Source organism: Lycium barbarum, chromosome 9 (genome assembly GCF_019175385.1).
Source record: "Lycium barbarum isolate Lr01 chromosome 9, ASM1917538v2, whole genome shotgun sequence".
Lineage (NCBI taxonomy): Eukaryota > Viridiplantae > Streptophyta > Magnoliopsida > Solanales > Solanaceae > Lycium > Lycium barbarum.
In genome coordinates, this window is record NC_083345.1 from 100,030,329 (window position 1) to 100,102,417 (window position 72,089).

The window sequence follows — 72,089 nt, forward strand, 5'->3', positions numbered from 1 at the left end:
GGAACACATAACCTGCCTCGACATCGGAGAACTCCGTCTTCCGAAATATCAAATGATGACTCCTCCTTCTGAGGGAGTGTATCTCTGTACTGCATTAGCATGGGATCCTCATATTGTCGCTCTTTTACTTCCGCTACTAGCGATGAAACTGCTGAATTCTGAATAGTGGTCCCCCGGCTACCTGAGTCCATCACTCGGACTCCTAGGCTATCTAGCTGTTGGAGCTCACAGGTCATCTCTCTCTTCTCTTGTCGCACTTCACATAGACTTCCCATGGATCTGCGGCTAAGAGCATCAGCCACAACGTTGGCCTTTCCGGGGTGATACAAGATATCAACATCGTAATCTTTTAGCAACTCCAACCATCGTCGTTGCCGCAGATTCAATTCTTTCTGCTTGAAAATATACTGGAGACTCTTATGATCTGTATAAATATCCACATGGACACCATATAAATAATGTCTCCATATCCTTAATGCATGACCACCGCAGCCAATTCTAAATCATGGGTTGGATAGTTCTGTTCATGTTTCCGTAATTGTCTAGAAGCATACGCAATCACCTTACCATTTTGCATCAATACACAGCCTAGCCCAACACCTGAAGCATCACAATAAATGACATACCCCTCCAATCCCTCTGGAAGTGTCAAGACTGGGGCAGAAGTCAATCGGTCTTTCAACTCTTGGAAACTACGCTCGCAAGCATATGTCCATTGAAACTTAGTTGACTTCTGAGTCAACTTGGTGAGTGGCGCAGAAATAGAAGAAAAACCCTCAACAAATCTTCTGTAATAGCCTGCTAAGCCCAAAAAGCTACGAACCTCCGTAGGAGTCGTGGGCCTTGGCCAAGTCTTCACGGCCTCGATCTTTTGGCTATCCACTCGAATACCATCAGCTGCAACAATATGGCCCAGAAATGATACCGAGTTCAACCAAAACTCACACTTGGAGAATTTTGCAAATAATTCTCGGTTTCGAAGAAATCCAAGGACAACACGCAAATGATCCGCATGTTCTGCCTCGGATCTAGAATACACCAAGATGTCATCAATAAATACTATCACAAATAAATCCAGGAAGGGCCTGAACACATTATTCATCAAATCCATGAATATCGCCGGCGCGTTAGTTAGCCCGAACGACATTACTCGAAACTCAAAATGACCATATCTTGTTCTGAAGGCTGTCTTAGGAATATCTTTCTCCCTAACTCTCACTTGATGATACCCGGACCTCAAATCAATCTTCGAAAACCATTTAGCACCTTGCAATTGATCAAACAAGTCATCAATCCTCGGGAGAGGATATTTATTCTTAATCGTCACCTTATTCAATTGTCGATAATCAATGCATATTCTCAAAGAACCATCCTTCTTCCGGACGAACAATACGGGTGCTCCCCACGGGGATGAACTAGGCCTAATGAAGCCTTTTTCAAGCAAGTCTTTCAATTGCTCCTTCAACTCTTTCAACTATGCGGGTGCCATCCTATAGGGAGGAATAGATATGGGTTTAGTGTCTGGCAACACATCAATCGCAAAATTGATCTCTCGCTCGGGAGGAAGGCCTGGAAGCTCTTCTGGGAACACATCCGGAAATTCGTTCACCACTGGAACTGACTGTAGAGTCGGCGACTCAGCTTCTACATCTTGAACTCGTACTAGGTGATAATTCTACCCTTTTGCGATCATTTTCCTTGCCTTTAGATAGGAAATAAACCTACCTTTTGGTGATGCCGCATTCCCTTTCCATTCTAAGACTGGTTCTCCCGGAAACTGGAAACGAACCATCTTCATTCGGCAATCAACATTGGCGTAACAAGAAGCCAACCAATCCATGGCCATAATAACGTCAAAATCTACCATTTCTAGCTCATGCAAATAAATCATGGTACGACGATCACAAATCACAATCACACAATTCCTATATACTCGGCTAGCTATTACCGCGTCACCCACGGGTGTAGACACCTCAAAAGGTTTGATAGACTCCGGCTCAATTATAAATCGACCCGCAATATATGAAGTAACATATGATAATGTGGATCCCGGATCAATCAAAGCATATACATCATGAGAGAATACCGATAATATACCTGTGACCACATCAGGAGAAGACTCAAGATCTTGGCGTCCAGCCAAAGCATAAATACAGTGTTGAGGACCGCTAGTACTGGGAGCTCTGCCTCTACCTCTACCATGGCCGACTGGCGCATGTGAACCTGGCCCCGTAGGGCGTACAGATGCCGAAGATCCGGCTACCGACCCTGATGGCTGGGTCCTACCTCTACCATGCACTAAGGGGCAATCACGCATAATATGGCCCGGTCGACCACATGAATAGCAAACATCTGAACCCAAACGGCATTGACCCCAATGCGACTTCCCACACTGGGAACATCGTGGTATAGGTGGCCTTGACTGGCCTGAATCACCTCTAAACTGGGACCCCGAATAATTCTGACTCGGCCCGGGATGAGTAGATCTATCAAGGCTCTGGCCTGAAAACCCTGGAGGTGCACTGGTCATAGAATAGCCCGAATGTCTAGGGAACTGTTGCCTGTGTCCGCCTCTGGACTCACTCATTAGGCCCGAAGATCTGGCCCTCTTGCTATGTCCCCTATCCTGTTCACGTTCACTTCTCCGCTGCTGTAGGCTTTCCTTTAAGTTCTGAGCATGTGCCTGAATGCGTGCAATATCCATACCGTCCTGAAGGGACGCAGTCAAGAATTTGTCCATCAGATGGGGCCCTAGGCCCTTTACAAATCGGTGTACCCTGTCGCCCATATCTGCTACCATGGCCGAAGCATACCTGGCCAAAGAGTTAAAACAGAGGCTATACTCTAGGGCACTCATACTGCCTTGCCTCAAATTTAAGAATTTATCGGCCCTAGCTCGCCGAACTTTTGGGGGCATATAATGACGGAGAAAAGCATCAACAAACTCTTGCCATACCGGGGGAGGTGCATTGGCTCCCCGCGAAGCCATCCATATTGTATACCACTGGATCGAGACATCTCTCAATCTATAGGACGCTAGCTCTACCTACTCGGTGTCTGAAGCGTGTATCAACCGGAGCGTCCTTAGCATACCATCAATAAAGTCCTGGGGATCCTCCTCCGGTTTTGACCCAAAGAATTCCGGAGGGTTCAAAGTAATGAAATCACGGGCTCTTGCACTAACATCCCTATCACCATACCCTGAACTGTGCCTCTGAGCCTGGGCCGCAACCAATTGAGTCAATAAAGTAATGGCCTCTTTTACATATTGGCCCGAAGCATTTGGTGGAGGAGCTGGAGCTGGGGCTGAGGCTCCCACGTGCTCCTCGGTAATAGGCACTGTCTGGGAGGACTAAGATTGAGCCACACTCTGGGACTCATCTTCCTCTACTACCGGTGGCGGTGCTCTTTCAGCCCGCTTTTCTGCCACCATCTTGCCATTTTGGGCTGCTGTAGCCTTTTTCTTTTTAGGCATCTCTGAAATACACAACACACGATTTAGGAACAAGAATTTCTTACATCATAGCTCTATCGCACGATTCTTATGAAGAAAGAAGGTCATATATTCCTAAAATGTCCGCAGCTTCTTGTTTATAAGTGTGGCGCGCAACACACCCATAACCAAGACTCTACTAGACACGGCTCGTAGACACACCCTAGGACTGAACTGCTCTGATACCACTTTGTCACGACCCGACTCGGGGCCGCGACGACCACCTGGTGCTAACCCACCCGAGCACCCTCTTAGCTTACTCTTATACTTACATCTAGGTGAGCCACATAATTATACATGCATTTCCATTCATTCGTCAACTAGTCTCATTTGGACAACAACCCATTTATATCATCGTAGGCATTTATGCCACATCAATGTACATGGGCCCACGTGGCCGACAAAATGATATACAAAACATAGGCCAACAAGGCCAAACACATCTACCCACACACACACATATCTACGAGCCTCTAAGAGTATAACATATCACATTAGCGGGACAGGACCCCGCTATGCCCATAATTATTTACACAAAAGAATGAGTACCCAAAAGATATGGCTCCGAAGGAAATGGAGCTCTCTATGTAATCTCCAAATAGGCAGCTATGGATCAAGTCTGTCTCCCTGTGCACCTGCGGGCATGACGCAGCGTCCACAAATAAAAGGACGTTAGTACGAAGAATGTACTGAGTATGTAAAGCGTGATTAACATCAATATAGAAGCATCATAGACAATATATGAAGTGGCACAGGAGGGAAGACGGTAATATCATCGTCATGGCACTTACCTGCCTTTCATAGGAACTTTCCATTTCTCATGCGTATTTCATAATAGTGCTCGTACCCTACTTGGGCTCATATTCGCATACATGTCCTTATTCGTATTCGTATACATAGTCTTTTCACATTCATATTCATATTATATACATAGCCATACACTTATATACATACATAGCGTGCCCGACCATAAGGTTCGGTGTTTCATACGTACTTAGCCAACCAAGGCTCAATGTTATTTCTACCTGGCCCTACCAAGGCTCCAGGGTTATCCGTACCATCTGCAGAGGTGTGTGCGCGTTACGTAATCGTATACATACTTTATACATAATCATATACATATATCCTACCCGGCGTTATAAGCTCGGGGTATCATTATAGCCCTTCATAGGCACATATAAGTATAATAGCCCGTAGGCACCTTTGGCATCATTATTATTATTATCGTCATCACTATCTTCGTCATTATTGCTACATCCATATCTTAGGCTTACTCGTCATATGAGGGGCGTAGTACAATCGTAGTACATGTTAAGGATCGTGAGCTTATGAGCTCGGAGTGTCAATCACTTGAATAAAACATACTCATATAGAGGAATTAGAAGTTTGGCCAAGAATCATGCCTTATGAAAGAAGGGTTAGCCTTACATACCTTTTCGTCGGACTATTCTACACTTGCACATTTCCTTCCAATGCTAGCGCCTATACCTTCATTAATATCATAACAATGGCCATTAGTCATTCACATCATCCACATTATCTAGATTTCTCAATTTGCTTCTAATTCTCCTATATTCATGGTCATAACATCCAACTTCGTCCATTCGTCTAAAGTGTCTAGTTCATGATCTTAGTACTATTTATAATGCATTCCTATCACAACACAACAACATTCATGATTCAATTCAAACCATTCATGACCTAGATGACCACATTTTCTACAATCCAAGTATTTTAATTCTCCAATACCTTAAACATCATGTAAAAATCATGAATCTTACCTTAGAAGTTATAGGAACAAGCTTTGGTTGATAATACTCCTCTTTGAGTAAAACCTTAGTTTTTCTCCATTTGCATTTCTTGACTTGAATGGTATTTAATGGCTTGCTTACACTTGATTCACTTGTTTATGTTGTTGGGGACTTATAATCCTTGAAAACTTATGAAATAAATGTAGAGAGATGATTTAGAGAGAAGTGGTGTAATGTTGTAATGAAATAAAACAAGTGTTGGTCCCTTTATTTAATGACTTGTGAAATCTATACTGAGATGAACAGTGGTCGTCCATCGTGGTTTACGGCCCGTATTCCACTATACGGCTCGTCCTCCATGGGCGTATTTAACCATTTCCAGAACCAGAAGCTGGGCTGCCTTCATGGTGGTTTACGACCATGGTTTACGGGCCGTAAATCACTTTACGGTCCGTCCACCAGGTCGTATTTAACTATTTCCTCGGCTGGCAGAAAGTTGAAGCCTTGCATGGCAGTTTACGACTGCCAGTTTACGGACCGTATTTCACTTTACGGTCCGTATTTTGCAATTTACGACCACTGGGCAGTTGCAATTCTGCAACTTCCCATATTTCTTATACTTCTCATTTGAATCACCCACGTCCATGCACATGCGTTGCTCACCCTGTATCTCATCTTTAACTTAGCCAACTTCCTCGTCTCACATCGGATACTTTCGAAATCTCGCCTAAGGTCGTCAAACGTCGTTTCTTGCTCATGGACATTATGCACTCATATTCATCATTAGTTCATTCTCTTGCGTACCAACGAAAAATTTTCCGAGGTGTAACAGGGTCGTGCCAAGAAAACCTGGGATAAGGAAAGGTTGCCTTGTAGTCAGGTGGGACTACGAGCGCTGCACGGGCTATTTGCGTGCCGCTGCCGCTTAGGAGGAGTCGGCCCGTGACAGTATATACGTGCTCTTAGCGACACATCAAGCGTTAAGGAATAAAATAGAATATATCATATTAAGCTCAAATATTACAAAAATCAAATCACATGTCTAATTTATTGTTTAAATCAACCCAACCTAGTTTTCCTTCTTAACTTTAGTGTTTTTTTTTCTTTTTAAAAACGTTGCAATTAAATGACATCCCATTTAGTCTATATTCGAAATTCATAAACATCACTCTCTACACTTTTTGACTTGAAATAACGTGAATGTCAAATTCATTTGCAAACTTCTGAAGGCTTCTCATTTCCTTATACCAATATCTAAATTAGATCTAAGAGCTAACTTATTAAATAAGATAACAATAGTACAAACAACTATTAAAGCTTCAGAGATTAAACAATAAAAAAGATATGCTCAAGTCAAGATAAAATGCACAACGATAAAGACGAAAATCAATTAAGAATGGATTAGAAATGGACCTTCTATGTCAATATTGCAGTGCACAATGAAAGCAGAACTCAAAAACTGGAATCCTCAAACGAGCTATTGACTAGAACCTCGAACCGATAAACCCAAACGATACCTCACTCTGGCAGTGATTTTTGGTGGCACTTTGGTGGTGTTTCACGGCCAAGTTCTTTCCATTCTGTTTCCTTACTTCTTTTATTTTTCTTCTCCGTTTCTTTTTCTCCATCTGTGTTCTTCTTTGAGTTTTTACTCTATGTTTTTTCCCTTTTTTGTTCTCTGTGTTTTTTTGTATATGTGTTTGTGGATGTATATCTTTTGTTTGGTGTTTCTGTGCGTATTTTATATAGGTGAGGTTTGTGGGTCTTGTGCAAGTGTGTGCTAGTGAAAATAGGGACGTGAAGGAGTAGGAGAATTGGAGGATAAGTTTTGTTGAGAATTTTAAGGGAGTAGGATTTAAGAGATTGGTTTTGGTTGAGGATTTGAAGGGGAAAGAGGACGTGAGGGATGGGGAAATAGGATTAGTGTAGGTCTTTTAGATTTTGGCGAGAGACGTGATTTCATGGGATTTGGATTAGTTATTTTAGGAAAAGTTTTCGTTCCCTATTTCTATTTATGTGGTTCTTTCTGTTTTTTTTTTTTAATATGGTTAGAAAACTATTAGCTAATTATTCTAGACTAATAAAAATATTTAACATTTAAATAGCTAGTCCAATCAGTAGCTTATTTATTAAAACGTAATTTAGAGGAAAACATATTTTTTTATAAATTTTCTTTTCTTTTTGAAAATAAAAAAAAATGAAAACAAAACTTATCCTAAAAATGTGACTCTATTGTTTGTAGCTTTCAATTTAAAAGTAAGACTTATTAAAAATGTAAAAAATCTAAAAATATTTATCTAGACCTAAAAGAAATATTTAAACGCTGAAAATGGTGTAAAAACTTATGTTCGGTAAAAAATTAGGTGGTCACATCTACTATAGAGTTGGAAAACCTCTATTTGTTGAAGCGTTTGATGTTACCAAAATACTGGAATTTGTTATGTGTAACAGTTTAATATTGATGCCGATTCTCTTATATAGGTCATGTCTAATCCTTATTTTTCAGCACAATAATGGCAGATGCAAAATGCAAGTTTCGTTTGATGTATTTCCTTTCTTTAGTAGGAGTAAGAGATAGATTTATTAGTAGTTATTTAGATTTATTAGTAGTTATTTACTACTTTAGCTCCCTCTACATTGAGGAGGTCTCTCCATCCTTGCATGTGTTTATTCAATATTAAATATAATATTCGTCGGTAATAACTATTTTTTTACATTTGGTGAAATAACTTCTAAAAGAGATTGCCTGTGATAATTGTTACTTTACTTAACAATTTTGATTTAAAAATTGACTGATGCTCTTGCGGGCATATTTACTAGTCAGATACATGATAAGGACTCTTACATCTTCCACTACTAATAGAACTTTTATTACTGTTCCTTTTATCTTCCACCATTAAAAACATTTGTTCACATGCTATGAGTCTACTTTAAAATGAAAGCTTGTGAGGGGCTGATGCCAGTGCAAATCGTTGGTATATAGTCCATTTATTATGGACAATGCCTGGACTTTTTCATCTTCCGGGAAGTGCAGAAATTAATTCAATACTTATCCATTTTACATTTATTAATAGTAATAACATTTATTTATGTCAGCCTTTTTAATTACCTCCTTCATATCAAATTATAACGTTTGTTATGAATGAGTAGCAATTACGAGGAGGCGAAGAGCCACTGATCTACAATATTTAAGACAGTTGTGCTTTCACCTGTGCTTGGACAGCATTTTACCAATCCAAGAATGGTTGGTTTCTCCCTATTTCTCCGTTGTTGCCATATGCCTGTATGCTAATTGTGCGAGATCATTGGAGTGGGGTTCAAATTTAAAAGTAGAGTTTTGTTTGAGGAAAACAAGGTCTTTGTAAATTTTGTATATTAGTTTCCTCTTGGGTTCAATCTTATGTATAGTTTATTTTTTCCTTTTCATCATATCTATTAGGGAAAATTGAGAGACCTCCCCTCACGTTTAGCTTCGTTTCAGTGACCTCCCCTCACATTTGCAATACTAGTGAATTTATTCGCGCTTCTCGCAATCATAACAGACTTAAATAATCGTATAAAATTAAGTAATAGGAGTATGTTATTATGCAAATCCAACTATGTTAAATTTTAAGTTTGAATCTTTTTTATTATTAACACTTATTTTATATATATCTTTAACATTTTTTTTCTTACTTGACGATTCTGTCTTTTACGAACTTGTTCATTTTTATGAAAAAATCTTCAAAACCTGCATTTTCTTTCTTATTTCTCTAGTTTCAAAGTGAAAAAAATAGGTACTAACTAAAGAGACGCAAAGCCATATGTAGGTGAGTAAAGAGGATTAAAATTTTGCTGATCTGATATATATAGTTCAATATTGGAGACTAATTTAATTGGCTCTATGCTTTATTTAGTTTTCATTACAAAACATATACGTATTAAAAATTATTTTTGAATGAATCGTATACGTACTACAAATAGGATTAGTGATTTCTTTTAAATTTTTGTTATAATGCATATACGTAAAATGTGGTATATACGAGCTAAATATGTTTAGATCCAGAAATTACAACACCTTTTAGTTCCGCCACCACTTAATTATGTATTTCTCGAAACCAAACATATAGACTTTAGATATTAATGTACCGAAGAAGAATCCTTCAATGGCTCTCAGTTATCATACATCAATTATATACAAAATAAGTACTGAAAATTAGTGAAGACGTCAAATATCAAAAGGAAAACTTTTGAAGTTATTATAAATAGTAAATATTTATAATTTATACATCCAGTGGCTAACGCTTGTATCATCAACTATCATGCATGACAGAGAGAAATATGGTACTTTTTCATATGATATATACCTTAACTCATAGATCTCATCACATCAAAACGTTTTTCAAATCCACACAAAATCAGATTAAAAATTAGCAAAGGTTAAAAAGATAGCCAAATAAAAAAATTGTATTAGAAAGACGCCTACCTTATTTGGGTTAAAGCACTCTAGCTAGTGGTCCAGAAAACTCCTCGTGGAGTACTTATTGAAGAAAAAATCTAGTAATTCTTTTACCAATACCACAAGTTTTGTTTCAAAAACACTAAATTGATTTATGTACGTATTCAAACGAAAATTACGGACGCCACGACATAAAATGAAATGGGGAGTTTTAGACTTTCTTTTCCTTTTTAACTAAATATAATTTTATCTATGCTCATAAGTTTGAAATTTGAAAAGGTAAATTCATTGGAGTTTAAAGCTTCACTAAAATTAACATTTTTATAGTAAGTAGGTAGTGTTTTTGTGCCACACATGATCTTATTAGAATCGAACACAATAAATACGATTGAGATATAAAAATAAAAAAAATACCATTGATTTTGAGGCGAGAACATTGGTGCAGTACAGTCTTGTGTTATCAATAATATCACAATACTTGGAATTGGAAATGCATTTGCGAATCTCTGGTGAGAATTCAAATGGAACTTCATACGCTACATTTTTGTGAAATACAGTTTGACCATTGACAGAATCATTTCACTGAGCACAAAGGAAATATACATGAACCTAGTTTCTAAAAAATGTCTCCAGTATAAAAACTATATTTTGCAAGTTTTACTGGAAAGTGATGTGGGTTCTTTTTATTGTAATCAATTAGGAAAATGAAGAGTTGAAATGGCATTAATTGACCACTAAAAAATACTTCATACGTTACCTGAGAATACCACCACCACTTTCATAGTCTGGCGCCAAATCACTAAATTAATGAAAATGATTTTTGGGCTTTCTAAACTAAAAGAGAGATGGATAAATTAAAGAATGTAATTAAGAAATTACTTTTAGGTTGGAAAAATTAAGAAAAATGTAAAAAATTTGAGAAAATAGATAAATAGAAAGGGGGTCATAGAAAGGTGTCACATCACCTTATATATGCCTAGCTTTATATTATATATAGATTACGGCTACCTTCCCTGTTTTAACTTTTTTGTAACAACTATTTTATTCTATTTATTACTAATTAAAAAAAATACCTGGACTAATTTGACCTCCTAAGATCATGCTCTTTTCCGCTAGCTTACTCTACCAAAATTTGCATTGGTGCTTCATCTTCTCCGGCGAAATCCATTGTCCAGCAACACATCATGCGATACTGTGATGGGTTGTTGAATATCTCAACTTCTTTCCTTTTCCCTCTCTCTTCTCCCCTACAATAATCAAACAAAATTCAAGAAACCCCCATTTACCCTTTTTCTGCCGTTTTTGGCTCTACATTTACATACAAACAAGAACAACCACATGCAATATTCCTGAGTTGGGTCTGTAGAGACCATTATTCAGCTACTACTAAGGTGGTGGAGCTAAATCATACTAATAATAATGGGTTGTTGTTAGAGACGGATCTAGAATTTGAAGGTGGCGGGTGCCACAATTTTTTTCAATGTTCATCTTGTTAGGAATGTGTATTTGGGTTGGATCCATCTCTTTTTTAGTTTATTTGGGTCAACTTAATAGGCTTTTTTTTTTATTTACAAATATGAAAATTACACCTCAAAAATTAAGAAACGAACATAATTAGCATCTCAAACAAGAAATCACACTCATTAAAACTCATTAACAACAGAAGTAAAATCAACATTTTCACCAAAGGACTTGCATCTCTTGTGTATATTAAAAAAATGAATTTGCACAAGTAAAATAACATCTTCAATAAGAGAATTACACCAATTAAAATAAGAAAAATAATCGAAAAACTCTTCAATACGTAAATACACCCCATAAGTAAATGTAGAATTACATAAACTACAAGATCTCAAAAATAAATCATAAATTTCATGTTTCTTCTAAGTAGTGCTTACGAAATTTCCATCGCAATTTAAATAGTAAAGTGATTTAAATTGAAATTATAAGTACTCCAATTCATTTCTCATTTTATTATTAAGTACTTCAATTCATTTCTTAGACAAGTAAACATGGACGGAGGGAGTAATAAACAAAAGAAATTATAAAACAAAAAAAAATTGAATTTTGATCTCAATCCAAAATCCCATTGAGACCCAAGTTTTTCGATTTAAATACTCATAGCTTTGTGATTAAGAGAAATGTTTAATTTAAGGGATTTCGAAGTTTCTATTTGTGTGTTCTTGCTAGAGATCACAGATAAAATAATAGAAAATAGGAAAGACAATATAAATAATAAAAAGAAAAATAGAAAATTAGAAGGGCCGAAAAGGAAATGACTGGTACAAAGGAAGTAAAAAGCGCAAAAAAAAAAAAAAATGGGAGTCGGAAAATGTTTAAGATAGATTCAAACTTGTGTCTACCAGCCGTGACACCTTTGTCTAATTTACGATTGGGGGTGACAGATCAAATATTTAACCCAATTTAAGCAAATTACAACATAAGTATATAAAAAAATAATTAATCGAGGGGTTTTCATACCACGCCCACCCTAAAGGGTGGATCCGCCTCCGGTTGTTGTATATCTCAACTGGCAGCAAAATTTGCATCTTTTCCTCCATCACCAGCTACATACCAAGTCAAGAAAAGGGATGATGGAAAGCTTGTTGCTGTTTCAACTACTTCATCTATGCCTATTTGTGATGCTACAGATGACCCAAATCTTAATGTGCTTTTGGTTGACACAAAAAGGGGAAACACGATTGTAGCTTTTTACTTGAAAAATCCATATGCTAAGCTTACTGTTCTTTACTCTCATTGAATGAGCTCTCTGCCCTCAAAGAACAGGTACTATAATATCCCTTTATTTACTAGTTGTGCCAAGAAATAGCTTCAGATGTAGATTATGCAAACTGTGCTCCTTATGGAGTAATCGCAGCTGAAAATTCACATTTTCCATTGGGTATTAAAAGGATCCATTGTTCTTCTCTCCTTGCACACGGTTATATAGTCGTATATGGTATATTTGTATGTGATTGTAGAAGTAGAATTTGATTTTAGTGTCTGCTAAATCTGGTTTCTCTCCGATGCCAGCACTTTATGTCTATACAAAATTAGTGCCTTTTGATCTACTTTACCTGATTTAGAAAATAAAAAAGCATGATCTTAGGAAAGGCAAATCAGTCCAGATATATTATTTTTTTATTAGTAATAAATAGAATAAAATAGTTTTTATAAAAAAATTAAAATAAGGGAGGTAGCCGTAATATTGTAAACGTGAGTGGAGGCGAAATGTGAGGGAAGGTCACTGAAACGAAACGAAACATGAGGGAGGTTTCTGAAATTTTTCCTATCTATTATTTATAGCAAAATATATTTAAAGAGTCTGCTGAAATGGTTTCATTCTTCGGTGAAGAATTCAGTAGCTAACATTCAAATTGGTCACACGGCTTGAATGGATCTTAACTTATATAATATCTCTGGTAGTGTTACATGTTGTGATTTTGTCATAGGTTCACACACAAATGCTACTCGTGACGCCAAAAAGTGAATCATACCAAAGTACTTTTGGTTGGCTGTGACGGATGAGAAAGAGCTTTTTACCCAATGTCATGACTATGCATCACACATAATATATCATCATATTTATTCCCCTTATCAATTCTCCTATCCTATTTAGGTCCATAAATTTTTCTATCAATTCCATTACCTTATCCTTACCCATAAGTGAAAGGGTAAAGTACGTGTATATATATATATATATATATATATATTAAGGAGAAATATTTACGAAATGTGACGATAATTTTTTATTTACAAAACATAAAATTACAAACCCTATACAAAACATGCTTTAAAAAAAAAATTAAAAAAAAATATGTTTTCGCTCAAAAATTTATGCATGAAATGTGTATATCTCGCTCAAGGCTTAAAAAATTCACTCAAAATTTAGTTTATGAAAACAGTATGAAAAATATATGAAATACGTATATCTTGTGTAAGGCTTAAAAAATCCGCTCAAAATTGTGTGTATGAAATTTGTATCTCGCTCAAGGCTTAAAATTTCGCTCACATTTTCATGTATAAAGTTCATGAGAAAATACCCAAATACCCCCCCCCCCCCCCCCCCCAAACATTTGGCCAAAATTCCAACTACACACTCAACCTTTGAGGGGGTCCTATTACCCCTCTGACCAATTTAAAAGAGGAATAAAGTGACCCTTTTTTGCTGATGTGGCAGTCATATATGCAAACCACCGAATATTGTGTGGTGTTTGTCTACACGCGCTAGGCCCCACCTGCATTATTTTTTATTTTCCCTCTTTAATTGTAACCCGACCCATACCCATACCAAAATCTAAAATTACCCATTTCTCTTAATCAGCCCCATTTCTCAAATCCCTAACCAAAAACCCGATCGACTCCATTTCAACCCTAAACGTTATTAACAATATTATTGCGTACGCTCTTTAAGGTTGGATTCGAACTTCATTTGTTGTTGCTGCTCCTTGTGCATCAAGTGAAGGTTAGTTTTTGACTTTTTAAAAAAAAAAAAAAAACGAGTGTAGGGTTTTGTGCTTTGTCCCTTTTTGGTTAATCTGGTTTCAAACAACAAATTTTGATTTTCCCATCTGTAATCAGCATATGTAGTTTCATGTACCTGTTGTTGTTTAACTCTAGTATGATTTAGACTAGGGTTTCAACTTATTGTGCATACGCTTACCATTTTTTGCAATTCAGTTGTACATAGTTAGTTTATTTATTGAGAATGTTATTCTTTATTAACAATACATAATGTTTTGTATTTAGGTAGAAGATGGCTGATTTTGTCTATGTAACCTTAAGATGGTACCATGGGGGTTTGTTAGACTTAAGTAGTGGGGAACCAATATATGAAGGTAGGGAAGTTACTGATATATTTGATGTTAATGTTGATATATTGTCCTATTTTCAGTTGAGAGACTTCATTAATGAATTGGGATACTTAACTACTTGCACATTTAGTATTAAGCCACCTAATAGTGGCATTTTGGTAGATGTTGAGAGTGATAGGGTTATTTTAGACATGAGTGTGTCTTTGAAAAGTGGTGATATTGTGGAGGTTTTTGTCCAACACATGATTGAAGAACCAGAATTGGGCCCACCTTTATTAGAATATGTTAGTCATGGGGATAAGGAGGAATCTTGTTCAGCTTTTAATAAAGGGGTTGATGACATAGGGGCTGATGAAATTGGGAGTAATGAAAGGGTTGTTGAGGAGCCCTTAAATGGTCCCATTACACCTTGTTCGTTTACTTCTAAAACTGCTGAAAAAACACACATATCCTACATGTTCTACACCTGCTGCTACTGCTGAAAAAACGCCACCTTATTCCTCTTTCACATCTGATTTTACTGCTACCTCTCACCTCATTTACACCTGCTGCTACTTCTGCTAAAAATACAGCATGTCCTTCATCTTCTACACCTGCTGCTTTGCTAAAAAAACACCACCTCATTCCTTTTTCACATCTGATTTTACTGCTGCTGATAATACACTACCTCTCACCTCCTTTACACCTACTGCTACTGCTGGTGAAAATACAGCATGTCCTTTATCTTATACACCTGCTGCTACTGAAAATACAGATGGTAATCCTCCTCTTGAAGATGATGTAGGTCCAGTTGGATCTGATTCTTTAGATGAGGGTTCTGATTTCTCAACTAATGATTGTGAACAATCTGTACATGAGATAATAGGGGAAGATGAGGAGGGATACACAAGTGATGATCCTGAAGAGGTTAGAGAGTTGAGGGTTGAAAGGAGGAGTGTAGTTCAGAGGAGAAAAAGAAGGAAGAGGGCTAAACATGATAGTGAAAAGGTACCAGCAGGTGAAGCTAGCATGGATCTTGGTTTTGATGAAACTGAAATAGGTAGGGTTAGTCTTGAGGGAAGGTTAGGATATGATGAGCCTTACTATGGAAGTTCTGATGATGATAGTTTTCAAATAGATGAGGATGAGTGCTGGGATAATGAAGAAGATATTGAATCTGGTGGGGTAAATGTGCCAAGAAGGAACAATGCTAAGAACAAAATCATTCATGACCCAACTGCTAAGAAAGTTGTTTGGCAGTTGGGTATGGTCTTTAAAGATGTTAATGAGTTCAGGGGAGCTGCAACAAAATATGTTGCGCAAAAAAAGGTTCTGGTAGAAAAGTTTGTGAATGAGCCAAAAAGGGTTAGGGTTAGGGTTAGGTGCAGGGATGGTTGTCCATGGGTATTGCAGGCTAAACTTGACAACACCACAAATGATTTCCAAATAAAAACTTACAATCCAAAGCATACTTGCCTTCAAAGCACCAGAAATTACTTGTGTAATGCAAAGTTTATTGTTGAAGTGTATAGAAAGAGAATAACTGAGCAGCCAAACATTAGAGTGTTTAAATTGCAAGAACTAATTAGGAAAAAGTTTGACCTGCATGTTGGTAAGACTACTGTTAGGAGAGCAAGAGCAAAAATACTGAAAGAAATCATAAGTGATCATATTTTGGAATTTGGAAGAATCCTTGACTACAAGGATGAACTGTTAAGGACCAATCCTGGGAGCACTTGTGTAGTTAAACTTGCTGAACCAAATGCTGATGGTAAGCCTGTTTTCAAGAGCTTTTACATCTATTTTGATGCTTTGAAGAAAGCATTTCAGCACTGTAGAAAATGTATTGGTATGGATGGGTATTTCTTGAAAGCGGTTTGTAGAGGGCAGTTGGTGGTGGCTGTGTGTAAAGATGGTAATAACCAAATAGTGCCTCTAGCATGGGTTGTAGTTGAATATGAAAACAAGAACACTTGGACTTGGTGTATCAGTATTTAAAGGAAGATTTTGCACTTGGAGATGGGGCAGATTTAACCTTGATAACAGATATGCAAAAGGTATGTTTACTTGATTATTGTTGCATCTTTTTTTATCATACTAACTTATGTGTCTTCATCTGCACTAACTACTACTGTTTTCAGGGACTATTTGCTGCTATTCAGGATCTGCTACTTGCTGCTGAACACAAAAGCTGTGCTAGACACATCTTGGCTAACTTCATCAAAGATTAGAGAGGCCTCCAATGGAGACAACAGTTCTGGAGGATGAAGTTGCTTGGTCCAAAGAAAATGATGGAAAAATTGATGTACTACAACATAGACTCTTAGTGTAAGGTCTACTTCAACACCACTGTTAAATGTGATTCAGTTGACAACAATATGGCTGAGTGTTTTAATGCTTGGATCCTAGCTGCCAGGTATGAGTAATGCCTTAATTATTTAGTTTGCTGTTTGTTTTGTAAATTTCACTCCATTTTCCTAATACTTGCTATCTGGTAGGCACAAGACAATCATAACTATGCTTGAGGAGATTAGAGTAAAAATGATGACAAGGATTGGAATCTTGAGAGAGTTTGCAAATACTTGGAGATGTAACTACTCTCCAATGTGTATAAAGGTGTTAAAGGAAAATGTTACTAGGTCAATGTAGTGTAACATTGACTTTAATGGAGTTGCAGGCTTTGAAATTAGAGAAGGACTATGTGTGCACACTGTGGATATGGCTAGAAGGGAGTGCAACTGTAGGGTTTGGCAGCTGAAAGGTATTCCATGTACACATGGTTTAGCTGCATTACAGTTCAAGAAGTATGATCCACTTGGCTACATTGACCGTTGCTACAACAAAGAGACTTACCTGAGAACATATAAACATGTTCTTCAACCAGTCACAAACATGGAAATGTGCGCTGTCTCTACCCACCCCATTGTGGCTCCACCAGAGATCAAAAGCATGCCTGGTAGGTCACCAAAGGCCAGAAGGAAGAAGGCCAATGAACCTAGGAAGTCTGGGAAGTTGCCTAGAACTGGAATGGCCGTGACATGTAGTATCTGCAATAATAGAGGCCGCAACAAGAGAGGGTGTCCAAAAAAACAAGGTATAGAGTCATCAACAAGAACAGAACCAACAAGTTCTAGTAGGGGAAGTGCCAAGACATCACAACTAGCAACTTCAAGCAAGGGCAGGGGCAGACCAAAGGTAACTCTATTTTTGATATTTGTAGTTAATGATTGATCACTTCTAACATATAAATTTATATGTATGATAGAAAGCAACAACAGAAGTTCAACCAAATGACAAGAGGCCAAGAGGAAGACTTAGAAAAAATGCCCCAGCAGTAGGAAAGAGACCTGCTCAAGTTCAAGTTTCATCTTCTGCACCATATAAAAGGCCTAGAGTCATGGAAATGGGTGTCTTTCAAGCTGAAAATGGGTTCAAAAAATTCTAATGTGAGTGTGTTAGTCATTTTAGTTGTTCTTCTATGTGTATGTTGACTTTACTAAAATCTTCTCATAATTTGTGTGAGCAGCCTGGCATGTCAAGCAACAGAATTAACTCCACTGGTACAACAAAGGTGACCAGATCAGCTGAGGTAACTGGTGACATTGGTTACAAGCCTAGTGCAAATAGCAAGCTGAAATGGAGAGGTACTGAAGCAATCACAAGAAGGAAAATACAAGAGATCCAGCAAAGGATGAATAGAGGGACAAGCAAATTAGTAAATCCAAGCCAAGAAAGTACCTGTTCATAGTCCAAGAATCCATGGAGAATCTAATGATGCAGAAATTATTATTTAGACTAGAAATCTAATGATGTACTAGTATTATGTTCTATCGGTAGACTTTGTTGTTTTGTCTTGACAATCTAAGTGCAACCTTTATTTTTGGTTGTTATGGGATTATTATGCACCATGTATGGGTAGTTTTATGACTGTTTTGGCTGTTATGAATCCATGGTGTTTTGTTCAATTGAAATGGTCTCTTTGTGGAACTCTTTGTGTACTGTTTTTGGCAGTTATGTAGCATTGTGTGAAATGGTCTCCACATCATTTGGTGATAGTGATTTTTTTACCGCTTTGTGAAATGATCAGCAGATGGTCTCGGTGTACTATTTTTGCACTCATTTAGCATTATCTAACTGTGGCAACAACAAATGGTTGAATGGTGGTTGATTAGCAGATTAAGGATATGAATATTATGTAATGGTTTCTAAACAGACATAAACTAAACATAGACACAAAAGAGGAAATAGAAATTGGCCTTAAACTAAACAAAGCAACAACAACATCATTCTACTATGCACTCCTATGGCAAAGTCATTTTCACAATCTTTGAATTGCCAATTTGAAATAGTTTGCTCATGATAAGAACAACAACACAAAGTACAAATACAAAAATGATATTCCTATTGAAGCTACACCATTTGCTCTTCCTTTGAACCACCCGACTTGTCTCTTCTTGCTCAATCAAATTCATGTCTACACTAACAGAATTCATGTCGACACTTTTTAGCTCATCCAATTCCAACTTCATACTCTTATATTGAGCTAATTCTTTCTCCAAATCTCTAATCTTGTTCACTAATCTTGTGAGGATAAATTTTCATCTTGCATCAACTCCTTCTTTGTCTCTCCAACGAAAAAACTTACACCTGTTATCCTGAAGTTTATCCAAAAAAAAAAAAAGCATAAACAAGCCGAAAATAAAACTTATAACGATATAAGAAAAACACATACACAATAATATGGGCGTGACCAATATCTTCTTCCCGGGTTATGCTTCGACCAAGAAGTTTTCAGTTGAAGCGAATTTCCGTGTTTGCATTGAACTACTGCTTTGAGCATTGGGTCGGATTCGTCCATACACAGTTTATTAATATCAATTTTTTCCATTGCAAAGCCTGACAGATCGAAAACAAGCATCTATGAACTATAATTTGGGAAGAAATTTCAAAACCCTAACTTTGAAATGGAGTAAAGTATAGCAATACACACCAAAATTAAAAGAACATACTTAACAATACAGCCAAATCCGACTGAATATACTAGCTTAATTCTTCAAAAATGGCCTCAAAGAAAAAGAGAGATTGAAGCTTTTAATTTGGGGTAAAATAAAAAAATGGGTCGCGTAAAATTTAGTAATGTGTAAAGAATATTACTGTTGCTTTATTATTATTTTTTGAAGTTTAATTGCTGATTTGGACTACCAGGTTGACATTTTACAATGGTTGGGAAATAAATTTAAAGTGTTGAACGCGCCATGGTGCGGTGACAACACGCGCACTGCCACATCAGCAAAAAGGGATTCCTCTTTTAAATTGTACAGGGGGTAATAGGACCACCGCAAAGGTTAGGTGTGTAGTTGGGATTTTGGTCAAACGTTGGGGGCTCATTTGGCCATTCTCTCTAAAGTTCATGTTAGATTTCTGTAAAATTAATACAACTACAAAAACATTGTATACAACTCTGATACAACATTCAAGACTTAAAATAATCGCTCAAATTTTTGTGTATGAAATGTGTATATCTTTGCTCAAGGCTTAAAAAGTTCGCTCAAGTTTTGTGTATGAAAAACGTATGAAATGTGTCTATCTCGATCAAGGCTTAAACATTACGCTCAAAATTTTATGTATGAGAATGGTATGAAGTTTGTATATCTCGCTCAAGACTTAGAATTTCATTCACATTTTTCATATATAAATTTAATATTAGGTTTCTGGAAAATTAATACAACTACAACAACATTGTAACAACTTTCATGCAATATTCAAGGCTTAAAGTTTTCGCTCACAATTTTGAGTATGAAAATTATATTAAAAATTTCGCTCACATATACACATTTCATACACAAAAATTTGAGGTAATTTTTTAATCCTTTGAGCAAAAAAAAAATTAATTTTTTTAAAAAATATAAAAAATAAAATAAAAAATGTTTAAAATATTCTTTTTATTTTTTTTTAAAATTATTTTCTGGAAAAAAATGAAAAATATATGAAATACGTCATGTTTCGTAAAATGTCGTTATGTTTTGTAAATAGGAAAAACTATCTATATATTTTGTAATAAAGAGTTTTAAGTAAGTATTCTATGTCATTTTCACTAAGTGAAAATACAGACCCTTTGTGATTTAGTGGAATGAAATATACAAAGGTTAGTAGCCAAGCCCGAGAGGCGGACCTACGTTTAGGTGTGTGGCTGTGGTGCACTGGCACCTGTGAGATCTGAAAGAAGTTTGTATATTTAATTGATGCTATATGTTTACAGTTGAGTTCGCTAAAACATGGCTATATATAGACTACTTGGCACCCACATTTTCACTGCCAAGGAGCTCCATCCGTGATGGCTTTGTTTATGTGTATACATTTGCCTGACTTTAATTGGTATCTAATGAGTTTCTCAATTAGTATGGGATACACGTGTCCAAAAACTAATTACTATAAAAACACCAGTCTGCAAACCAGAGTTGCCTCCACTATGATAACTATGCGTTAGGGTCGCCTTCTGTCATGGATGGTTGGTCACTAGGTGTAGAAATTTGTGTCGCCATTACATTTTCGAGTGAAGGCCCCATTTCATGTACAAGCATAATGGATTCTGAAAGCCGATTCAGTAAGTTAATCAATGCAATAACTTCATTCCGTTGCAAATGCAGCTGAAACAATATACAAACAGAAAAGAAGCAATTTGGTTATGCAGCAAGTAACAAGCTATGAAGAAAATGCAAAAAACACATGCCAAAAATCTAGATCTCTTTCTTTTTCATTTTGCACTTCTAAAAACATTTAAGGTATACACATTTATAACCACAACCAAAAACCTATATGAATGGAAACAAAAGTACCCATATTACGGAAAATATCTGTAAGGAAGGTACAAACTTTGGTCATTAACTCATATCAAACAGAATAAACTGAAACTTGTTTTAGATAAGGCTAATGAGTGTCATTCATCTGCAGAAGACTTATATGAGTTTCACCTAAACGTTCTTGACCATTGACGAAGAATAGTATCTTTAATGCAGTACCAAGACCAAGAACCTGAAGCTTTCCTCAAAGACGACATTTTTCGCATCCAATGCAGTCCATCAATGCACTACATTTTTGGTCAGATACCTTTAAGAGTATATTAATAGATGGTATAACACCTCGATATCCAAGCAGAAGATACTAGTACAGTTGCTCATCAAGGTAGCTAATTTATCCAGAAGGAAAACTGCATTCCCAACAAACTTGAGTCAAGTAACATGTATGATCATGCTCACAAGCAGATAATACTAATTCAACAATAACAGATGAGAAAAAGTTAGAAGATTAATAACTGGATTTTCTTCGTTGTATTTGCCCTTAATATCAGTGCAATAAAAGAGGAGAACCATTAAGATCCAAAGTGAGGGAGGAAAAAAAGGTAAAGGATTTCTCGAGGTGCAATATTTTGAAACATGAATAGAAGAATTCTATTCTGGAGAAGTATCAATTAGCCGGGATATCGATAGAGGACCTGATATTTCTGAACTGCTTTTGAATTTGCTGCATCAGGTTGGGCTCGCCTTGACCTTTCCATAACCTCGCCTCTTTAAAAGGTTTAGGACATGCAACTTGCAGTTTCGGATCGTAAACCAATTGCTTCATCCAAGATTGTGTTTCCAGGTCGTCCTCAGGGTTTCCAGTATCATATGAAGCCTCGTCCAAGTAGTCCGCTGCCTGCAAAAGTATTTAAATCAGCTATCTGACTCTTCAAAAATGTTGACGGGTGCATAGCTGATTATCCAAAAGAAGTGCATTTTTAGAGGGATTTGACACGGGTGCAACAACATTTTTGGAGAGTACGAGCACCACTTCTCTTGCTGCTCCTCCACCACTAGGGGGGTGGGTGGGGGTCAAGCAAGCATATCGATTAAAATACTCACTTTGGTAACAGCACGGAGCACAAGCAGGAAAGTGAAGTATAGGTTGTCGACACGGTCTGGGAATTGTAAATCACGGTCATACATCACAGTAAGATTCTGTTCCCAGTGAAATCATGCAAAGCCAGAAGAAAACAGTAAATAGTGTCAGAGACCATTATCATTTCTCAAGGATGCTGCTATTGTGTGATCTCAGGAAGAAATAACTATTGGCTATAAACATGTGAAGAGACTTGTGATCATTTCTTCAACAGCCAGTCATTTGACAGGATGGTCTGATTTGTTCTACAGTGCTTAAGAGAATGAAAATCCATCTTGACTCCAGGTAACAAAAGTTTCCTGTAAATATGATGCCAAAACTCCAGCACTTGGAATTAGTCATATTTCCGAGCATTCCTTTTTTTTTTTTTTTGTTTAAAATTTGGGGGGGGGGGGGGGGGGGGGGGGGGAGCGGGGGAGAAGGTCAAGATAATTTCAGCATGGCTTTTCTATGAAAAATAGAAAAGTAAAGATAATTTCAGCATGGCTTTTCTATGATAGTAAGTGTTTACAAACAAGAAAGAAGTGGTTCTTACAGCTTATGATTTTTCATTCCCTCACATCGAGTCAAATGCCACGCACAATTATAGCTTTGACAGAATTTAACATTTTCCATATTCACAAAAGAAACAAACTCTTGGACAAGATTGTTGCACAATATTAAACTTCCTAGATACAAAAGCCATGATGGAAAATAAGTGGAAGGGTCAAGGTCCTAGTACCATGTTTGATGCTTCATCAAGCAAGTAATCAGCTGCTATGGGAATAGAAATTGAGGAGTGCAGGCCAGATATTAATTTATACAATATTCTTTTCTCTGGGCAAATCTCTCCAGATGGATCCACAGAACATATCACAGATATTAGAAACTTCAGAAGCTGATGTAAAATGATTAGAACGAAGCAGAGATAGAGAAGCCGAACAGTTCCCTACTGAAAGAAAGAAGAAGCTACGAGATAAAGATAAGTGAATTAACCAGCTTACATTTAGGACAGTTTTCTATATAAACAGCATCCCATATTCTTCTAGCAGATGGACCACTGTATCCAGTGTAGCGTTCAGGGTTCAATTGGAGATTAACATATGTCATTTCAGCTGAAAGTAAGAAAACACTATCAATCCTTCCCAATTTCAGAAAATATATTCGCTAATATTTCTGTTGATGCAGATACTATTTAATTTGTTAAAGAAATACAAAAAGAGATTTAAGAAGGGAAAAGATGCACGGCAGAAAAAATTGGTTACTCTGCTGCAAAGCAGTGAGCACGGACCCGTGCCTGATTGAATTGCAAGGAGGCTTGTAAATTTGCTACACTATGCAGAGGAGTGGTCTTCAATGCAGCAAAAAAATAAAGAGAAAATATTCTTAAAAAGTACTCTACAATAGCGAGTCAAGCAATTATACAATCAGTGTCCTTTATCATTTTTCTTTCTGCTGGTCTCTTTTCCTCTTTTCTTTTTCTCCCTTTTGGGTGGTCAGAATTATATATAACAGTAGAAAGTGAATAACCATTATCTGCCTCATCAGCATTCGTCCATGAGTTGTCCACTTCCACCCAGCCTTTGAATCCTTTGGAGTCTATCGTACGATCAACAGCTCCCTCAGGGTTTTCTTCTAGACAGACTAGATTACTTGAAGAATGTCGATGACTTTGCTCCTTAAATGGCTCTGGAAATTCATTCTCTGGGCATTCACATACACTGCAGTCTCATAAACGGCACATGCCATCATCTGGCCAGAATGGACAATCACACCACAATTTAACCTGCAAATGTAAAACATGGTAGGAAAAAAAAGGAACTGGATCAGCAGTGGAAAGTAAGCACATCCAAAAATATCAGTAGTGCATCATGAGAAGCTATAAAATAGAAAAGAAAAAAGTGATGACAGCTCAAACAGTAGGCTGCATTAATTCTTCTTTGAAGCTGAAGCATATTTCATCCAATTATAAATTGAATCAAACATATAAAGTTGAAAGTTGGCGTTTAGAAAACCATATCTGAGGATTCAAGAACTAAGACTTTCGCCTCTGACTTCTATGTGATAATAATAAAAGCTGTCCTTCATAGCTGAAAGAAAAGATTTCCTCAAAACATTTGGATTCGAGATTCTTTCCTTACTAAAGAGGATAAATGTGTAGTAAATATGATCCTAAAGGGGTCACTATGGATTTGAAAGCCAAAGAAACAAAGGAAAAGAAAAATCAAAGACAGGAAAACAAGTCCACGTAATTAGAGAAAATGTACATAAGACGAAAGATGAAAGTTTAAAACTTATAAACTTATGACCAGAGACAAAAATGCACAAAATTATACTGCCTCCTTCCTCTCTCCAGGTACGAAAGAAGAAGTGTCTAGAAAGATAAAAAGTCTCAGATTCATTTACACTGAGGATACCCAATACAAGTGTTTCCAGTGGCTAAAGAATGAAATAAATTGAAGTAACCAATTTAGTCCCAGATACATGTCAACACATCTTCCCCGAGTGCCCAATGTGTCAGAATCCAAGATGACAGGAACATCCTGAACCCCTAGAATGTCTGTACTACAGAGCACCTGTAATACTTAAGGTTGCAGCCTTAAACCATAGTGGACCAAGTGGAGTGTTCCTGCCCGATTTCAGCCAGCTAACACTTAGAAGTTTTAACAAGATTTAATTGAGCATACATCCAATGAGCTTGAAACAAGAGGGGGATGGCTTCGAAGAAACTTTGGGGATGATGAACTAGTTTAATCTCTATATATATTTGCCATGGATAAAGCTCCACGCTAAGATGGCTTCTCCATGGCCTTATTCAAGAAAAACTTCAATCCTTCCTGTTCCAACCAAAAAAGAAAGTAGCTTGCAAATTCACAGACTTTCATGGAATAAATCTTGTAGGAAGAGTCTATATAATTTTAACAGAAGGGTTTCTCCTCGATAAGGCTGACAGTTCCTGGATGAGGATGCACAAACGTTTCAGTACGAGCATGAAAATTTTGGACGTGATACATAGTACTTGTTGTTAGTGAATTCAGCATTAAGGGCTGTTAATTGAAACTTTAAAAGTCAACCACGCCTTGTCATTACTTCACCAGTAACAGTCGAGGACTATCAAATACTTAAATGTTGTTGATGTCAAGATAAAAAGAACACTGATCTTATTGGGTGTGCCAACAAAGTACCATATTGATAGCTGAAAAGAAAAGGAGCTACTTATAAGGAGTTGGATACTCTTAATGATGTGAGGCCTTTTGGAGAAAACCGTGCGGGCTTGGCCCAAAGCGGACAATATCAAAGATGGCGGAGTGTGGCGTGGGGCCCGGCTTAGTGCCTTTAGCCGTCTATGATGTGAGGCCTTTAGTGCTTTATAAGGAATTGGATACTCATAATGATGTGAGGCCTTTTGTGTTAGGATTTGAATCCCAAATCCGACCGTTGTAAGCAGGTTCCCAGGAAAGATTGGAGGGTCACAGCTGGACCACTTAAATACCAACCTCCTTATACAGAACCTACTTACGTCGTGATGTAAGCGAAGAATAAATAGCACACACAGATTTATAGTGGTTCACCCTCAATGTGAGAGCTACGTCCACGTTGCTGCTGCAGATCTTATTAAAGAAGAAATATTACAAGTGTTTACAACAATCAACCTCAATCCCAATTACACTCAAGAATTTTTTTACTAAAAAATTCTCTTAAAGACTTCTCTTACTTAAGCCTTTCACTAAGAGTATTTCTCTTAGATTTTTCTCTCTTTGGGATGTGTTGTCTTTTTCAATTTTTGGTGTCTCTAGCAAATGAGAAAGCTTCCCTATTTATAGGTGTGAGATGAACCTATTGATGTCATTAGTGACTCAAGCAAGCACTTGACAATTTTCCAAAGACAAGGAAGATGTTTTCTTCCTCAAAACAAGGGAAGTGTTTTCTTCCCTAAAATAAGGGAGGTGTTTTCTTCCTCAAAATAAGGGGATGGACCCAACAAATCTCCCACTTGAAGACTAATTTTAATTTGTCTTCACACTTTGATCGATGCAGCAGCTCTTTCCTAGTTTCATACTTCATGCAGGCCAACTGAAGTTGAGCATAGCTTCAGTTTGTCTATCGTCACTGCCTTTGTCAGCATGTCTGCTGGATTTTGACTCCCTGCGATCTTCTCAAGCACTAGCGCTCTATCTTCCAAAGCTGATCTAACGAAATGGTACCGGAGTTGTATGTGCTTCGTTCGAGCATGGTAGACCGGGTTCTTTGCCAAATGAATGGCACTTTGGCTATCACAATATAACACACTTCCCTCGTGGTCCTGATCCAATTCTCGCAGAAAAGATTGTAGCCACATCATTTCCTTTGTGGCCTCCGTCACAGCAACGTACTCAGCCTCACAACTAGAGAGAGCTACTATCTTTTGCAACTTTGAAACCCAAGAGATTCACTACAAGAAACAAGATTTATTGTGGCGACATATAGTGGCGACAGTATTAGCTGCCACAATAGTTACATATTCAGTGGCAACAAATAATGTTGCTGCAGAGGCTAAATATTTAGTGGCGAGCTATAATAGGTCGCCATTAATAGTTGTCACTAATTCTATAATTTTTCATTCCCGCTAATATCAAAATTTTGCCTCCATATTTTTAGTGGCGACTCGTAAATAGTCGCCCCTGAATATATTTTGTGGCGACCTGGTCGCTGCAAATAGTCTAATTTAATTTTAAAATAGAAACAAAGATAAAAGTAGAAAGTAGCAGCTCAGTCGTCTTTCTTGTTTATTCCTCCATCTGTACAACATTTTTCTCCTTCTCAGTTGAAAATTCTTCAAATTTTCACTACTCGATTCGCTCAAATCTCTTAAATCTGTATGCTAATACCACAAAATGTGACCATATTTTAGAGACCCAAAAGCCCTAAGTAAAAATTGTGACTCCATCAGGTACGTGCTCAAATTCCTTTTCGATGGTACATATTTTTGGCAAATTTCACCTCCATTTCTTTAACCCATTCGAAAATCTATAGGAATCGAGTTATCTAAATCGGAAGAAAGTTCAAAGTTAGAAGTTTGAAGCTGCAAGTGTTTGAAGTTGTTTGGAGTTTTGAAGTTGTTCAAAGTTTTGAAGGTACCATTCATGTTTATCCCTATTTTTATTTTTCATATTTTGTCGATTCTCGATCTTGACAGTCATTTTTGAGTTATCTCTTTCAATGGGTAAGCTGGAAGTTTCTTTTTGAAATTCTAGGCCTTTTGATGTTATTATTGTGATTGGATGTTCATATTACATTGGGTATTTTGAATGTAGTGATTTATGCAGAGAAAAGAGCTTCTTTTAGATTAAATTTATCTGGGTTTTTAGCTTTGAAGATGTATTCTATTGGTTTTCAAGTATTGAGTTATAAGAAATTTATTGAAGTATTTAATATGCAGAACATGTACTTTTCTTTCTTAAAAGAGAGATTGGTAAAGGTAGTTTTCTTTGCTTCTTTATTTACTTCAGCCCAATATACTCTACTCTTTGGATTTTTTGTGTGTGTATGTGTAAGTTAGTAAATATGAAGGCAAACACGAATTGTTGCATTTCCCCTTCATTTTAAAATGTTGATAAAGTAGTTAATGTCCTTATTTATATTTTCAAATATCCCGAAGTTGCATATGCAGCAAACTAGTTTTTGATTAAATCGTATTGAGTTTCGAAAAGGCTGTATTCATGTGATACTGCCTTGTCAAGAGACTCCCTGATGTTTAAACAATGTACTGATACTTTTACATGATCTGAAAGATCAAATAATCTCATTCTCACAGCTTATTAGATAATATGAACGTTATAACTCGATTTGTGGTGCATCAGATGAGTTTGCGGTTGACAGTTTATTAAATGTTGTATACGCTGAAGTAATGCCGTGATTTTGTTCAAAAACTAAGTATTGATTTCCGATTCTTCTTGTACATTAAACAAGCTCGAAACAACGGTTTTGGTTTTTAGAGATAGAATTTAGCATGTCCTAAAGAACACTTTTTAGTGAGATCTAAGCGAATCTGATTTGGTCATTTCCTTGGAGGTAATAAGATTTGGTATAAGCATTTTCCTTTTGCATTTAGTGAACAAATTTAAAAGCCCTCCTAGTTGTAGAAGACCAACTGTGTTTGCATAATTTCACTTTGAATACTGGTAGATACTGTTGGCATGAGGCTTGAAAAGATAAAACATGTATCTCGTTTGAAAGTTTGTTTTTTCTCTAAGAAACTGCCTCTTTGTGTGTTTACTTGTGATGATATCCAAGTCCTGATCAAAGTAGTTCTGCATTGTCTTTCTTACTCAAAAACTTTTTCCATCACCCTGCCTGCTGTCATGTTGCTCTGAACTGCTGCAATTAGATGGTTGCACCTAGGATCCTGAAACTGTTATTAAACAGGTGCTGCACTCTGAGATTCTAACTGCTGCCATGTTTTTTGTTACAAGCAAGCTGGGCAAGTCCTCTATTGTTGACACTTTTTTTTTTGATGAAATAATTGTTATCATTAGCATCAGGCATCAAAAAGATGCAAATTATAGGTAAAGTTAGAGCTACCTAGTAGCTTCAAAAGCAAAAATCACCTTGTTAGCTTTCTACAGTCAAAACAACTATCTTAAATACAGTGAGCTAACAAAGTCCAAAAAGTTTTCATGTGAATCTACAGGGGAGACATTTGCCCAACTAAATAAATACAAAAGACAGTTTGCTTTCAAGGTTGGTGTTGGGGTTGATAATCCATCAAAGCATCTTCTATTCCTCTCCTTCCATATGCTCCAAAAAATTGCAGCAGGTATCATTCTCCAAATGTTCTTGATGGTGTTATCAACCCTCCAGCTGCTCCAGCACTCGATAGCATTCTTGATGGTGCGAGGCATAACCCAACTGATTCCAAAAAGTGAATAGAACATGTTATAAAAATATAATGTAAATCTACAATACAGAAACATATGGTTGTTGGTTTCTGCCTTCCCGTGACACATGTAACATCTATTAGCCATATGAATTCCCCTTTTCATAAGGTTGTCCAGGGTCAAGCATGCCTCATAAAGAGCAGTCCAGCTAAAACAGATGACCCTGGGGGGCAGTTTGGTTTTCCAGATTAGTTTCCAAGGCCAGAAATCAGTAATTCCATTTTGTTCCATAATCATTTTATATCCTTTCCTCACAGTGTATCTGCCATCACCTGCACCTCCCCATTTGAACTTGTCTGTGATATGCTCATTAATTAGTAGGATGTCGTTCAATGTGGCTAGAAGCCTGACTAGATCTTCAACCTCCCAGTCTTGAAGATTCCCCTCAGTGTGATGTTCCAGATGTGCCCAATCTTGTTTTGAGTGATGGTAGAGTCAGGATGACAAGCAATCTGAAAAATAGCAGGATAGTCATGTCTTAAGGTTGAGTTTCCCAGCTATTTGTCCTTCCAGAACTTGATTCGCTGACCATTGCCTGCCAAAATGTGATGATTTTCTGAGAACTCTCCCCATAGCCTGCATATATGCTTCCAAACTGTATTGTTGACACTTGTTTGGGATAAGATTATCACTTGCATAGCTTTTGCCTTGCTGCTACTGTTGTCAACTGCTGAACCTGGAGATTCTTGCTGCATTTTAATTTCCATTTGAGCATAATAACTTGTGCATTTTTGAAAGGTTCAGCTAGTCTACTATGAACTGTGGCTCTTTGTTGTTTGCTATGAACTATTGCTACTTTGATAAAAACAAATGCTACACTTTAAGGGGGAATTAGCTGCCTGCTGGTTTTGTTCTGTAAAAAGAATAGATACTACATTCGATAGGCTTGCCATACCTGTGGTTTAAATGGCCACCATGTTTGGTACATGTTGTTGTCCTTTAAAGAAAACATTAGCTGCACTTGGAGTTATACTAGTGGTTGCTGTATATTGTCTACTGCATGATTTATTGATCATATTCCTCGTAAATTATATTAATCACAATTATTCTTCTGATAATTGGAATGCACCTCTCATATAAAGTAGAGTATGTTTTAGTTATGAATATATTAATTTTTTAAATATGAAGTTTATATTGACTTATTCATGCTGACGCCTTTGCATAGGCCTCTTCTTAGACTTTTCCACTGTTTATCATTATGAAAAATCTAATTAATTAATTTATTCCTTTTTTTGTTGAAAAATAGGAAATGGATAAAAGTTGGTTGAATATTAGCAATAGAGTTGACCAAAGGTACAGAGATGGAGTAGAAAGCTTTCTTAATTGGGCATTCAGTCAACCCGGGGTGAGCACTATTATTCGATGTCCTTGTAAAGGGTGTATGAACACCGTGTTCAAGCTAAGGATTAATGTAAGAGGAGACTTGTTGAACAAGGGCTTCTGGGATTCTTATAAAGTGTGGGACTTGCATGGAGAAGTGTTAGTTAGAGTTGATGATGAAGTCGAAGATGATAGCATTGAAGAGGATAACATTACTGAAATGATTCACGATGCTTGCGGATATATGAATGTGGAGGATAATACTAATTCTTCTGAGGGCAATGAAGAGCCAAATATGCATGCAACAAAGTTCTACAAATTGTTAGAAAATGCTCAGACAGAACTTTATCCTGGTTGCACAAAAGTCTCAAAGTTGTCTTTTGTTGTTAAATTACTTCACTTGAAGTGTCTTAACCATTGGAGCAACAAATCAATGGATGAGTTGTTGAGCTTCTTTAAAGAAGTTCTTCCTGAGGGGTCATTTGTACCCAAATCTTTTTATGAAGCGAAGAAAGTTCTTCGTGACCTAGGCTTGGGGTACACCAAAATAGATGCATGTCAGAATGATTGTATTTTATATTGGCACGATTATGTCAATGCCCAATCATGTCCGAAGTGTGGTAAGTCTAGATGGAAGTCAGAAGGACACAAAGGCAAGAAAGTAGCTCATAAAGTATTGCGACATTTTCCAATCAAACCAAGGCTTCAGCGATTATACATGGCAAAAGAGACGGCAAAGAAGATGAGGTGGCACAAGGAAGAAAATATTGATGATGGTGTCTTGCGGCATCCATCCGACTCAATAGAATGGAAATCTTTCAATGAGCGTCATCCTACTTTTTCAACTGAGTTAAGAAATGTTAGATTAGGTTTAGCAAGTGATGGGTTCCAACCTTATGGGAATATGAGTTCCAATCATAGTATTTGGCCTGTCGTACTAGTTACATATAATTTGCCACCATGGGATTGCATGAAAAATCCATATTTCATGATGACACTTCTTATTCCAGGCCCTAAGTGTCCAGGCAATGATATTGATGTATACTTACAACCAATGATTGAAGAGTTGAAAGAACTATGGGACGGGGTGGAGACTTATGATGCACACTTAAAATCTAATTTTCTTATGCGTGTGGCTCTCCTGTGGACGATTAATGACTTTCCTGCATATGGGAACCTTTCAGGATGGTCAACCAAAGGCAAGCTTGCATGCCCTTGTTGCCATAAAGACACACAATCAGTTTCCTTACGTAATAAGTTATGTTATATGGGTCATCGTCGCTTCCTTCCCATAAACCATCCATGGCGTAGAAACATGGTGTTATTTGATGGGAAAGTGGAAATGGGGGCTGCACCTAGCCCTTTAACAGGTGATGAAGCACTTATGCAATTACAAGATTTGGGCAATGTGACTTATGGTAAAGTGCAAAAGCGAAAGCGTAATGTTTCTAACAATGCTTACAATTGGAGGAAGAAGAGTATCTTTTTTCAATTGCCTTATTGGAAGAATCTTATGTTGCGACATAACATTGATGTGATGCATATAGAAAGAAATGTGTCCGATAATATTTTATCAACTGTGATGAATATTGTTGGAAAGACAAAGGACACGTTGAAAAGTAGATATGATTTGGTGGACCTTGGAATCAGGCAAGGATTGCATCCAATTGAGGATGGGGACAATATTTTGTTACCGGCGGCATGCTATGCATTGTCCCTACAAGAGAAGTTGAAGGTATGTGATTTCTTAGCTAATTTGAAGGTTCCAGATGCCTTTTCATCAAACATTTCAAGGTGTGTTAACATACTTGAGAAAAAGATACATGGATTGAAGTGTCATGATCATCATGTATTATTACAAGACATGTTTCCAGTAGCTATACGTGGTTTGTTGCCTAAGGAAGTCTGTGAACCAATTATTGCCTTAGCCAAATTTTTCAAGAATCTATACTCTAAGTGCTTGACAATTGAAGATCTTGATATCCTAGAGGCTGAAAGTCCTATCATATTATGCAAACTTCAAATGGTTTTTCTTCCGGCGTTCTTTGATGTCATGATTCATTTGACAATTCACTTGGCAAGAGAGGCAAAGCTTGGTGGACCAGTTCAATATCGGGATATGTACCCTATTGAGAGGTAACGTGTCTTTCTATAATATAAATGCCACATATTTAGAATATCATATTCTACAATTATATTAATCAGTAATCTATATATAGGTATTTGCGAACACTTAAGTCATATGTACGCAACCTAGGTCGTCCAGAAGGTTCAATTGCAGAAGGTTATTTGGCAGAGGAAAGCCTCACGTTTTGCTCACGATATTTAAAGAATATCTCAACCAAGTTCAATAAACCAACTAGAAATGACGATGGATCTAGGTGAAAGGGTGAGATGTCCATCTTTAAAAATAGTGGGCAACCAAAAGGTGCTGCTACAGATAGCAAGAAGCTACCTCATGATGAGTTCAACCAAGCATGCATGTATGTGCTTCAAAATTGTGAAGAGGTGTCACAATTCTTGGAGTAAGTCTCTTATTTATTCCAAGATAATTTCACATTGAGACAATTCAATTAATCTTCATTAACACAAAATGTAGGGAATACACGGGAGAGATTGAAAGTCAAGGATCAATGAGAGCTCATAGGATGCATAACAATGAGTTTCTTGATTGGTTTCGTGCACGTGTAGGTGTTTACTTAAATGACACTTTTACTATTAGTGTAATTATCCCAAAGTGTTATATAGGTCATAATAGTGTTGTTTGTTTCTGTAGATATTTGTGTTATCTGCACAAGGATGCGTAAATGATGATCTCATAAGCTTAGCTGTCAGTCCTGACCCATTGGTTCATCGATATTCAACATTTATGGTGAATGGATTTAGATTTCAAACAAAAGAGCTTGTGAGAAAAACACAAAACAGTGGAGTTCTTGTTAGAGGAGATGATTCAGACCCTAATAAGGAGTATTATGGTGTATTAGAGGACATTTATGAGTTGTCTTATGTGGGGAACAGGAAAGTTTACCTATTCAAGTGTCATTGGTGGGATGTGGCTCGCCTAGGAAGAGGATATAAAATTGACAAATATGGCTTTACAAGTGTGAATACTCATTGTGCCTTGAATACAAATGAGCCATTTGTGTTGGTGTCTCAGTCCGAGCAAGTCTTTTACTTGAATGACATGGTCAATAAAGATTGGCTTGTTGTTGTAAAGACAAATCCTCGCGACCTTTTCAATATTCCTGAAGTTGAAGATGAAGCATTACTTAACGAAGAAGTTTATCAACAAGAGGAAGTTGAATGTAATATTTTGCGTACCAATGACCAACAAACTGAGATTGAGGTGTCTTTACATAGGGATGATATTGAACCACAAACTGTTTTGCGTACCAATGACCAAGGAAATGAGGAAGATGATTTCATTAATGACAATGATATAGATGTATCCGAGAATGAAGAAGACGAAGAAGAGTTACTTGATGATAATGATGGAGAGGATAGTGATACATCCTCTTGAAGATAAAGAAGCAAAAACTGATGATATAGATGACTACATCTTGTTTTGAGAAGTTCTCTGTATTTTTGTTCTTATTAGGCTGACATGAAACTAAAAACCAAGATGTTTGTAGCTTTACTTTTATAGAAGTTCTCTGTATTTTTGTTCTTATTAGTTCTCTTTATAGATAGAATCAGTGTTTAAGTAAAACTAGTGGTTTACTGTTAACATTTTCATCAATAAAGGTACAGTTGTGAGCAAAATGTCTCACATTTTTATAAATGATTGATTTAATATTTTGCTTAATGAATTGATATTTTCTCCAACATATAAATATATATTTTATCATCTTTAATTTCTGATTATGATACTTATCCTTTTTTAATCTGATGTTGCAGGAAATGAGAGGAACTGGACGAGGTAAAAGCGGGACAGGCTGTGGACGTGGAAATTTTCGAGGACGTGGAAATTCTGGAACGACGTCTCAACCACAAATACAATCAATAGGGATTAATGAGGTACCTTTGGAGATAGGACAATCAAGTAACCCAAGTCAAGGAACTCTACAGTCCGGACAAATATCATGTAACCCTCTCCAAAGAACATCTCCAGAGACACAATCATCAAGGAATCTAGAAGAAAATGCATGCCCCTCTCCAGAGGCTGAAAATGCTGCAGGTTAGTTCTCTGTTATAGTCCCTCGTAAAAGGAGAATGACCTACTGTAAATCCTCATTTAGGGTAGAGGGGGCTTGGAGAATGACCTTTGATTAATGGCAAATGCATCTACGGGCTTTAACCGTTAGAGCCAGTAACTGTATAAAGAACTGGGGGTTTAAGACACATACATACATGCGTGGTTTCTCTCAAGGTTTTATATTTTCCCATGAACAAAGACATTCATCATCACATAACAATTATTATGGGGTAGACTTATTTTCCTGATCCTTTTCAAATGCTTATTTCTTCTCAGAATTATCCGTTAAATTTTCTGATCTTGAATTGTTTTGTTGCTCTATGGGATTCTTTTTTCATGGTGATTCTTGGATATGAATGTAGACGTAAATTTGGTCGCTCTAAGGTGGGGTTGTTCATTTTTGTTTGATTTGTTTCTTAAATTGATAATGTTACAATCTTTGCCTAAGAACTTGGTTTGCTTGGAGAGAAAAATCTTTCTAAGATTAAAGAAACCGTTTATTTTGAGAATGACTTGGTAAATTTTCATGGTTTGTGTTTTAAATAAGGTTTCTCTGAGACCAGCAGAGCATTCTTTGGATTCTTAACTGTCAACCTTTTACCTTTCGTCTGAATTCGGAACATCTTGTCGTGAACCTTTATTTTTCTGTCCTCATTTCTTGGATCCAATAGCACATAACTGAAAAGCATTACAAGCCATCAAGAGCATGTGTTATTTGGTTTACTTACCCAAAGGGAATGCAGAAACGAGCTAGAACCAAATTAAGTATTCAAAATGTACATATTTCACAGAAAAATAAACTGGTTACATTAAATTAACAAAGTACCAGCATCTACAGATCACCAAAGATAGAAGAAACTTCAAAGTGAGTGCAGAGTTGACATATACACATGGACAAAATCTGACAGCCACATTAGCATCAGGCCAAGACTGAATCCATTCTTTAGCCCAACAAATAAATGAGCACAAGAAAACCAACAAGTAAGAACATAAACTTGAGATTGCTATCTGCTTGTACTTGGGCTGTGTCTTGAGCATTACGAACATGTGGCCCGTGATATGCAGGAGTATATCCAAATGGGTAATTTGATGTGGTAGGATACGCTGTCGGACTAGGAAATCCATGAAACTGGAAGCTGAGTAACCGAATCTTGCAGTTGCTGTGGGAAAAAAATCCTCCCAATCCTCCCATATGACCAAGTCCTCCATGATTATGAAGATTATTTGGTTCAGGTTGAGGAGCAGTTTCAGGTCGTTGTCCTGCAGGTCTATTAGGAATTTCAAGGCCGGGGATTGGTTTTGATCTGGGATTAGTAGAAGTCCTTCCTCTTCGAGTGTCTCGTTAAAATCGGTTATTAACTAAATATGTGCTAAGTCTAACTTCGAGTGTCAAGGTTCTTCCTTCGTATGCCATCTCTTTACTATCTTTCTCTTTTCTTCTAATGTCGTATTGAAGGCAACCACCAACCATTTCATGACACTAATGCTAATAGTAACTTTTCTCATTAAATGTCTGCTACGCTTGAACCAGTCGAACCATACTTCAGAACCTGAATGTCTCCCTGTAATGTCATATGATTTAAAATCTGCATTGTAGAAAATCTTATATTCCCCCATATCTATTGAAATTCCGGCCAGAGCTGCCGGATAAATTCACTCTCTTTGTTAGTTAAGACTCTTTGTAGCTGATATATATTAAAATCAGTAGTGATGATATATATGTTTTTGCTTTGCAGTTTCTCGCATCAATAAAAAGAGAGGAAGGGGAAAATATAAATCTAAAACAGTAGATATAAAAACTAAGTATAGAGGAAAAATCACAATAATGATTCCAGATGACATTGATAGAGCTGTGGGTTCCGGGGCTAGAGATATTGTTAATTACTCTGGTTTGATCATGAGGACCTATATCTCGTTCCGAGAGGGAAAATGGCAAAAGATTGTTTTGAAATACGGAGAAGCAATGTGGTTACAGGTCAAGGTAACAAATTACTGTCAATATTATATTTCCTTTAGATTCATGATTTATTCATATGATTATTATATCAAATATAATGTTACAATATGTTCAGAACAAATTTGAAGTTTGTGGCGGGCTGCGAGAGCATAAGTTGCAAGGCTTTGTGATAAGTAGTATGCAAAGGCTTTTTAGAGCATGGAAAGCTCGATTGCACACTGATTACCTCCGTTATTCTACTGATGAAGAAAGATTGTCTCATCGACCTGAGGATGTTCAGTTGGAGGACTGGAAATACCTAGTAAAGTATTTTGGAAGTGAGGAATTCAAGGTAACTTAATAACCAGTATTTTGGAAGTTAGTAAATACAAAGTGTGTTTACTCTTTGAATAAAGTTATCCTGAACTCTTGACTTATTGCTGGTTGTTAGTGAGAGAAACAAAAGAAATAGGGAAAAGCAAATAACTAAGCATGCTTGTGGTACAAGGTCTTTTGCAGAAGTAGAAGAATCTACGGTGAAAATACTATTGTTCCCCTATTATAACATATAATGCTTTGTTATTTATATATTTATCTGCTTATAAATTTTCCCTATAAAACTATATTGTAGAGAGATCCGGTTTCTGGAGAAAAGGACACACCAGATAAAGTGTGGGAGATCCAACATACACATAAGAATGTTAACGGAGAACGGGTGTGGTTGGATTAAAAATCCCAACAAATTCATGTAACTCCCTAAAATCACTGCCTTATTATCTTTCCATCATATTACTTGCTACTTTCATATGTTTATTATGTCTTGGTGTAAATGATTATGTCTTGGTGTAAATGTAGGGCCAGCTTCAGCAACTTGTTGTTGAACAACAATCTGAAGAGGTTGAGCATCCCATGACTAGAGAAGAGATGTATTCATCCATTCTTGGTCAGAGATCAGGCTATGTTCGTGGTTTTGGATATGGAAAGAAGCCTCCCAGAAAGACTCAAATGCAGCAGGAAAACATAGAAGCTAGCGTGTCTTCTGCGATGGAAATTATGCGTCAAGAGATGCAAGCTGATATGGACCGGAAGTTCCAAGAAAAACTGAACCGAAAGTTGCAAGAAGAAAATGAACAGATGGCTATCGACTTAAAAAGAGAGATGGAAGAAGATTTGCAAAAAATATTGGAAGAGGAGCGTGCACACATGAGAGGAGAATTTGACAAGATGATCCAAGACCAAATGGCTGCTTTCATGACTAGAATTCTACAGGTACTTGCTCTTGACAATTCTTCTTTCTTACTTTTGAAAATTATTTTGTGTCTTGATCCATATAAGTTGTTGGCTAGTTCCTCTAAATCTGATTTTCTAGCAGATTTTGTATTTCGCTGCTACTAAAGTTCTGTTACAATTTCAAGTTGCTGATTTTAGAAGTAACGTTCCTTCTTCTTGTCCTTTCCGATCGTTTAATGTGTTGGTTTATTAAAAGAGGGAGCAGTTTTTCCTGTGTTTCGTTTTTTTTTTTTTACACCAGCAGCAACAAAATGCTGCCTTTATGCACACCTTGTGGCAAACACCTTGTGTACCAACAGCAACAACCAAGGCTACAAAGTGCCAGCACCAGGCTGCTCCTCTGATGCTTGTCTGATAGAGGCCAGCATTAGTAGAACCTGCTGCTGCTGCCTTATTCTAACTCCCCTACCTGTTACAAAAATCCTTGCAACACAACCAGTCCTCTATTAGTCCAACCTCCAGGCCTGCACACCCTTTGACACAACCAGCCTCTATCATAGGTGTTTTTTTTTTTTTTTTTTTTTTTTTTTTTTTTGCATAAACACCAGCTGTTACTGCATAAACAAATTGCTGGTTTGCAGTCTTCGGTAATGTAGTTTGTAGTTTTTCCATATTCTAATTTGTCTCTAATGCTCTTGGAATGGGTTGGATTTAACTGGAAACAGCTAATAACTGAATTTATGAAGAAAGAAGATATTAGCTATGTTCTGAGCCATCTTTGTGGCATTTTGAGCCAATTTGTGGCTTCATGCTTGGCTGCACCAGGAGAAAAGGTGTTCTTTGCTATACATAACTGCTGATGCTACTGCATCTTGAGGCATGACTGATTCTGGCATTTGTAACCCCATCCCAAGGCTATACATAGATGTTGTTTGTGGTTGCTGTTTTCCTAGGATAATCTGGTTCATTTTGAATGTGTTGCTGATCATCAGTTTGCTGCCTTCTTTAAAGAGCATTCCTATGCCATGATGGAAGCTGACTCTCACACTTTGTGTGATTGAGTTGCAGCTTTGGTTCAAAGAACAGACATATGCCATGCAGACTCTCACGCGTGTGTGTGATTGAGCTGCAGCTAGGCTCTGTTGGCTTAAGTCATTGCATAAAAATGAACAGGTTACTATACCTGATCAATACTTCTGTGTTTAAACAAATACTACACTAGACAAGGTTGTTGTTTTGATAGCTGCTGAGCCTTTCTGATCGTTCTGCTGGTGTGTTATGTTGGCTGAAACTTGAGTAAGTTTGGTGTTGTTCTTGCACTGAAATGACTGCATTTTGTTAAAAAATGAATGCTGACTGCTGAGACAGCTGAGTAACTGTGCTGCTGCTGCCACAGTTTCAGCTGCGCTGCAGCTGCTGAAACTGTGGTGCTGAAAGCCTGAATTGAAAACACCGAATTGAAAAAATCGAAACCGAACCGAACCAAACTTCAAAAAACCGAAACCGAAAGAACCGAACCGAACTAGTTTGGTTCGGTGTTTGGTGTCCACGTTCAAAACACCGAACCCGAAATAGCCAAACCGATGTGTGAGAAAACCGAACCGAAGAACCGAACACCCACCCCTAGATTTAAGTGTGGAATTTCTCTAGCGATTGTTACTAGTTGAGGTTATTTTCTAGCAATTGATGGAAAGAAGAAGCATATATACCAACTTGATCCCATAGCAATTTTGGGAACTGATAGACCCGTCCTATGTACACCGCTAGTAGGAACTGATGTATATGTGCAGGTTTAGATTTTGTAACTCAATCATGATATTTGATACTAAATTTTAAATTTTGATGAGTATTGCATGGATATTAAAGATATGATAAAAAATATATTGCCATGATGGTATCTGATGGGATTATGTTACACTATAGTTAGGCCTAAATACTTTTTCAATTTGGCTCATATTATCTTATACATATTTCTTGGATTTGCTTTCCTTGGAACTGAATTGCAACATGGTACAGTTTTGGTAAAGTAGATGAAGTATGAACCTTTATCTTTATAAAGTGTTGGAACTATTATGTCATTGAATTTTAGATTCTTATGTGCTCTAGTTTATTATTAGTGTTGGATTATGAGAACTTTCAAAGTGATCCCGTGTTGTTTTTTAATAGCAGGGACAAGGTTCTTAAGCAATGGGGCTGCCCAAAGAGGAGCTTCAAGGCGTGCAATGAAAGTTTTTGATCATATGTAATATTATGCATACAATGGAAGTTTTTGCTTTTGGATCATATGTAATATGCATACAATGGAAGTTTTTGCTTTTGAATCATATGTATATGCACACAATGAACCGAAGTACTATATATATGTACGTAATATATATGCAGTTGACTTTTAAGTAATGAAAGTATTTATAATATTCGGCTTGGGAATGCTTTTGTTGTTTGTTATTTATTATTGAAAACTTTTAGTAGCAGTATATTAATTTTAGACAATTCAATTGTCTATAGTAAATCTTCATGATTTAATTGTTTTTGGCTATTTTTATTGTTGCTAAAAGTTGTTTTTTAGCAGCAAGATAAATGTTGCCACAAAGGTTAGTAGTTTTTGTGGCGACTGTCCTCGCTCCTAAAAGTAACTTTTTAGTAGCAAGATTAAATCTGCCACTGATAGTACATTCAGTTTGTGACGACAAGAGTCGCTACTAGTAGTAATATTTAGTAGCGAGGACAAACTTGCCATTGATAGTCTATTGAGTTTTGTGGCGACCAAAGTCGCTACAAAATATCACTTTTTAGTAGCGAGATAAAAGTTGCTGCCGATAGTTCGTTTGTATTGTGGTGACATAGGCGCCACTAAAACTTTTATTCAGTGGCGACCAAGCCAATATCTGTGTTGTAGAATTTTTTTTGTGACATGCTTGCTTACCTTTTGTGGCAATATATGTTGCTACAAATACCTGCTTATTGTGGCGACTACCAAATGTCGTCACAACAACCCTTTAGTTATGGAACTACTACCCACGGAGGAAAGTCGCTGCTATAGGTTTTTCGTGGCGACTTCTGGGGATTTTGTGGCGACTTTCGTCGCCACAATAAGGCAGATTTCTTGTAGTGATTGCAGTACCTCCGAAGGTGTAAACATACCCGGATGTGCTCTTTTTGCTATCAACATCACCACCGTTGTCAGTATCAACATACCCTTGCAATCCTGTTTTTGATTTTCGGAAATATAGAGCTAAACTCGAGCTGCCTTTCAGATATCGGAATATCCACTTCACAGCCTCCCAGTGTTGCTTTCCCGAATTGCTCATAAATCGGCTGACAACTCCCACAGCATGTGCAATGTCTGGCCTTGTACATATCATTGCATACATAAGACTACCGATTGCAGATGCATAAGGTATCTTGTCCATCTACTTCTTCTCATCCTCGGTTGTCGGCGACTGATCCTTTGACAACCAAAAGTGTCAAGCCAAAGGAGTGCTGACTGGCTTGGCATCATGCATGTTGAACCTTTTGATAACTTTCCTCACATATTCTTCTTGTGAGATTTTGATGCCCTCCTTGCTTCGGTCGATTCTCATCCCAAGGATTTGCTTTGCAGCTCCCAAATCCTTCATTGCAAACTCTTCCGATAACCCTTTTTTCAACCGATCAATCTCCTGTAGGTTTTCTCCTACGATTAGCATGTTGTCGACATAGAGTAGCAGTATCATATACGAGTCTTCAAATTTCTTGAAGTAACAGCAGTGATCTGCCTCGCACCTTGAAAAATCAGCTTTCTTCATAAAGCTGTCAAACTTTAAATACCACTGTCTTGGAGCCTGTTTTAGTCCGTACAGACTCTTTTGAAGTTTGCACACTAGATTCTCTTTTCCTTTGACTTTGAATCCCTCTGGCTGTCGCATGTAGATTTCCTCGTCTAGATCACCGTGAAGAAATGCAGTTTTCACGTCCATCTGTTACAGATGTAGATTTTCCTTTGCTACCAGTCCAAGAACAGTTCTGATAGTCACCATCTTGGCTACGGGAGAGAAGATCTCCGTATAGTCGATGCCTTCTTTCTGTTGAAATCCCTTTGCAACCAGCCTTGCTTTATAACGCTTGCTTCCATTGGGTTCTTCCTTTATCCGATAAACCCATTTGTTTTGCAATGCCCTCTTATCCTTTGGAAACTCAGCTAACTCCCATGTATGATTTTCCGATAGTGAATCCATCTCATCTTTCATTGCCAGCTCCCACTTGGTCGATTCATCGACTTGCATTGCTTCTTCATAACATTCCGGCTCCCCTCTATCAGTGAGTAGAATGTAGTTGAGGGATGGAGAGTACCTGTGAATCGGCTTCCTGATCCTGGATGATCTACATAGTTATGTGATTGGCGTCTGCTTATTTGTTTCAGAATCGGCACTTTCATCAGCACCTTCTTGGATTGTTTGTTCCTCTGCCTCGGCTATACCTAGCTGCGGCTCAGGTGTCGGGAAGTCCCTCAAATCGACTATTTCCGATTCCTTGTCCTGATATTCTGAATTTTTTTGCAACTTGTCTTTGTACAGTACCTCTTCGTTGAAGACAACATTCCTGCTTCGGATGATCTTCCGATTTTGTTTATCCCAAAATCGGTAACCAAGCTCGGTGTCACCATAGCCAATAAAGTAACACTTCTTTGATTTTGGATCAAGCTTGCTTCTAGCCGTATCATCATTATGAACATATGATAAGCAGCCGAACACTTTCAGAAATGAAAGATTTACCTTCTTGCCACTCCAGACTTCTTCTGGAATTCTGAAATCCAAGGGAATTGACGGTCCTCGGTTAGTTAAGAAGGTCGCAGTATTGACTGCATCTGCCCAGAATGTCTTGGGCAGTCCAGAGTGTATTCTCATACTCCGAGCACGCTCGTTCAACGTTCGGTTCATTCTTTCGGCTATTCCATTTTGTTGCGGCGTTCCAGGAATAGTCTTCATCATCTTGATCCCATTATCGGCACAGTACCATTTGAAATCACCATCAGTGTATTCTCCGCCGTTGTCGGACCTCAAACACTTCAACTTGAGGTTTGTTTCATTCTCGACCATAGTTTTCCATCTTTTGAATACACTAAACACATCAGATTTATTTTTCATAAAATAAACCCATACCTTCCTGGTTGAATCATCAATGAAGGTCACGTAGTAGTGTGATCCTCGAAGAGAGGGGACAGTGGTAGGTCCCTACACGTCTGTGTGCACCAATTCCAGCTTCTCGACCTTCAACTCCCTGCCTGCATTTGAGAAGCTTACTCGCTTTTGTTTTCCGAGAATGCAGCTCTCACACGTATGAAGGTCCACCGTCTTCAGCTCCGGAATTAAGACATTTGTCACCAACAGCTTCATCCCCTTCTGGCTGATATGCCCCAGCCGACAATGCCACAAATCTGTCTTCTTTGTGTTGTCAACCACAGCAATAGTATCACGACAGCTAGTCGTCATGTAGATCTTCTTTCCTCGGCTAACTACCATAGCATCTTTCGCCACCTTCCAAGACCCATTACCAAAGTTGAGATCATATCCCTCATCATCAAGCTGACCTACTGAGATCAGGTTTCGCATCAGCTTTGGAACATGTCTAACTTTTGTAATCTTCCACGAGGATCCATTTGACATCTTCAAATTAATGTCTCCCGTGCCAACAACATCTAGCGGCTCTCCATCGGCTAAATAAACTTTGCCGAGATTCCCAGCCACGTAGTTTGTCATTATATCATGATGTGGGGTGGTATGAAAGGATGCTCCTGAGTCAAGCACCCAAGAGTCTATCGGTGCTGTCAACCGATAGCAACAACGCAACGCCAATGTCTTCCGTAGCAGCGTTGATTCCAGCCCCCTTGTTGTTCTCCTTCTTTGGCGCCCTGCAGTTCTTCTTGAGGTGACCTGGTTTCCCATAGTTCCAACACTCAAGTGTTCGTCCTGGTCTGGATTGACCCCTGCCATTCCTTGACTTCGATCTGCCCCTATTTAGGTTGTAGTTTCTGTCATAATTTCTGCTTCTGTTTTCAACATTAAAAGCAGAACTCGTCGATGCCTCTCCAGAATCTGTCCTGCGCACCTCCTCAGCAAGGATACGATCCCTAACATCGTTGAACTTTAGTTTGTCACTGCCGACAGAATTACTAACCGCTGCTCTCATTGGCTCCCAGCTATTTGGTAGGGATGCCAACAAGATTAGAGCTTGCACTTCATCATCGAAATCAATTTTTACCGATGACAATTGATTTACAATGGTATTGAATTCATTTACGTGTGCAGCAATATGAGCATTTTCCATCATCTTTAGATGAAATAGTTTCTTCATGAGAAATACCTTATTATTTGCCGAAGGTTTCTCATACATGTCAGACAATACCTTCATTATATCTGCGGTGGTCTTCTCCTTTGCCACGTTGTGAGCAACGTTCTTCGACAGCGTCAGCCGAATGACTCCCAGAACTTGTCTGTCGAGGAGATCCCAATCTGCTTGCTTCATCTCCTCTGGTTTCGGACTCAGAGGTTTATGAAGCTTTCTGCCATATAAATAATCTTCAATTTGCATTCTCCAGAACGCAAAATCTGTACCATCGAATTTACCGATGCCGTGCATCGTACCATTTTCGCCTCCCATCGTTTCTAAATCACAACACAACCTGTTGCTCTAATACCAGTTGTTAGGATTTGAATCCCAAATCCGACCTTTGTAAGCAGGTTCCCAGGAAAGATTGGAGGGTCACAGCTGGACCACTTAAATACCAACCTCCTTAGACAGAACCTACTTACGTCGTGATGTAAGCGAAGAATAAATAGCACACACAGATTTATAGTGGTTCACCCTCAATGTGAGAGCTACGTCCACGTTGCTGCTGCAGATCTTATTAAAGAAGAAATATTACAAGTGTTTACAACACTCAACCTCACAACCCTAATCCCAATTACACTCAAGAATTTTTTTACTAAAAAATTCTCTTAAAGACTTCTATTACTTAAGCCTTTTACTAAGAGTATTTCTCTTAGATTTTTCTCTCTTTGGAATGTGTTGTCTTCTTCAATTTTTAGTGTCTCTAGCAAATGAGAAAGCTTCCCTATTTGTAAGTATGAGATGAACCTATTGATGTCATTAGTGACTCAAGCAAGCACTTGACAATTTTTCAAAAACAAGGAAGATGTTTTCTTCCTCAAAACAAGGGAAGTGTTTTCTTCCTCAAAACAAAGAAAGTGTTTTCTTCCCTAAAATAAGGGAGGTGTTTTCTTCCTCAAAATAAGGGGATGGACCCAACATTTTGGGGAAAACCGCGCGAGCTTGGCCCAAAGTGGATAATATCACATTATGTTAAGAGTATCTTTGGGCCGTTTTAGCCCAACAACTGGTATCAGAGCCAATGGTTTGGCGGGACGAGTATGAAGATGGCGGAGTGCGGCGTGGGGCCCGGCTTAGTGCCTTTGTCCGTCTATGGGCCGGTTTATGACATTTACCGGTAGCTTTGAAGACGCATTTCACAGCCTTTGGGCTTTGGTGACCGTAAATACTCTGACAATATGGATGACACACGGACATGTTGAATCTCTGACCCGTGGTATGATAATGAGCCACGTGGAACTTAGTTCAAGAGGGAGATTGTTGGGTGTGCGAACAAAGTACCATATTGATAGCTGAAAAGAAAAATGAGCTACTTATACGGAGTTGGATACTCTTAATGATGTGAGGCCTTTTGAAGAAAACCGTACGGGATTAGCCCAAAACGGATAATATCACATCATGTTGAGAATATTTTTGGGCCGTTTTATCCAACAGATCTCTCACAAGTGCGCAAACATAATTTTAAACCAAAACATCAAGAAATTTAGATATGGAAAACCACAGAGTATACAATCATAAGTACTAAGCTATCCAAGCAGAAGCGAGACCATCACTTCTGGATGGTCTGATTCAGGAACTAACAACCAGTTCAGAGTTTCTACCTAATACGAACATATCAGCACTTACAAATAACAGCTCAAATGGTTTTAATTCGCAGACTAAGTAAATTAACATACTAAGCCGTTTGGCCATAAGAATTATTCACTTTATTTCGATTTTTTTTTCCCACTTTTTTCCGGAATCAGCGTTTGGCCATGAGAATTCCGAATACAACTTGAAGTTGTATTAAATACCAAAAATTCAAAAAAAATTGTTAAAAAAAATTCACTTTTTTACAACTACATTTCACCAAAAACTACAATTTCAAAAACTATGGCCAAACACAACTCCAACTCCAACTCCAAAATTCCAAAAAAAAAAATGATTTTTTTTTTTGGTATCTATGGACAAACGGGGCCTAAATATTTTCCATGATACATGATTAAAATGCATACCTTGAAATATCTGAAAAAAAGGTCTTTTAACAAGTTGTTGGAGCAATGGATGTAGTACTTCCTTGTTAAGATAATTCACGGTCTTGTTGTCACAGCAACAATCCTTCACAATATGCAGCATCCCACTATGCTCCCCCTACAAACATTCCACCATAGCAAAACCCAACTCAGAGAAAATCCACTTCAATAATTTAAAAGAGAAAAGGAATCAACTTTTGAACTTTGCCATCACTCAAGGACAAAATTTCATGGAGTATTGATCCATCAGTCAAAATAATCAATCAAAAAATAATAATAATCTCAGCTTAAACACTAGGATTAGAACAGGACACAAATAGTTAGTAATCACCATTTAACTATTGTATCTTTTTTTTCCAGAAAAATCAAACAGTTAAGCAAGTCATAGATTATCCAAACAGAGAAATCAAAAAATAACATCCCAACATCGGGAAACACATTCAAGTAAACTACAGTTCAATCCAAAACTAGCTGAGAACGCGATATGAATTATCTATATTCTCTGCTCCAATCCGACACATTTTTTTTTCCGCAATATTACGTTATTCATATTCCACGAATTAGAACTTCATGTCATCATCAGGGTGGAGCTAGAGCATGGCTTACGGGTTCGGCTGAACCCAGACCTTGTTTTGGTCGAGTGACTTCGTTCCTTCCATGTACACATGAGAAAATCGGATTTCTTTATCCTCAATAATGTATTAATTTTCCTGACTATTGTATCAACAACTCAGGGTGCAGACAAATTCAACTTTTCTTGTTCATCTCGGAGTATCTATTCACTCGAAACTGCTCGGCTTCGGTTTCTACTTTCAGCAAGCGAGAACGAGCTTTTTTGAGTTGTTCAAAATCATTCCCACAGGAGATCCAGACCCTTTTTTTCTGATCCTTCGAGAAAAAGATTCATTCTTGATTACCATATAGTTTCTATAATAAAGGCTATAGATCATCGGTTGTGCCGTTTACGAAGGGTCTTATGGAAAACAGGCATATATGTGTAGCGGAAGCAGACAACCAAGATCAAGTTCTTGTTATTAACCGTAATCTGGACCAGTAATTAATAAACAAGATGTAGTTTATTAATCATAACTAGTAAAGAATTGATGAACAGAAGTGTAGAAGAAGTATAAAATCTTCCGAGCCCATAAGTTGCTTGCGTGTCCTTAAGGAATTATAACCCCCGCACTATTGCCAAAGGAAATGGGTTACTTCCTCTCAGGATAGAACGGAAAAACGTTTCTGTAGTAGCGGCAATACAAACCACAGAACTCCGGCGAACTCAAATAATGGAGCAAATCACACAACACTTACAGTAGTTTGGAAAAAAACGATGTAGAATAATATTGCAATGCAGGAAGTTTCAGAATTTTTTTTTTGTTGTGTGAACCAAAAATGAGGCGAAGCTTCTGGAATTTATAGCTAGGATTTTTGAATGGAAATGTCTGTTCCGAACAGGTATGGTGCCTGTTCGAAGAAGACTTGCCTTTTCTTTTTAGAAAAATGGCCGTTGGGGTGAAAATTAAATTAATAAATTAGATTTTGCGTGGAAATGATATTTAAATAATATCCGAAATGAAGATTAAATTATGAGTTTGGAAAAATAAATTTGGTCTAAAAAGATTATCAATCAATCAGATCATTTGACCAAATCCAAATCCGAAGCCGAGTCGAGCCGAGCGACGACAGCGGCATGAGGGGAGGTCCTCTTCTTAACCCTTTATGAGCTAGAGGACGTGCTTTGATATATAGACACACAACTCTCCCTTTCCGCTACCAATGTGGTACAAAGTGCCCTTCTAAAAGGAACTTTGCTCAAATTTTCTATTTTCCCTCCATTTTTCTTCCCTCTATTTCTCATTCACATCAACTTATCTTTAAAGCTTGAGCTTAAAATCCCAACAGTTCTTACATGTAAACTAGACAAACATAATCAAACATGAGCTTGAAATACTAACCTTTTGAAGCTGTTACACAACTCGTCAACAACAGTCGTGCTCTCCAGGTCTGCGATCTTCTGCTGTGTATCCTGAATTTCTATGAACGAAATACTTGAGTGGCAAGTATTGCGACTGGAGTTTCAATGATCCTTAGGGTTGATTAGCCCTGTTTATATATACATGTTTTTAGGTTAAAACCCTAGCAAAAAACGTGTGGCCCTTTCCTTACCCACCAAGGATATTATTTATCCTTTTATTTTCCTTGTTCTAGAATATTTAGGCACAGTAGAGACCACAGATTTAATAACGAGGCTTCCTATTGCGGTATTAATTCGTAATATGAGTGAATTAATCCTACCACAATAAATTACAATTTATTCCACTAAAAAACTGTAATTGCACTCCTCAGTTTAATTTCGAAATCTTTCATTAAAAACTTATTTAACTCCCCATGTTAAGATTACAGATACCAATTAAATAAATTAAATTACTGAAAATTTAATTCATCGACTAATTTAATCCTTTATATTTCTGCTTAACTTATTTCATGTGACTGATAGAAAATCCCCCTGCAGGGTTTTCACATGAAAACTTATAAGCATCCATAAAGGGGTATCATCAATCTCAAGGTCGAGACATGGATTCTATCAACTAATTTTTATTTCACAAATGCACTTTGCCATTATCCAATTTACCAGGAATACATTAGCTCGCAATTGAGTCGTACCTTTTAATAAATCAAAATAATGAACAAAGCACATTGATCATAGTAATCATATCAAGATTAAGAGTATAAGTACATTTAATGAGCTAGAGAGGTTATTTTATATATTCAATACAAAATCACTTATCTCTACTTGATCTGTTCAATACATACAAAATGTACTAGCATAAGAAGTTGAAATAAAACCATTCCCATAATCAAGATAGATTATATTTTAATCTTATGCTACAATCATCAAGATACTTTGCCCAGTTTCATCTTTGATTATGAACATTAACTTTATAACTTATAAGAACCGACAATTTAATCTTCTATGCATGAGCTAAAACTCCACACACCAAATCGTCTACTATATAAGTAAAAGGCACACATATGAACAAATAATCTATTTGAAATAAGACTTTATTGAATTGAATAAATAAATAAACAATTTTTCCATAAAGAGTAACCATAATACTATAATCAAACCGCATGGTTAATAGGATATCCTAACAGGGTCAACATTTTTTTCTATTTCGTAGCTTAGCCCAAACCTATATTTGGCTGAAAAAATTCATCGAATATGTACAAATCATTAATTTAGAATCCAGTAACTTAAGAAAACTAAAATCCTGAACCTTAACATTCAAATCCTGACTTCGCCTCTAATCACCCATAATCACTTTAATCCACACAATTCAAGTAGCCTAAACAATCCCAAAGAGGCACCCAAGTTTGTGGCCTATGGTCAATGAAGTGAGTTCAGAACACAAATGCTGGCAGAGAAAAAAACACGAGGTGATTTTTTCCCATCTGTTCTAGCCTTGATAGACATCTCTTTTAGCCTTGGTGGACAGCGTTATGCGGTACCTATTGCTGGTGGGCAGGGGCGGATCTAGGTTGGCTTGAGGGTGTTCACCCTCGGGAAAACGTTACACTGTATATATAAGATAACTTTATTATTCTTTATGTACATATATAGATTTTGAACCCCCTAAACACAATAAGGTTGGCTTAGTGGTTTAGGGGGTTCAAAATTCACCTTAAGGTTTTAAGTTCAAAACTGAAGCATTTTTCCCCTTAGTGAAAATGCTGATCTGCTGGTGGGAGGTAACATGTATCTCGTGCAATTAATTAATGTGTGCGCAAGCTTTCCGGAATACAACAATTATTAAAAATTGAAAAACACACGCACACACAATCCGAAACACTGTCATTGCTTCAGATAATAACCCTCTTTATCCAAAAATAAAAAAAATCATCAATAACAATAACATCAGCTGAATAATTATTATTAAAGCAGAAAACAAACTAAAAGAAATTAATCATTGCTTCATTCTTGAAAACCAAAAAAAAAAAAAAAGAAACCTGAAACTGACAGAGGCAAATTCTGCCAGTATTAGGGACGACTAGGAAATAGGTGGAAACGAGGAAAAGAGCGATGAATACGACAGTTAAAGGACCAAGTAACCATGAAAACTCCTTGCACACAGTTTGTTAGACCGGTGAGACTGATGACCGGGGGAAGAAAGAGATCAACACGGGTATGGAGATTTACTTTCTGGTTCGGAGGAGTGCTTGAACCGAGGAAAGGGAAGAGTATTGTTTGGCCCAATTTTCCCATAGCTGAGTTGATCATGGTCGTTTCTCCGTTTGATCGTGGCCGTTAGTTCGTTTGATCGTGGCCATTGGACCGGAAGATCCGTTACGCGATTGCCACGCATCGATAACGTCCTGCCATGCTCAACTGCCAATCGTACGGGTGTCGGACCGTACGACCAACCTAACCCAACCTAATCCATTTCAGAGTGTTTTCTTTATTTTTGAGTTTCTCATGTTGTATGAAGCCCATGGGGCAATACTATAAATAGGGCTCATTGCCCTACTTTTGGGGGGTTGGCTTCCTCATATCAAGAACATTTTGTACTAGAAAATATATACAAATCTCTCTCAATATCGTATTTTGATCCGAATTTGTTGTGTTCATCTCTTAAATTTGTTCAATCAAGTGATACTCATATATTAGTAGACACATAAATCTATAGCGAATCTCTGATCATTATTGCTCTCTTCATATCATATCTGTATATATCTTTTTTTTTTATCATGTAGATTGAGGCGTAACCACATATCCTATACCTACTCACAAATTTAATTGATTATTCAAATTTGGGGTAAACAGTTTGGCGCCCACCGTGGGGCTAGGATAATAGGGGTCTTTGATCTTGATCTCTATCTTACCCATCAAAACCAAAAACGTCTTCTGTTCGTCTCTGGAAAAATGGACCAAATGGCTAAAAGTGGGCAATCTGGTCACGTCAACAACAATGAGATCGTGGCCGAAAATGAAGGCAGCGGGCCAAGAGGATTACCAAACCTCACTGATCCTAACCCCGTTAATTCGAGGGAGGGCCTCAACTGACAAAACACCGTGGACCAGGAGAATGCCGCCCAGCCAGCCACTGACCCTTTAAATACTCACAATTCAATTACTTTGTCTCGGACACAGGGCCGGAAAGAACCGGATACCCCGAACGATAATATTGACTTACGTTTAATTTTTGAAATGTTGCAGGAACAGAGAGCGGTGATTGCCGAACAGGGAATCGCAGTAGCCCAGTTGCAAAACGGAAGAGATAAAACGACCCCGGAGAAGGAGAAGGGTGTTGCTGAACCCAGAAGAGATGAGGCACGGATGGTTGAAAGCAATGGGTCCGGAGCTGGTTCATCCACCGGGGTTCTGAGGATGCTCAAAACGTTAGCGAAGCGGGTAGACTCGTTCGAAAAAAGGGTGGAGACATACAACTCTCGGGTGGATCAACTCCCGGGGGCTCCGCCTATTTTAAAAGGGCCGGATTCAAAGAGGTATATCCAAAGGCCTTTTCCTCCGAGTGTGGCTCCAAAATTGATCCCGAAGAGGTTCAAAATGCCGGATATCCAAAAATATGACGGCACAACGGACCCTCGCGAACACGTGACCTCGTACGCATGCGCTATAAAAGGCAATGATATGGAAGAGGATGAAATCGAATCCGTGTTGTTGAAAAAGTTCGGGGAAACTCTGTCAAAAAGAGCATTGACTTGGTATGACCATCTGCCCGAGCATTCAATCACTTCTTTCGAAATGCTCGCCGATGCGTTCATAAAAGCACACGCCGGAGCCAAAAAGGTACAGGCTCGGAAGGCGGTTATTTTCCATATAGCCCAAAGAGACGATGAGTTACTGCGTGAATTTGTCAACCGGTTCCAAAGGGAACGAATGGAGCTCCCCTGGTTCCGGAGGAATGGGCTGCACAAGCTTTCACAAAGGGGCTCAATGTTCGGAGCTCGACGGCCTCGTTCAAATTAAAGGAAAGCTTGCTAGAATACGAGGCTGTGTCATGGGCAGATGTCCATAACCGATACGAGTCGAAGATTCGGGTGGAGAATGACCAACTCGAGCTTCCCCCGGGGCCAGTAAACATGAACAAAAGTTTTGAGAGACCAAGGAAAAATTACGAACTGGAGCCGAGGTCATCGAGGGAAAGGTATCGGCCATATTCTCATTCGGAGAAACCAAGATTTAGGTCGGAGAAATCCAGGGTTGGCCCAAGCCATTTCTCCGGTCGGGGTGATAAACGGGTCGAGCGCCCGTCGAACAGTCGAGGTCTCTCATTCAGGAGTGATACCGGAAGCTCTGCCGGCAACAAAGTTTCGCCGAGGATATCGGAGTATAACTTCAACGTCAACACCTCGGACCTCGTATCGGCCATCGGCCGTATTCCGGATGTAAGATGGCCGAGACCTCTAAGGTCGGATCCGGGCCAACGGGACCCGAACAAGATGTGTGAATATCATGGAACCCATGGACACAGAACTGAGGATTGTCGCCAGTTAAGAGAGGTGGTAGCCCGGCTACTGAAGAATGGCCATCTCCGAGAATTGCTAAGTGAAAGAGCCAAAGGTCATTACAAGGAAAGGGAGACCCCTAAAAGGGCTGAGCCAGTAGAACTCCAGCATATAATCAACATGATAATTGGGGGCACCAATACCCCACGAGGGCCGATGATGAAACGAACCAAGGTCTCTGCTGTGCGTGAAAAGCGCGGCCGGGATTACATACCCGAGGGTTCCATCTCTTTCAGCAACGAGGATACAGAAGGCATCATTCAACCGCACAATGACGCATTGGTAATCTCTATTTTCATCTTTAAAACTCAAATTAAACGTATTTTGATTGACCCAGGTAGCTCGGCCAACATCATCCGGTGGAGAGTGGTCGAACAACTAAGGCTACTCGATCAGATTATACTGGTAGCCCGGGTACTCAGCGGGTTCAACATGGCGAGCGAAACCACAAAGGGGAGATCTCATTGCCGGTAAACATCGATGGCACTATCCAGCAAATGGTGTTTTATGTAATCGAAGAAGATATGAAGTATAACGCATTACTGGGTAGACCCTGGATACATAGCATGAGGGACGTGCCGTCGACATTGCATCAGCTGCTAAAATTCCCGACTCCGGAGGGGATAAAAACCATCCGAGGTGAACAACCCGCTGCAAGGGAGATGTTCGCGGTCGAGGAAGCGACACCTCAACCCAAAAAATTGGGTCAAAAGGAAGAATATTCAACCGGAGAAAAGGACACCAAATATCAATCAAAGCAGTCGGGGTCCGATCCGGGGTATGAAGAGGATGATTTTGGTGTACCCAGATCATTCGTCATGCCAGATGACTCAGATGCAACCAAGTCAACAGTAGAGGAGCTGGAGCAAATCATCTTGTTCGTATATTTACCGGACAGAAAGGAATACCTGGGCACGGGGTTAACCTCGGAGCTTAGGAACAAGTTAATTAAATTTCTTCGAGCTAACACCGATTGCTTTGCATGGTCCCACATAGATATGACAGGTATACCATCGGAAGTAACAGCTCACAAGCTCAGTTTGGACGGGAGGTTTCCCCCGGTAAAGCAGAAGAGAAGGCCCATGGCAGAAACAAAACACGCCTTCGTGAAAGACGAGGTAACAAAGCTTTTGAACATAGGCTCTATCTGGGAGGTAAAGTACCCGGACAACCTAGCTAACGTAGTAGTGGTGGTGAAGAAAGGTAATAAATTTCGAATGTGTGTTGATTACAAGGATCTAAACAAAGCATGCCCGAAGGATTCATTTCTGTTGCCTCACATCGATAGAATGATCGATGTGACGGCCGGGTATGAGATGTTAAGTTTTCTCGATGCCTACTCCGGGTATAACCAAATTCGGATGCACCCGGAGGATTAAGAGAAAACATCTTTTGTTACCCGATATGGGACTTACTGTTATAATGTCATGCCTTTTGGACTAAAAAATGGCGGTGCAACTTACCAACACCTAGTTAATGGGATGTTCGAAGAACAAATAGGGAAAACAATAGAAGTTTATATTGACGACATGGTGGTCAAGTCCCTGGAAACAGAAGACCATTTAAAACATTTGCAGGAAACCTTCGATGTACTCCGCAAGTATAACATGAAGCTCAACCCGGAAAAATGCGCCTTCGGTGTCCGGTCTGGCAAATTTTTAGGTTTCATGGTGTCAAACCGGGGGATTGAAATCAACCCGGACAAGATCAAGGCCATCGAGGTAGTGAATAACGTCAAAGAAGTGCAGAGGCTCACCGGAAGGATAGCGGCGTTGAGTCGCTTCATATCGAGGTCCTCGGATAAGAGTAATCATTTCTTCTCCTTACTGAGGAAGAAGAACGATTTCGTTTGGACACCAAAGTGTCAAAGAGCTTTACAAGAATTAAAGCGATACTTGTCCAGCCCACCGCTGTTGCACACACCAAAAGCGGATGAGCAGATTTTTCTGTACCTTGCTGTCTCCGAGGTAGCGGTAAGTGGCGTTTTGGTCCGAGAAGAATCAGGTACACAATTTCCTATTTATTATGTAAGTAGAACTTTGGGGGATGCGGAGACCCGTTATCCCCACTTGGAAAAATTGGCACTGGCATTGGTAAGTGCTTCTAGAAAACTCAAGCCTTACTTTCAGTGCCATCCGATATGTGTAGTAACTACTTACCCCTTAAAAAATATCATGCATAAATCGGAATTATCGGGTAGACTAACTAAATGGGCCGTAGAAATGAGCGGATATGATATCAAATACAAACCTAGAACGGCTATCAAGTCCCAGATCTTGGCTGATTTTATGGCGGATTTCACCCCGGCTATGGTCCCCGAGGTTGAGAAAGAACTTCTGCTAACCTCGGGGGAAGCCTCTGGTATTTTGTCACTACACACGGACGGAGCCTCGAACTTCAAAGGTTCCGGGCTAGGGATCGTTCTTAGAACCTCGGTCGGGGATGCCGTTCAACAATCCATTAGAACTGTTAAATTGACTAACAATGAAGCTGAGTATGAGGCTATGATTGCAGGTTTGGAATTAGCCCGGAGTATGGGGGCCGAAATAATTGAAGCAAAGTGCGACTCGCTTTTGGTCGTTAACCAGGTGAATGGCGTCTTCGAGGTGAAAGATGAACGGATGCTAAGGTATTTGGAGAAGACCCAAGTGATACTACACCGGTTTAAAGAATGGACCATGCAACATATACCTAGGGAGTAGAACAGCGAAGTCGATGCATTGGCCAATTTGGGATCTTCGCTCGAAGGGGGAGCAATTAACCCTGGTACTATGGTGCGCTTGATGAATACGGCGATAGAGAACGGGTATGCCGAAATAAACACAACGGGTTTAACTTGGGATTGGCGCAACAAGTACGTCGACTACTTAAGAGATGGAAAGCTCTCGAGTGACCCAAAAGAATCCCGGTCGCTAAGGACAAAAGCTGCGCGTTTCTGCTTGGTAGATGACCAATTATATCGACGATCTTTCTTCGGACCCCTGGCCAAATGTTTGGGTCCCGGAGAAACGGAGTATGTTTTAAGAGAAGTCCATGAGGGGACTTGCGGCAGCCACTCCGGTTCAGAAGCCCTGGTCCGAAAAATTATAAGAGCCAGTTACTACTTGAACCGGATGGAAGAGGATTCGAAAATTTTTGTCCGGAAGTGTGACGGGTGTCAGAGACATGCTCCAATGATTCATCAGCCCGGGGAGTTGCTGCATTCGATGGTGTCACCTTGGCCTTTCATGAAGTGGGGAATGGACATTATCGGTCCATTACCATGGGCACCAGGTAAAGCTCATTTTATTTTGTTTATGACTGATTATTTCTCCAAATGGGTTGAAGCGCAGGCCTTTGAAAAAATCAGAGAGAAGGAAGTCATTGACTTCATATGGGATCACATCATCTGTCGTTTCGGCATTCCGGCCGAAATAACTTGTGATAATGGACCTCAGTTCGTGGGCGACAAAGTCAGTGATTTCCTTGAAGTGTTGAAGATCAAGAAAATTGTATCAACTCCATATCACCAGTGTGCGAACGGACAGGCGGAATCCACGAACAAAACAATAATCCAAAATCTGAGGAAAAGACTCGAAGCATCAAAGCATCACTAGAGGAAAATATTACCGGAGGTATTGTGGGCTTACAGAACCACATCAAAATCCAGCACGGGGGAAACTCCTTTCTCGTTGGTCTACTGGGCCGAAGCCCTTATTCCCGTAGAAGTTGGTGAACCGACTCTCCGGTTCAGCTATACCACCGAGGAGTCAAACTAGGAGGCCATGGCCGTAAAACTCGACCTCACGGATGAACTCCGTGAAAACGCGTTGGTCCGTATTGCAGCCCAGAAATAGAGAATGGAAAGGTACTACAATCGGAGAGCCAATTTTTGGCACTTCAAAGGTGGGGACTTGGTGCTTCGGAAAGTTACCTTGAACACCAAGAGTCCCAACGAAGGAAAACTGGGTCCGAACTGGGAAGGACCATACAAGATAGCCGAGATAACGGGCAAAGGATCGTACCGGTTGGAATCCATGGACGGGCAACGGTTGCACAATAACTGGACTGTGGCTCATCTGAAAAGATATTACTGCTAAGGTATGGACTCCCCGTGTTTTTCTTTTAACTTTTTTCTTTTGCAGGAGGTCAAGTACCAGATAAAGTTAGAATCTAGGTCTGAAAACATGTGTTTCACTCTTTTCCTTTGTACGGTTTTGTCCCAAAATGGGTATTCTGACAAGGGTTTTAATGAGGCAACAAGTACAACGTGTTACTCGACAAAGACAAGGACAAACACCCGGAAACTAGGGGTCACACCCTACTAATAGGGACTTAATAGCGCTTACCCGATCTTGCAGCTCGGATAAGCACTAGGGGACATTATAGCCACTTCGAAGCTTACCCCGGTTAGTGAAAATCGGAGGAGCTCAACAAAACAAAACCGGACCTTTTATATAAGGCTTCGATGTAAGGGCCAAACGATCAAAATGAATCATGCCCACTCAATATTTGCTACGGCAAAGCCAAGACCGGACCTTCGGCAGTAGGCTTCGATGTAAGGGCCAAACGATCAGAATGAATCGTGTCCATTTAAGTATTTGCTACGGGAAAAGCAGAAGGAAACAAAATTCCCATAATGTATGTACGAATACTTGCAATACAAAAATCATCGAAAGTTCGAATAACGATATCTCGGATGTCTTCTTGATTAAAACACTACCCCGATGATTATCGCCGTATTTCGGCATTACTTCATTCACATACCCTATTCCGGGCACTACGGTCGAAATCCGACAAAGGCAATAAGGTCATAATGAACCGAGCCAAAATTGCTAATGTCACACCCTAATCTTGATAAGGGCATGATGGACACCCGACCCTTATTTAGGGCCGAGCGAACCCGCTGACTCTTTATTACACACATAATCTCTTTGGACTCTTAAATCAAATAATACTGAATTATATAGTAAAGGCTTTCAGAAACATTCTTTTCGTCGTTCTCAAGTCAAGTAAAACCTGTAATCATATGGAATTTGTAACATGATGCATAATGGTACGTCAGCTTACGGAGCCGCTTACAAGACTGACTTTCTATACCCACAACTCTGTCTGCAAAGTCTCTATCATCAATCAGGAATCTTAACATATGTACTCAGACTCGGCAACACTCCGGAAGGAAGTGGAGCTCGCCAATCCCGCTGGAACATCTTCTAGCAATGTCTTCTACTCATCTGGGTGTACCTGCGTGGCATGAAATGCAGCCCCCGAAGAAAAAGGGGGTCAGTACGGAATATGTACTGAGCATGTAAGGCATGAAATACAATAAAAAGGGACGTAACCAAAATGGAAATTTTACCAGAAACAAGTATGACTTTTAGGAACATCAATACATATGCCTTTGAAATGAGAATCATGCATACCATTATCATATATCGTACCCGACCCATTATGGGACTCGGTGGATAAAGTCATGTCATCATGTCAGCATACTATCATATCATCATGCATATATATATATATATATATATATATATATATATATATATACCGTACCCGGCTCTCTAGTGAGGGACTCGGTGGATGAATCATGTCAGCATACTATCATATCATCATGCATGCATACATATATATATACATACCGTACCCGGCCCTCTAGTGAGGGACTCGGTGAATGAAGTCATCATATGCCCTCCTGGCCGCCATAGAATATCATCATTTCATCATGTCATCATCATCATATACATATACCGTACCCGACCCTCTAGTGAGGGACTCGGTGAACAATACAGTGGAGTGCGCACGATAACATACCCGGCCCGGGACTCGGTGAAGGACATATTAAGGCGTGCACGAGCAGAGTAGTGAGAAACCATATGCATATAAAACAATTTTTAAGACTCGATCACCAATCAACACTTGAGGATCGTAAACACGTTTCGAGTCAATCCGGTTTAGTATGAGAAAGTTATGAACACTTTTACCACAGAACCTCTACGAACGTTTCCAAAGCAATCCGAGACTGTATACAAAAGTTAGAGACATTAATACTTACAGAACCCTTTTAGGGACATGAACTCTTTATGCTTTACTCGTTATTCAACCATACAATAAGCTCAACTATACCGAGCGTACTCATGTCAAGAAGTGAATAAGAATCATAGACAAACTCGGAAACATATCAAATAGAGCTTCGGAAATCATAGATACGTATCAAAACCATATGAAATAGCTCATGGAAATCAAGAATATTAGCCATCCTAGTGGCTCTAAGAACAGGAGTTTCTTTGAAATCACACATATACCTCGTCTGTTTGTTTCATAAGGATCATGCCAAAAGAAAGAAAGGGTAAGCCTTACATACCTGGAAGATGATTCTGGAAGCCTTAACTATGTATTTCATTTTTGTTTGAGTTAGGAGTCCAAAGCGAGTATGTGCGTAGTAAGAGTCAGTGGGTTCGCTCGGCCCTAAGTACGGGTCGGGTGCCCATCACACCCTAGCGAGATTAGGGTGTGACAGCTAACCCCTCAAACAGGGACCGTTACATCAAAATTTAGCTAAGGCTGAGATTCAGGTGTCCAAAAAATACCGGCCCTAAAAATGTTCAACGTGATTTGGAGACGTCTGAATTCACAAAGCATAAGATAAGTCCCACGGGCAAAAACTCCATAGAATTCTCGGACAAAATGTACCGGATGAAGAGAAAAGTCGATATTCAGGCACAGTCAGAAATAATGACTCCTTAAAAAGGACCGACAATTCGGGCAGAAATCATAGCAAACATTCAAACAAAGTAAAGAATCAAGAAAAACGCATGTTCTATTTATACAAAGGATTTTACATTGGGGACTCCCGCAAAGACAAAAAAAAAAAAAAGCTAAGTACAGGCCTTAATCTATCCGGTATGGTTGGATCCGGAGTGCTCGGACACTGTCCGCTCGGAGTCAGCCCCGAGGGCAACCTTAGCCTCTTCCTCGATTCTTTTTGCTTCAAGGATCAGGGCCGGAAGATGCGCAAAGCCATCCTCCGAGACTTTCACTTTTCATACTCAGCAGCAATAGTAGTATTGGCCTCGGTGGCCTCCACGCTCTTTAGAGCATCTTCCAAATCGGCCTCGGCCCGGGCTAGCTTTGCCACCAGAACATCCCGAGCTTCTTCGAGGACACTTCGCATTTGAATGTACGAATCGAGCTCGGCCTTGAGAGTGTCATTAGCATCGACCGTCTCCTGGAGCTCTATTTTTAGATCATCACATATTTGGGCCCTCTTCTCCGCCTTCTCCTCGAGCACCCTCTTACGCTCTTTGTACCGAGCATTCTCAGATTCGAGCAGCCGATGCCTCTCGGCCATGCTCGTAGCATCGGACTTGACAGAGTCCAGCTCCTCCCGGAGTTGAGTGACGGTGGTTTCAAGCTCACCAAGACTTGAGGATAAGTGAGCTTTGTCTCGGCTAAGGCCGATCTTGTCCGCTTCGAGATGCCGGTTGTATTCGACCATCTCGGGCAGCTCACCCTATAATTGATGATTTTCGGCCTTTGTTGCATCGAGCTCGGGTCGGAGGTTGGAAAGAGTAACTGCTTGGTTCAGCTCATCCTCCTTCACCCGCAGAAGGTGCAGAAATTTCTCTGTCTCTCGGCTCTGAGCGTCCAGCTGGCCCTTGAGGTCGTCCACCTCTTTCTGGGCGCGGACGAAAGCCTCGTTGACGAGCACCACACTCTGCAAATGAAGTCAAAAACTTGAATAAATGAGATTAAAATTCTCAATGAAATATACAAGGATGGTTAATAAACTTACCCGATTGCCCGCGTGCATACCCTCGTTGATGAGGCATTGCCAAGGGACTCCGTTCATCTTTCGTTTGTCCGAGTCTGAGACAAGGGGCCTCAGGTAGCTCGCCACGCCCACCGGGCAAGAAAGAAAGCTGCAATCCTCGGGAACGGTGATCACAGCCGACCTTGTCCTCCTCGGTTCCACACTTGGGGCCGGAAAGGTACGGACTAAGCTATCCCTGCCACCGGACTCGGTGGTCTGATTAGCAGCCCTAGTAGCTCGAGGGATTGGGAGATGTCCGAAACCAGCAGCTTCACCGGTTGCAGGAGGAGTGCCCGAGAACATGTCCTCAAACTCATCCGACCTTGAAGCCGGAGTTGGAGAACTTGGAGCGGCCTCGGTAGCTTCAGCAAAGGCAGGGGTCTCCGTAGTTGCAGCAGTCTCGTAGTCGGGCAACGGGCCAATGGCCATTGGAGCTTCGCTCTCGGGGGCCGGCTCAGTTCTTTGACCAGCTTCAGCAGCAGCTCCCCCCCCCCTCCCGGATCTTCTTGTCCTTTGTAGGGGGGTTTCTTCGGAAGAATCTTCACCTGAAATATCGACGAATTCAATCGACCTTAGAGGAGTCAGGTAAAGAATTTCTTCCGCACCTATGGGTAATGCCGGAACCGAAGGTCCTTTCCCGGCTGAAGGAAGTGGTGAAACGGTGATGCCCTCCTCCGGAATGGGAGCCACGGAAGGGTCCGCGCTAATACTCCAAATGAGGAGCTCGGGCTATGCTATATCCCTTAAAGTCCTAACGATGCTCCTCGCCCTTTTCTTTGGTTTCTGCCCTTTGTCCGAGGGCTTTTTTCTCTTGGCAGCAGCAGCAAGGATACGGGATGCACCCGCTGAATCGAACTTGGGTGCCAACGTTGATGGTTCTGCTGCTGACTCCGGCCTTGGATCCACCGAGCCCTTAGGTAGAACTGAAAATCGAGGATGTTACAGAAGGGTAGAAGATGCAATGAATACGGATATAAGTCGGGTATTACCGTGGTTCTGGGTGACCCATCGGCCACATGACAGGTGTCCCCACGTCCGATCGTCGTGGGCATGTTGGCTGAGGAGAGCAGTAACTCATTCGTTGAAATCCCGGATGACCGGAGGAGTCCAACCCGCGGCTAACATAGATAGGAAGAGTAGTGAGAAGGTGGATAGATTGGAGTTCAACAAAACACACAAGCGATTATTAAAAGAATTCAGACTTACGATTATTATTCCTCCTTTTCGGAAAAGGCATGCAGTTGTCCGAGATAATGTACGAGGTCCGCACCCGGACATATCTCTCCAACCAGCCCCCGTCTCTATCTTCATCCATTTTTTATAAAAATGGATTCCAGCTACGCTTTGTGAGTTTTATTACGCCACCCCGGAACAACCTCGGGGAATATAAGCGTATCAAGTGGGCCAGCGTGAGCTCCTTCCCGGTATTATTGGCCAACAGCCAGAGGCAGGCCACGACCCTCCAAACTATCGAACCAATCTGTGCCAAGGTTAAGTTATAGGTCCGGCACATGTCTAAGATGACCGGATCGACCGGGGGGTCAAGCTTGAGAGTGAAAGGGTTAGTATAAACGTATAAGAAACCTTCCCGATGGTCAGTGACTGACTCGCTTGGCCCGGGGGAAAAAACTTGAACTGAACGGGTGACTAACCCGCAATCATCCCGGACTAAGTCGAGTTTTCCCTTGGTAATGGACGAGGGATATCATCTCACATCAAACCCTCTATCGGATACCGGAGAAGGTTTTTCGACCTCAAAATCTTTGTTGAAGTTAGGTTTGGCCGGTATAATGTCCGAGGCAGTGGGCTCGAAGGTGCTTTTTGCCTTAGGTGGAGAAGTTGGCTCGGTTCCTTGCGACGAAACCGAGGGAATATCGTGGGAAGTGGTTTCAGTGTTAGCAGACATTTGGAGATTACGAAGAAAGATTTGGCAAAGTTCGAAAGAGAAGTTAAAAAGTGAAGTAAGAGAACAGACGGAGAATTCAAAAATGGCAGAAAACGAGAGGGAGAAGTTGGCAGAATCGTTCCTTTTTACATACTACAAGCAACAAATCAACGAGAGACGTGAATTGGAAGATGGTAAGAAATGAAGAAGAAGTGAAGAAGAAATGAAGAACTGAAGCTGTAAGAAATGAAGGATTGAAGATGAGATTAAGGGGATCGTAAAATGGAAAAAATGGTGCGTTGGAAGACGTTATATAGACGTGGGGTTGAGACGGTTACAATTCCCGGCCAATCGAGGTGTGCCATGTGTCCCATCATTAATGAGGAATGACTTGAAGCGACGTGCGTTGCGGCGGTTGTCAGAGCGGACCATCCGTGGTGAGACACGTGGCCGATGGCAGAGGGACGTGACGCAACGGTTCCGGCCAAAATGAAAAGATAACAACGGATAAATGGAGTCACCGGTTTCTTGATTCATCCACTTCTTGTTACTCCGATAAAACTTTGGTCCGAAAAGTGTGGGGACTATTTGTATACGGTAAAAATCGAATATATGTTAAACCGATGAGACCGGTGACTGAGGGAATAAAGAGATCAACACGGGTATGGAGATTTACTTTCTGGATCGGAGGAGTGCTTGAACCGAGGAAAGGGAAGAGCATTGTTTGGCCCGATTTTCCCACAGCCGAGTTGATCATGGCCGTTCCTCCGTTTGATCGTGGCCGTTAGTCCGTTTGATCGTGCCCGCTGGACCGGAAGATCCGTTATGCGATTGCCACGCGTCGATAACGATATGCCATGCTCAACTGCCAATCGTACGGGTGTCGGACCGTACGGCCAACCTAACCCAACCTAATCCATTTCAGAGTTTTTTCTTTATCTTTGAGTTTCTCATGTTGTATGAAGCCCATGGGGCAATACTATAAATAGGGCTCATTGCCCTACTTTTGGGGGGTTGGCTTCCTCATATCAAGAACATTTTGTACTATAAAATATATACAAATCTCTCTCAATATTGTATTTTGATCCGAATTCGTTGTGTTCATCTCTTAAAATTTGTTCAATCAAGTGATACTCATATATTAGTAGACACATAAATCTATAGCGAATCTCTCATAATTATTTCTCTCTTCATGTCATATCCGTATATATCTTTTTTTTTATCAAGTAGATTGAGGCTTAACCATATATCCTATACCTACTCACAAATTTAATTGATTATCCAAATTTGGGGTAAACACAGTTCTCTCAAAGTTGTCATCAATTTCGATTTCGAGATTATCCATGCTGATCTTTTGAGAGAAAAAAAAAAGAGAATGTCAAAGCACTGTTTGGTTGTAAAGAAAATCGCTGAATGTGATTGAAGAAAAAGAGAAGATGAATAAAGAGATAAAATGGGAGTTCCAAACAATCAGGGGGCGGAAGGAACAAAAATGGAAAATGCCATGGGCAGTTGGTTGACGGTTTGGCTTGAATGCATGCATAGCCTCTCAAACTTTATTCTCCACTGCCACCTGTTTCAATTGAGCTGAACACATGATAAATATTTATATCAGACACTTCCAGTTCAAATTTAGAAAAACTTTTAATACTTATAAATGGGAAGTCGTAACTTGAAAAGTTGCTACCATGTGACCAGAATGTCACGAGTTCGAGCCGTGAAGACATTCTCTTCCAGAAATAGAAGGTAAGGTTGTGTACAATAGACCCTTGTGGTGTAGTCCTTTTCTGAACCACGTGCATAGCGGGAGCTTAATGCACCGAGCTGTCCTTTTTGTCAAATGTCCATTGCATAAATTAATTAACCACATGAAGTAAGTCATCTCTTTCAATTATACACATAATCCTCAATTGAAACAATTATCAGGTTCTAATTCGTATAATTAAAGGAGTTGACATATTTGGAGTGGTTAACTTATCTACATAATGAATATTTGAGTACACACGCAAGAAATTTAAAAATTTATACCGAGAGTGTCTAATAAGAATACTTTATAATGTGTCTAGGTGCTCAATCGGAACAAGCCGTAGTTCAAGTGCCTAACTGAAATTTGAAGGCGGGTTTAAGGGGCTGTCGATGTATTATGCCTAACGATGTAGTTTCATATTAAAATGAAAAGAAAAAAAAACATTAAAGTTTCTCTATACTTTTCTTCTTTTGTTGTCTTTATATTTTATTCTTTTAATTGAACTATTTATAAGGGGGTGTCGATGTATTAAGCCTAACGATTATGATTAGTAGTTTCATATTAAAATGAAAAGAAAAAGTACATTAAAGTTTCTCTATACTTTGCTTCTTTTGCTGTTTTTAAATTTTATTCTTTTAATTGAACTATTTATAAGGGGCTGTCGATGTATTAAGCCTAACGATTATGATTAGTAGTTTCATATTAAAATGAAAAGAAAAAGTACATTAAAGTTTCTCTATACTTTGCTCCTTTTGATGTTTTTAAATTTTATTCTTTTAATTGAACTATTTATAAGTGAGAGTTTGGTGGTACGACGAAGGGTACTTTTGGTATCTTAATTTTTAGTTACAGTCCAATTTATCTCTTAATGCCACATACTTGTGCTAATGTGAGACAACTGGTTTCCACTTTTATTCCACCTTGACAAAGCTGCTTCCATGCCTCCAAACTCTCTCTGACAAACAACAATGGAGTTACAATTGAAAGATTTGTCTGACATTACAGATTTTTCATCCTTTCTCTATTTTTTTTATATTTTTCTCTCACTAACTTTATTGTTTTCTTTTAGTGAGAGTTTGGTGGTATGACATAGAGTACTTTCGGTATCTTTATTTTTAGTCACCCCCAATGTTTTATCTCTTAATGACACGTACTTGAGTTAATGTAATACAACTGGTTTCCACTTTTATTCCACTTCGATAAAGTTTCTTCCATGCCTCCAAACTCTCTCTGGCAAAAAACAATGGGGCTAAAATTGAAAGGTTTGCTTGACATTATAGATTTTTCATCTCTTCTCTATTTTTATATCTCACTAACTTTGTTGTTTTCTTTTAGTGAGAGTTTGGTGGCATGACGAAGGGTACTTTCGGTATGTTTATTTTCAGTTACAACCAATGTTTTATCTCTTAAAGCCACATACTGGAGTTAACGTGTCACATCTAGTTTCCACTTCAACAGAGCTTCTTCCATGCCTCCAAACTCTCTCTGGAAAACAACAATGAGGCTAAAATTGAAAGATATTTCTAACATTATAGATTTTGCATCTCTTCTCTGTTTTTTTATATTTTTATCGCTCACTAACTTTATTATTTTCTTTTAATGAGAGTTTGGTGGTATGATGAAGGGTACTTTCGGTATGTTTATTTTCAGTTACAACCAATATTTTATCTCTTAATGCCACATACTTGGGTTAATGTGAGAGAGCTAGTTCCCACTTTTATTTCACTTCGACAAAGCTTCTTCCATGCCTCCAAACTCTCTCTAGCAAACAACAACGGGGCTAAAATTGAAAGACTTGACTGACATTACAGATTTACATCACTTCTCCATTTTTTCTATTTTTATCTCTCACTCGCTTTATTGTTTTCTTTTAGTGAGAGTTTGGTGGTACGACGAAGGGCACTTTCAATACCTTGATTTTCAGTTATGGCCCAATATTTTATCTTTTAATGCCACGTACTTGAGTTAATGTGACACAACTGGTTTCCTTCATTCCACTTCAACAAAGCTTCTTCCACGCCTCCAAACACACACTGGCAAGAAACAATGGGGCTAAATTTGAAAGTTTTTTCTGACATTACAATTTTTTCATCTCTTCTCTATTTTTTTCTATTTTTCATCTCTCACGAACCTTATTGTTTTCTTTTAGTGAGAGTTTGGTGGTACGACAAAGGGCACTTTTAATAGCTTCATTTTCAATTACGACCCAATGTTTTATCTCGTAATGCAACGTACTTGAGATAATGTGAGAACAACTGGTTTCCACATTCATTCCACTTTGACAAAGCTTCTCCCACGCCTCCAAACTCTCTCTTGCTAATAACAATGGGGCTAAAATTGAAAGATTTTTCTAACATTATAGATTTTTCATCTCTTCTCTATTTTATTCTATTTGTATCTCTCAATAAATTTATTGTTTTCTTTTAGTGAGAGTTTTGTCACACCCCGAACCATGCCTCAGGTGTAACACAACCCTCTGTGCCTTGCTGCATGTGGCCGAGCGAACCACATGGCTAGCTGAATCAACATGGGGTTTGTACTAATGCGGAATACACTTTAAAACATGAGTAATCTGAATATCATGAGTCATCATAATACTAATGAGAATACTATTTAAACATGATGCGGAAATAGTCTGAAAATATAATAAGTACTGAGCAAATACTAGCTATAGGACTCTGAATATCTGACATGAAATAACTGAACTAGTCTAGTCTATGAAACCTCTGACATGAGTCTGACTGCTAAACTGCTTACCGGGACAAGTCCCCTGATAAATCTTAACTATATAACTGGCAATAAACTAATAAAGATAAAACCATGAATGAGATGGGGATCACCAATAGCTGATATGTGCAAAGTCCTAACGATCTGATCCATCGTCCTGTAAATCTGCATCGTGAAATGCAGGCTCCTAGGCAAATAAAAGGGGACGTCAGTACATTTGAATTGTACTGATATGTAAAGCAACTGAATGAAATAAGCATGACACATGAAATAATAGAATTAAAATTGAAACTGTATCTGCAAAATAAACATGAACATGAGTATCATATATATATAACCGACATGTAACCACCACCTGAGCACGTGGCGTCTGACTCTGCCCCATCAGCTAGGCCATCATGTACCTTGCCGGGGTAAAAGACATGAACATGAACATGAATGGATCCAATAACCCGCAATGGGTAAACATGAAGGTATCTTCCTAACTGAATGGAGAGATCCTTATCCTATGCTGGCATACGTAGTTTAAGGCTATCTGAGCTTTCTCGGTAATTTGTGCAATTCTCAAAATATGAATGGATATATTTGGCTTACTAGCCCATGAATTATATCAAAATGATTGTAAACATGATTCGTGATTGTTTTATAACATGAAGATAGAGATATAGTATAACTTGTATGAAAACATCGATGCTTGTAGAAGTTCATGAAAATAAACATTAAAGTTCATATCTTGCATTTAAGAACCCATGGAATGCAAAGTATGGGTTTTCATGGATTACAGACAGATTCTCAATAACCAAAGTGGACTATTAAGAATACATTAACAAAGTAATAATACATGGTATATCCTAGTACATGCACGCAGGGTTATCATGAATATTGCTGGAAACCCTAGTTTTAATGGAATTTCGTATAATCATATAAGAATGTGGCGTGGGGAATAACAATGATGTTCCCACACGTAGATAGAAACACTGCATATCTGTTAATAACCAAAACTTGTAGCTAATGGTCTAAACTTGGGAAGAATCCCAAAAGCCTAAATCTTGAATCCTTGTGATGGTTTTCTTGAAAACCCTAAGTTAGGAACAATAAATTCCTATTTAGTAATCATGGATATATGTTAGAATTCACTTGGCATGCTTAGGATAGACTTACCTTGGTGTATCATGATGGTGGGAGAAGAAGACTTCGTTCTAGGGCTTGGAGAGAATGAAAAATAAGAAAAAGAACTCAAGTCTCGTATTTATAATTTTGCTGAGTCGGGAAAATGTACGGCTAACATGTACGCCCGTACAATCTGGGTGTACCTCATGTGCCAAATTCTAGAAACCATGCTTTTTAGTCTGTGAGGTACAACTTGAAAAGTACGACCCGTACTTTGAAGTATAGTCCATATAAAATGTACGTCTTAAAAGTACGGTTCGTACTTGCAAGTACGGCCCAAAACTTACCCGTACCTAGAATGTCAAATTCTAGTGGTTCTGTTTTCTCCCTGGTGAAGTACGTCCTATAAGTACAGCCCATACAAATGACGTAGAATGTCATTTTAACAATTTAAGGCCAATTTTTCAATCCCAACACTTCCCGTCTTGGTTTCTAAGTCTCTGAATCATAAACGTAGCTTAGTTATAAGGTACGAAGTATTACAAGTTTGGTGGTACAACAAAGGGTAATTTCGGTATCTTTGTTTTCAGTTACAGCCTAATGGTTTATCTCTTAATGCCACGTACTTGAGTTAATGTGACACAATTGGTCTTCACTTTCATTCCACTTCGACAAAGCTTCATCCATGCCTCCAAACTTTCTTTGGCAAACAACAGTAGGGCTAAAATTGAAATATTTTTCTGACATTATAGATTTTTTATCTCTCACTAACTTTATTGTTTTCTTTTTTTCACTCTCTAATCTAGACCTCACTGAATTATTCTCCATCAAATCGATACCAAAACCCTTTTTCTTTTCAGTTATTTGTAATGTCTCAATTCAAATTTTCTTTGTGATCTTTTTTATTTTTCAACTATGCTATTGTTTTGTTTATTACTCTTACTTGGGTATACTACTCCTATATGCTAATTTTCATATTTCTAAAATAGCTTCATTTTTTTTTAATCTTTCGAGTTAAAGTAAAATCGCTAAGCACATTTTACTCTGTTTTTTCGACCATGCATGTGTTTAGCTGCTCAATTGGAATAAAATCGTATTTTGAGTGTCTAAATGAAATTTATTAGTAAGTTTGACGGGCTACCAATATGTTAAACCTAATGGTTTTGATTATTGATCTCATATATACAAAAAAAAAGAAAAAAATATATTAAAATTCCTCTAAACTATGCTCCTTTTGTTGGTTTCATACTTGAATAATGTGGGTGTTCATGGTTTCCTCAATTATGATTTTCTTAGAGCAAATAGCATTTTTGGTCCCTGAGTTAGTGTCTTATTCCAATTTTAATCCTTGTGTTATTTAGCTAAGCACATTAAACCTTTAATTAAGTTGAATGTATGATTTTGGTCCTTTAAGTTGATGGATGTTAAATAGTTAACAAAATCCTGTCACGACCAAATTACAAGGTCATGGTGGCGCCTATCTTCCCCTTCCCCGATAGGCAAGCCAACCCCAAAAACAACTAGAACCATTCGAGACTAAGTAAAATAATTACCAATTCTTATTGAAACAACATCAGTTTAATACAAGTTATACAATATTGCGAAAAAATCAAAGGAAACTTGATAGTACCCCAAAACCTTGGTCATAAGTGTACTTGAGCACTACAGAATTCTTCTAAATACAACCAACTCTATACAATAGTCTGTTCAAATAGAAGATAGACAAAATAAACCAGTAAGAAGAGAATCTCGGGGGCCACGTGCAATACCAATGGCTCGCCCCAACGGACCCCAACAACATCTGAAAGTCAAATCCAAATATCAATCATACCTGCACTATAAAAGATGCAGCAAGTGTAGCGTGAGTACAAAATAATGGTACTCAACAATATCGTCGATCGTCCCTACATGACACAAAGATGAGCACTGGCCACCCACTTACCACTTTTATGTTCAAACTAAATACAAGAGACATAAATGTAAGAATCATTACAATTAGCAGTTCAATACCAATCTTACTATACCAATTCCACATTTCACAACCCGTAAGGACTAATTTACCCATCCGCAATTTCAGCATCAATATAGATATATGTCCTTCCTAGTCGACCTAACCAATTATGAAGTTTGCCATTATATAAGTTCGGTAACATCTATCCCAAGGTCTACTCGACTTTGTAATTTACGGATAGTTCAAGGATCAATTCAATTAGATAACCTCATAATCTCTCAAGTAACTCACGTGTAAGATAGCCTTGTCCTATCCGGTTAATTCACATCTCGTCTAAACGTCAACTCATCTAGATAACCATACTTAAACATTACATACAATTAACATATATAATCCAAGGTAAGGCAAGTCAAATACCAACAATCACAAGGATAATATAGGATGAGATGAATGAAATGCAAATGCAATGCAAGGCCTTTGTTTCCACTTCCCGACACACGTTCTAATATTAACGAATCGTGTCCCATGGGGGGCTCATGAGGCCCATATATCACCGCTCTGGTAATTTCCTCAGATCACGGCCTCATCATATCATATCTCAATAACTTGTCTCTCTAACCAACCATATCCAGTATCAATAGAATGTGCCAATCATCATCACTCGTCCGGAAAAATATCCTATCGGACTCACGACCGTATCCTCAAATTGTATGCATGAATACATAATAAGCATGAATATGGCATACTTCAAATCAAGAATAAGAGTTTAAGCACAGAAACCATCAAAGCATGTTCTTAACATCATAAAGGCTTCACTCTTTTTACTTTATTTCATTTCAACGAGGATACATGGGTGATATGCACATAAACAAGCAAGACATGCAAATATAATAAGAGACATAAGTACGGGCATCAAACTCCAATCACAGGCCAAAGGATCGTACTATTCTATCAGCCAGTGCCCAAGGCATGGCATTCAGACCAACTATACAATTAAAAAATTGCACCAATACCCAAACATGACGGCTGGTATCCGATACTAGTGCTCGTCACCTCACAGCTATTGGAACCCCCTTTTATTACCCTGTGACCCTCCTATTAGATTCATTTTAGACAAATGGGGTTACAGTCTCAATATGCCTGGAATTAAAGCCCATCCTCTAGAAAGCTCTTCATTTCTCTGCCGAATCTTGTTCAACGCGCACTATATATGCACCTATAAATCACAAATACTCACATTTAATTGATAAAGGTTCGATCATTAAACTTTCCAACCCCACAAATTGGAGACTCTTGGTAAGTGGGGAAATAAAATAGGAATTTTGAAATTATAATCTAGCTCCCCCAATCCCTTTGGAAATCATTACATCAACGAATAATCAGATTGTTACTACCCATAGGGTTAATTTAAGAAGAATGTAGGAATAAAAGGGGCTTTACGGTTTATGGAGTGAGTGGTTACACCCTTCTTCCCCCAACAAGAGACCATCATTATAGCTTTCTAGTGAGGAACATAAAACAACAAGAAAGAGTTAAGGATTTACCAAAGTTGGGGTCTAGGTCTCCACCCTCTTAAGTAGCTCTAGGTTAAGCTCTCCACTCCAAAATATGAGCTAAGACGAAGTGAGATATTTATTTCCAGGTCTGTCCAGCGATATTCGCTGTTGCGCGACCATCCTCGCAGGTGCGGATTCGCTGCGGTGGCAGCCCGCTCGCACCTGCGAGCTTATTCTTCTCATCCAGGTTTCGCAGGGGCGAAACCTGGCTCGCGGCAGTGAGCGCGATGCTGCGAGGCCAGTCTCGCCTCTGCGAGACTGTGGCTACAGGACCAGCGCGGTCCAAATCTCCAATTTTCGACAGTCCGCGACATAGAGATGTTCAAAACCACCAAAGTCTAGAAAATACGCATTCTACATTAGTACATGATTCTATGGGCACCCATATTGCTATACTTCTAATAGAATCCGAAAATACAACCCAA

At 38.8% G+C, this 72,089-nt stretch overlaps 1 protein-coding gene and 1 pseudogene across 1 annotated transcript; one reads left to right on the forward strand and one right to left on the reverse strand.

Moving 5' to 3' along the window:
* The first annotated feature begins 15,069 nt into the window (after window positions 1-15,069).
* Window positions 15,070-18,436, forward strand: LOC132611273 (uncharacterized). The gene is made up of 5 exons (XM_060325694.1): window positions 15,070-16,532; window positions 16,617-16,891; window positions 16,974-17,670; window positions 17,741-17,921; window positions 18,002-18,436. The coding sequence occupies exon 1, from the start codon at window positions 15,070-15,072 to the stop codon at window positions 16,471-16,473; it is 1,404 nt and encodes a 467-aa protein (XP_060181677.1). The 3' UTR covers window positions 16,474-16,532; window positions 16,617-16,891; window positions 16,974-17,670; window positions 17,741-17,921; window positions 18,002-18,436.
* Window positions 18,437-21,341: 2,905 nt separating this feature from the next.
* On the reverse strand, window positions 21,342-47,027 carry LOC132612069 (endoplasmic reticulum oxidoreductin-1-like; annotated as a pseudogene).
* Between the last annotated feature and the right edge of the window lie 25,062 nt (window positions 47,028-72,089).

Coding starts and splice junctions, on each gene's coding strand:
- LOC132611273 (XM_060325694.1), top strand. CDS start 15,070: ATGTCCTTCATCTTCTACACCTGCTGCTTTGCTAAAAAAACACCACCT.